Genomic DNA, 72,089 nt, shown 5'->3' with positions numbered 1-72,089 from the left:
ATAAAGGCTTGACGTCCAGAATATATAAAGATCTCACATGTCTCAACAAACAAAAAACAAATAACCCAATTAAAAAATGGGCAGAGGAACTGAACAGACAGTTCTCCAAAAAAGAAATACAGATGGCCAAAGACATATGAAAAGATGCTCCACATCGCTAATTATCAGAGAAATGCAAATTAAAACTACAATGAGGTATCACCTCACATGAGTAAGGATGGCTGCCATCCAAAAGACAAACAACAACAAATGTTGGCGAGGCTGTGGAGAAAGGGGAACCCTCCTACACTGTTGGTGGGAATGTAAATTAGTTCAACCATTGTGGAAAGCAGTATGGAGGTACATCAAAATGCTCAAAACAGACATAAAATTTGACCCAGGAATTGCACTCCTAGGAATTTACCCTAAGAATGCAGCAATCAAGTATGAGAAAGACCAATGTACCCCTATGTTTATCGCAGCACTATTTACAATAGCCAAGAATTGGAAGCAACCTAAATGTCCATCGATAGATGAATGGATAAAGAAGATGTGGTACATATACACAATGGAATACTACTCAGCCATAAGAAAAGGGCAGATCCTACCATTTGCAGCAACATGGATGGAGCTGGAGGGTATTATGCTCAGTGAAACAAGCCAAGCGGAGAAAGAGAAATACCAAATGATCTCACTCATCTGTGAAGTATAAGAACAAAGGAAAAACTGAAGGAACAAAAGAGCAGCAGAATCACAGAACTCAAGAATGCACTAACAGGTACCAAAGGGAAAGGGACTGGGGAAGATGGGTGGGTAGAGAGGGATAAGGGGGTGGGAGAAAAAGGGGTGTATGAAGATTAGCATGCATGGGGGGGTGGGAGAAATGGGAGGGCTGTACAACACAGAGAAGACAAGTAGTGATTCTGCAACATTTTGCTACGCTGATTGACAGTTACTGTAATGGGGTATATAGGGGGGACCTGGTATAGGGGTGAGCCTAGTAAACAAAGTATTCGTCACGTAAGTGTAGATTAATGTTAAAAAAAAAGCAGTTCCTGTGTGGTGACCTCCAATAAGCTCTACACAATGATACAAAGGGCATATAAAAGTGTAGGCAAAGGGCCTTTTTGTGTTTATACAGAAGATCAAAGCCTAATTGGGCTACCCCGAAAATGAACTAAGATACGATATGAAAAAAACTTTCAACATCAGCACTCTCGGGAGGACTCATGCCAGAAGATGATCATCAAAACCCCCAACAAAGATCCATGCACTGCTACAGGTGTAGATGCACTCATCCCACCAATTCCTGGACTTGCCATGGGAATGAAGAAGGAGATATCTAAACTGGCCTGTGCATACAGTAAAAGAACAGATTTGACTGGATCTATACTGTTGGAACTCAACCAAGAATTAGGAGAAGTGAAAATTGTAGCACTCCAAAATCTTACAACTACAGACTATTTACTGTTAAAAGAACATATGGGATGTGAACAGTCCCCAGGAATGGGTTGTTTTAATTTATTTGAATTCTCTCAGACTGTTCAAGTTCAGTTGGACATTATCCACCATATCATAGATAAGTTTTCACAAATGCCTAAGATGCCTAACTGGTTTTCTTGGTTTCACTGGAGATGGCTGGTAATTATAGGTATGCTTTGGTTACGTAACTGTACTCCTAGTATGTTAATGTATGTGCACAATTTACTTAGTAGTTTAAAAACTATACATGCTGAAGTTACAAGAAGATATGTCAAATAAATAATCAATCTCCCCAGGTTTTCTTCTGCCTGCTACTTCTATAGCTTTTCTTCTTCCTTTCTAATTACAACCCTTAAATAGAATTCGTGCCATATATCGAATTTACCGAGTATCATAATTCTTCCAAGGGGTAAAGACACCTCAAGACAAATACTGGGCATAGAAGCCACAGGGCATAAATAAGCAAAGAAGTAAAAAGCTAACCTTTTCAAACAATAAGTCTTCTCTCTCACTGATCAACTTTACATTTCCCTGTATGGCCCCGGAAGATGACTGGTTAGCCAGAGATGGGTAAGATTCCTCAAGGGAAGAACAACCTAAGACAGGCACAGTCGCAGGGGGCCATCAGGTGAGAAAATGGGGACAAACAGAGGTGGGGCTTAGAACCCCCTCCCCGGTTCTGAGAGAAATCTTCTGCATACGTGGATGTTTTATTGCCCTTGTCTAGCTTGGATTAACACATAGTCTACAGGCACACACCTGATGATCTACATTTGCTCTCTTACAACACTAAACTATGTTTTCTACCTTTATCTTGTATCTACCTACCACTTCAGCATTTTATTAAAAATAATAATAATAAAGAGAGAAATGTGGTATCCACATGTAAATCAAGTATAAAAATCAAATGAATATTCATATTTGAACTGACTGTGTATAGTTCATAATGCATGAGCAAAACCGAAAGCTTCTGTGATGACTTCCCCTGTAATGTTCACCATGTAACTTATTCACTATGTAAGAATTTGTACTCCATGTAAGAACTTGTTCGTTAAGCTTCAAAAGATTGGAGACTGACGAAAATTAGGCTTGGGTTGGATTAATGATTGTGTATTGAGCATTGACCCCCCCTATAGAGAATTTTATTGTTGTCAACAACCATTTGATCAATAAATATGAGAGATGCCCTCACAAAATATATATATACATATATATATATATATATACACGCACTTCCAATTGTAACATAAATAAGTAACCTGGATGTAATGTATAGCATAAGGAATATAGTCAAAATATTGTAACAACTTGGTATGGTGATAGCTGGTACCTAGAATTATCATGTATATAAATGTTGAATCACTGTGTTGTACACCTGAAACTAATGTAATACTGTGTGCCAACTACCCTTCAATAAAAAAAAAAATCATCATCATTTATCAAGTCTTTTCTTTATAGTGCCTAAATAATTTTTGATGCCTTTTCTAATTCTCCATTAGGATTCCCTAAATGCAGATCTTGTGTTGGTATTTTTATAACAGTGCTTTATAAAGAGTAAGGTTGAAAGGAGCTGAATAGGGAGAAGAAAGGATGCAGTCCTGACTGGAGCCTGGAGTCTGGCTTCAGCCTGGACGATGGAAGTTCTGGGCTGCACACTTTGCTGCACAACTAGCTCCACCTTGAGGAAAGGGAGCAGCCATTTTTTACCCCAATTCCAGTGTTTCATTGGTTCCAGTCCTGAGATAATGGTTATAAACCCCCAGGTGTGGCAGCTCCAACTTTCTCCGGTGCAGGTGGTCAGAGAAGGATGGGGCTCTGGCTCTCAGCAGCCTGACTCAGCGACTGGAGTGCAGGTGCGCTGGCCTGTGACGGAGGCCCGGGGCTGGGAGCATCAGGGTCCACCAAACACTGCCTCCTCATGGGCACCACCAGAGTCCAGGCCTCCCTCCTTTCGCACCCATAGCATTGCAGTAACCTCCTAACTGCTCTCCATCTCACAGCCTTGACCCCTTCAGCCCATTTCCACTCTTATAACCCACACAGAGTTGTCATTTAAAACTCAAAATCAAACTACACCACTCACTTGTTTAAAAGATCTTCCAATGTTTTCCCCACGATACTTAGCATTGGCCTTGACACAATTATGAGAACTTCCTTAATCTTCCCTGTTCCTATCTCTTCAGCTTCAGATCTTACTATTTACCCTTTATAAGCTTAGTGTCCAGCATGGTGCCCAGCACACAGTAGGCATTCAACAAGTAATTGCATGGATAGATGGATTAGCAACCACAGCTATGTTGAACTCATTAGGTTTCTTCCTAGCTATTACCACCTTCTGGACTGTATCACGCATTCTCTCTCCTGGAATGGTCTCAGTCCAACTGATGCCTCTTTGCTCTGCTGACTCCTTTGCATGCTTTGGGTCCCATTATTATGTCTTTTCATCTTGGAACTTTTCCTGACTCCTTATGTCTTTGTTGTCTGTCTCGCAAACCTGCTTTCATAGCATCTGGGCCTCCACTGTCTTACCACTTATAACATAATATTGGAATTTCAAGCTTCCTTTTGAATTTCTCTCAGTGGATTGTAAGTTATCTGATGGCAAGACCAGCAGTTTTCTTTATTTACCACTAAAACACCAGCCCCTATCAAGGGGCCTAATACTTTTTTGAGTTCAAAAATATTTGTTGATTAATGAATTAAGGAGGGAAGCAATGAATGGGATATAGTTATCCTGGAATTGCTTTGCTTATAGACAGAGCTATGTATTTTTAAAAGCATCTTTTCATAATGAAATGCTACCAAAATCAAACCCATTAACAGAGAAAAATAAACAGCCACATTCAAGAGGTGAAAATGCTGAAAGGACGGAGAATTATCAAGGCAAACTATTTGCTCTTTCACTGAGCATCGCAGTTTCAATTGCTTTCTCATTTCAGTAAAACAGGAGTTAAAATAAATTCTGGTTCCCAAAAGAAGTCTAGCATGAATCTTCCTTATAGTCTGAATCAAAGTAGAAGAAAAAATCTCCAGTATCATTTTTTTTGCTCTGTATTTTATTGGCTTTATTCATCTTACTTTAAACTTACATTTATTCATTCAATATTTTTCATGCACCAAACATTGTTCTTTTTGTAGACACTATCATTAGGTAGCAGTCAAGTACTTTATAGGGTATGAATATATACTTAATATATAGAAATTCCTTCTGACTTTGAAATATTCTTTTAATTTAAAATACAAAAATTAATTCATCACAATTTCTCAATGTTCATCAGCATAATGGTCATTAGCAAAACAACATGATTCTGAAGCCTACAAGGAAATTTGGGAATATGGCATAATATTCATCACATACCCATTAAAGGTTAAATGACCCATTGCTTTTATATTTCTAAAATAATCACATATCACAATATTACAGTCAACCCATTATCATCAACTATGTTACCATGTGAAAATAAGCAGTTATTAATGAAATATTATAATTTAGTTATATACAATGAACTAATATGTATTATAACTGATAACTTATATATATAGTCTGCAGCACAATCCCTAGCTGAATAAATTGTAATAACATAAATACCTTACCTTGCTCTCATCATTGCCTGGCAGGGTGTCACAGAGGCTAAGAGCGTGGTCTGAGGGAGCAGGTGGGTTCTCCTTACTAGCTCTTCACTGCACCTCTGGATACTCTCCTCAGTACAATGGGGGACAATAGAAGTGCTTGCCAGTTTGAATTGTTATAGAGATCACTGCTCAGTACCCATATATTTTATTTATTTTATTTCATTTTTTGTATTAAAATGAAAGTTCATTAATCCATATCATGTATGAATTTAGTAGAACTAATTTGGCAGAATTTTCTAACTATGGTCTTAGGTTAAGATTTTATTCCTTTGCTTGCACCCATTTCTGTTCCTTTCAATGCAAAATCAATTAATTATAGAAATTTATCTTTTTTTTATCTCATGTGCATTTCCTACAGAGATCTTCCAAAATATTCTTTTGTTTTTTGCCTCAGTTGAATCAATATGGGGACTCCAGAAACATTTATTTATCAGTTGAATAAACAATTATTTATCAGCTTTTCTACTACACAATTTTCTAATGGCATCTTTCATCTGGGCATTTCTCAAGGTATAGATTAAGGGGTTTAGCATAGGGGTTATCATAGTGTAGAATACAGAAACTGCTTTATCAATTGATAAAGTAGCTGCAGGTCTCATGTACACAAATATGCAGGGAACAAGGAATAAGACCACAGCTGTGATGTGGGAGACACAGGTGGAGAGGGCTTTTCGTCTAGCATTCAAGCTATGGTTCTGTAAAGAGCGCAGTATGACCATATAAGAGCCCATCAAGAGGAGGAAGTTTAACAGACAGATGAAGCCACTGTTGGCAGCAACGAAGAGCCCTAGAGTGTGGGTGTCAGTGCAGGCAAGATTGAGCAAAGGAATCAGGTCACACATGAAGTGATCTATGATGTTAGGGCCACAGAAGGGTAATTGGAAGATGAACAGTATCTGTATAGTTGCATGAAGAAAGGCTCCCACCCACACCACTCCCACTAGCAGGCCACACACCCGCCGATTCATGATGGTTGTATAATGCAAGGGCTTGCAGATGGCCACATAGCGGTCATAGGCCATCACAGTCAGCAGGGTGGCATCAGCACCTCCAAATAAATGTTCCCCAAAGATCTGGGTCATGCACCCATTGAATAAGATGGTTTTCTTCTCATGGAGTGAATCCACAATCAGTTTAGGGGCACTTGCAGAGGAATAGCAGGCATCAATAAAGGAGAGATAGGCCAGGAAGAAGTACATGGGGGTTTCCAGTAATGGGCTGGTGGTGATGGTGACCAAGATGAGCACATTTCCTACCATAGAAATGATGTAGATGAGAAAAAACACAACAAATATGATTCTCTGCATCTTTGGATTCTCTGTGATCCCCAGTAGAACAAATTCTGTCACATTGTTTCTATTCTCCATGTATTTCATATTATCTTAATTACATTACCTGAAAAAATTAGTTTTTATTAACACAACCTTCAATTTATTAAGCTTCTCCATCTAACACATATTAACTACCTAGATTCTATTGAATGTGAATTCTTGTGAGGGTATTTGAGAGAGTAAATAGCTCTGAATTCTTGGATATTACCTAAATTATCTCCTGGGTAATGAGGAACTTTTGCAGACACAGAAGCAGTGATCATTTGTGAACACTTAGTTGTCTGAGGAGGCTTAGAGCCTAACATGTCCTGGCAGGTAAGTAAGAAAAGGGAGGTAGAACATGGATTTAAAAGCCATGAATGCAAAGCTAAGGATTCTTCCCTGTATTCTTTGGAGATGGGGGACCATAAAGAGGAATTTGAGAATATGAATGGACAGATGAAGAGGAATTTGAGGAAAGGGAATTATTGGATATAACTCCACTAATGATCTTGGGGTGTCTTGGATGAAGTGGTTTGAGGTTCAGTAAGAGGACGGAAGCCAGAGACAGAAACCCCAGTGTCAGACTATTTATAATATATTCATATAGTATAATATAATGAAGGATAGCAGGGTATTGGTGATGGGAATTAAATGAAAGGATCCTGGAGCTAGTGTGAAGAATGTATAATGTATTCAGTCTAATTCTCATACCATTATAATAGCTCATAAACATACTTTTAGTAATTGATTGCTATGTGCAAAGTATGGTAGCAACTTTTATAGTTGGTATTATTTCAACCATTCCACAAATAAGGAAACAATCTCAGAGGCTATGTTAATAGTAACAATAATGGTAATATTAACTAAAACTTAATCAATACTTACTGGCTCCAAGTATTTTGCAGTCATTTGGTTATGGAATTCTCACTATAAAACTAAGAGATGATTACCATTTTCATTCTTATTTTACAGAGTAGGAAATAAGAGCATAGAAAAGTTAAGTGTCCTGCTCATGATAAAGCAAATAATAAAGGGCAGAGCTAAGATTAGGTCAGATTATACTTGGTAACTTCTTCTTCCTTCAGACTCTTAATCCATGCCCTCCATTGTTATAATAAACAATGTTGAACCAGTAATCTCTTTGGTGTATCCGAAACAATTTCATCAACAGATGCACACACACAGAAACACACACACTAGCGTATTGGAATCTCCAGATATTAATAAAAATGTGGTAGTGCTTTCACTGAAAGTCACTTTTGTCTTGGTCTCTCCCTCAGCCCCATTTCCTCCCTCCTGGGCCCCTGACTGCTCTGCCGAATGTTGAAAATGACAGCCACAGTGGTTGTGTATTGGTTTGAGAATCGGAAAGACCAGACTGGAATCTGCCTCTTCCACTTGCAACTTCTTTCTCCTGGAGGTACTTCTTGGCATCTTTAGTCCTTCTTTCCTCATCTATAAAGTGAGAATAAAATATCCACTAGACAGGTTGTTAATGAGGATTGATAGAGGAAAGATACATGAATATATTCTCCACGCTGCTGTGGACACACGGAGGACTCATCTATTATGATAGTGTATGCTCCAAGACAGGAAGAATTACATTTTGAGTGATGATACAGAGAAACATTTAACCATGCCAAAGGTCAGGATTCATCTCTGATTCTAGTTTTAAAGAAGTCACAAGACTCATATTACACATCCTAGGAAGTGTGCTCCACGTTCATGCATGGACTAAACAACTGATGATTTGTGTCATTTAATATTCATATTTAGGCCTTTTCTGTGGGTGAAATGTACTTAAAATTTTTTTTCAGTCTCATGATTAGTCTTGATTATTAAAGGAGATGTCTCATTTGGGCAAAGGAAAATGTTAAATATTAGTGAACTGGGTCCCCCCATTTACTTAATATCTGTGAGTCTCCAATTCTTAATCTCTCAAAATAGGTTAACATTATTTGCAACCTGTCTTTTGAAGAATTAGCATGAGGATAAATGCCCTATTACTACATTTGAAAAGTGTTGACATATAATGATTATATATATACATAAAGTAAAAATCTTTGAGGTGCATCTGCCCCAGTAAAAAACTTACCATACAGAGTTAGATGAACGTAATTATGTTTGGAGGTGTTCAGAAACAATCCGTCTTCAAACTGACCTCTTCTTGAAATAAGTAACTTTCATTATGAAAGATGTGACATACTCAGAAAGAATCTACTCAGATTATTCAACATCAAAGTTGTTAAGAAAGTGTTTTTATAAATATAAATCTTTTCTTCTAGCCTATAGCCTCAGAAATTTTAATAGAAACCTGTATTTGAATTTAGAATGGATGCATTTGAAAAGTATAGATAAATGATCTTCTATAGATGGCTCTGATCCTGTAGGCAAGAGTGAGAACGAGTGGAGGAGATACATTCAGATGGGTCATTTCCCCCATGATGCATCTTGCTCTGCAGATGTGGTCAACAAAAATCATTTCCCCTTGCACTGCATGGATATTTAAAGAGGTTTTCATAAAGGTTAAGGATCTTGTAGCTGCTACTTTCTCTCCCAGGAATTAATTATCTCTTCTGTTGGAAAGGCTTTGTCTTAGAAACATATTCTAGAGACACATGTTTGAGAAACACCCTTTTTTGAAATTTAATGGGGAATTGTATTCCCTGAACTTGGAACCTAAACGTGTGTGCCTCCCTCCTCTGTCTAAACTTGAGTTTCTAAGAAGTTGAATGTCATGTGAATAGCAAGGTGGCCCAAGTCCAGGGTGGGAACCAGTACTGCAGTTACTCTGTGGGCTCCCGTCTCGGGCAGAGCTTCTCTCCCCGCGTCACCATTAAACCCTCTGGAAGCCCCCTATTGATTGCTTGAGAGATAAAGGAGGGAGGGTGCAGCTGCCATTTGGAAGTTTTTGATGCCAAAAGCTGTTTTTCACAGTTATCAGAGGGTTGTGCAAGCAAACAGAAACTCCAAGTTATCTTTGGGACCCGTGGTATGGTGGGTATGGAATAGCAGAGAGCACTGAGATTGCAGACAGATGTCAAAACAGAAGAAGAGAGCTCCAATTTCAAACACAAGAAGTGTTCCACATTCTTGTCACTTGGAATTTAGTTATTTTTAGTTATTTTCCTTCTAGTCTTTCTACATGACATGTAGTGATAAATTATTGTGACTTTAGTTTGTTTTTCCTGATAACTAATGATGTTAAGCATTTTTTTCATGTTCTTATTGCCCAGTTGTATATCTTATTTTTTTGTAAGTTTAAAAAGTTTCTTTTCATGTTCTTTGCACAATTTAAAAATAGCAATTCCAGGTTTCTTATTACTAAGTTGTAAATATTCTTTATGTATTCTAGATATATGTCTTTTGTCACATATATGTTTTATCTGTATAACTATATTATTTTTATATATAATTTATAGTTAAAGCTATATATATTTATAAAAGTATAAAGTTATATGTAAATATAGTTTTTATATATCAATTTTTTAATAAATTTATATTTAATTTTAATTTCAATGAACAGTAATAAATAATCATTTTTAATTTTATTAAAATTTATATTTTATGTAGTGTGTTTTCTTCTAGGCTGTGGATTGTCTTCTCTTTATTAAAAGGATGGCATCTGATGAGCATTTTAAAATAGACAGTTCAATTTTTAACTTTTTCTTATGGTATATACTTATTATGTCAATCTAACAAACATTGATCTGCCCTAAAGTCTATTGTGGTCTTTTACCCAATTTTAATTGGGTTATTTGTTTTTTCTTTTCTATTAGGTTGTTTGAATTTATTATATATTTTGGAAATTAACTCCTTATCAGTTACACGATTTGCAATTATTTTTCCCATTCTGTAGGCTGCCTTTCAATTTATTAATTTTTCCCTTTGCTGTGCAGAACTCTTCAGTTTAATGTAGTCCTATGTATTGATTTTAGATTTTCTTACCTGCACTTTTGGTGTCTAACCCAGGAAATCATATACAAAACTAGAGTTAAAGATCTTTTCCCCTATGTTTTCTACTAGGAGTTTTATGGTATCACCTGCCTTATTTGTCTTTGATCCATTTCAAATTAAAATAGTGGCCCTATTTCATTGTTTTTCATGTGAATATCCAGTTTTCCCAAAGCCGCTTATTGGAGGGACTGTTTTTTCCCCATCGTGTGTTCTTGGTGCCCTTGTCAGCACTCAGTTGATGGGATATGTGTGAGTTTATGTCTGGGCTCTCTGTTCACTTCCAGTGACTACTTTTACGCCAACACCATAATGCTTTGATGATAAAGCTTGGTGATTTAGCTTGAAACCAGGTAGTGTGAGGCCTCCAGCTTTGCTCTTCTTTCTGAAGATTGCTTTGGCTATTTGGGGTATTTTTGGTTCCAAATAAATTGTAGGATAGGTTTTTCTATGTGTGTGAAAGATGCTATTCAAATTATGATAGGGATTTCTTAAATGTGTAGATGGCTTTGGGTTGTATGTACATTTTCACAATATTAATTTTTCCAGTCCATGGGCATGAAATATCTTTCTTTTTATTTGTTTCTTTTTTAATCTTTTCATCTATGTCTTGGAGTTTTCAGTGTACAAATCTTTCACCTCCTTGGTTAAATTTATTCCTTAGTGTTTCATTGTTTATGAATCAATTGAAAATAGGATTGCTTTCCTAATTTTTCCTTCAAATAACTTGTTAGAATATAGAAATGCAGCTGATTTCAGTGTGTTGATTTTATACCCTTCAATTAATGGGTTCATTTAGTTCCAACAGTTTTTTGGTCAAATTAGGATTTCCAATATTTCAGATCCCATCATCTATAAATAGATAATTTAACTTCTTCCTTTCCCATACATATGTTATTTATTTATTTATTCACTGCTCAAATGCTATGATTTGGACTTGCAGGACTGTGTTAAATAGAACTGGTGAGAGTGAGCATCTCTGTGCTGTTCTTGATCTCAGAGGAAACGCTCTTAACTTTTGAACACTGAGTGTGACATTGGTACAGGTGCTCTGCGTGGCTGTGACACTGGCATATAAGGTGCAGGTACGTGCAGACCTCCCATGGAACCAGGAACTTGGTCTCGCTGCAGTGACTGGCTGGGGGTGCGGTGGACGCAGCAGGGATGGTGGCTTTGGGAGGGCAAGGGCAGCAGTGGCTTGGGCCCAGCGGGAAGGAAGCAGTAGTAACACAGCCTGGTCATGGGGGGTCAGTGCATCAACTCTGGCCCTGGTGTGCGGTAAATGACTGAATTTCCAGAATCTTCCAACTAATCTGTTCATTTACATATCAATAGTTGTTTTGCAGAGCCTCTTGTCAATCTGGGGCAGTGGGTGGAGAGAAAACGGCCATTCTCTCCTCTCCTCCTTTCCTGGTACTTAATTGGTCTGGCATCTTCCCGTCACCAATGGAGCTCCTCGGGGAAGAGGCAGGCAGGAGGCAGACAGCACCCCGTGGCTGTGGATCGTGAGCTGCAGCCAGAGGAGACTGTCAGGGCCAAGCCTGGCCAGCGCATCGGAGCACTCTGCGAGCAATAAAAATGGTTTCTCCCAACCTGCTCTTTACCTTGACTTATTTCAGTTTCCCGTATTTCATAGGAGATTCACCCCGAGTCTTCCCCCAAAGCTGCCTCCAGCATGAGTCGGCAGGATCTGTAAACCCGGAATCTGTCTTCATGGGCACAATGTGCGGGTGGGATGCCCCTATGGATGGTAGGGAAATACCCTTGGACCCCCTTTGGGTGGTGGGGAGACAGCTGGGAACCCCCACAGTTGATGGTGGGCCTCACCCAGGGATCCCCGTAGTGGTTGGTGGGGATTCAACTGGGGACTCCCCAGGGGGTATCTGGTCAGGAGTAAAGTGCCTCATGGGCCCTCCCCAAACCTGGGGAGGGATGGGGACACCAGAGGCAGTGGAGTTGGCCCTCCACAACATAGGGGGGCTCAGGGGAACTGAGCAGTCACAGGGCTGCAGGAGTATGTGGGGGGGGGCTGTTTCTTGTGGCCTTGGAAAGGGTTACCGACCAGAGGGACTCAGCTCAGAATTGACTGGAAGAACAGGAAGACGAGTTGTGGGATGCTCTGAAAAGGGGAGGAAAGGTGTGGACAACTGAGGCTGTGCTGCTGAGAGACACGCTAGAGACACAGGAGGAGGCAGCAGAAAAATGCGAGCTGCAAAGGGGAGGAAAGAGTAGTGGCTTCACCCTGGAGATGGTAGAGAGCTGGGGCCGGGGAGGGGGCTGCTGCGAGGCCACCGCCCGAGACAGCAACCCCTCCTGTACTGAACGCCCGCCTGGTGGTAGCTAAGAAAATAATGACACAACTGTGGTTTCCTCGGGGGGAGGAGCCGCCCCCTCCCCAGCCTGTAGAGCCTCCGTGTCCCACCCCCACCCCCACCCCCAGGCGAGCTCGTGGATTCCAGCACCTGGTTTTGACAGAAGCACTCAGAGCCTCTGCACACATGGCTTTTGTGCCTTTGAGATTTAGGAGTAGAGGACTTTGTTCTGTATGGGTAAGAAATGGGGAAACTGGCTTCCCTGATGACCCTCTGTTTTGGCAGAGGATACAAAATGCCCATCAGTCCCTAGGGAATCATGTGCTTTTTGATTGGCTGACTGCAACCCTTAGGGCAGTCTGGCCTAATCAGGGTGATTTACCCAACTTCCCCGTTAGCTAGAAAACATATGCAGAGCTCCAGTGGGTTCTATGGGGACTGGACATGAGAAACATCATCTATAATATGGACCCCCAGGGCCCCGATGAGGAGTTGTTCACCATGGGAATGAAATATCTGGTGCTCCATGCAGCTCCCCCACCCCTCTTTGGGTCCCTGGTGACTATTCTTGCCTCCAACATACGGCAACCCATAAGTGAGGTGACTCATATTACAGCAGATCTGCATGAGGTTGAAATAATAAGAGCACAGATGGAAATACAGTCTGTGACTGAAAGAAGAGTTTCAAAGGGCCCCGTGAAGGTCTCCAGGACGCAGATATGGGTTGATTTGATAATAGTGGGTTCAGTGAAAGACTAACTTGATGGATAGCCCAATAGAATCTTGCTAGAGCTGTGGAAGCAATTAAAGCCAGAGCAGCGGTTCCAGCTGCTGAGTCCAGGACACGGAAGCCAGAGGCAAGGCCCTGTGTCCAGCCTGCGTGTCTTCAGGACTTCCTGGGGTAGAATACTAAGACCCCAGCTGGGCCTCCACCCTGACAGGAAGGCAATTGGACATAGTGATTTAACTGAGGGGGCAGACAAGGCCCCCCACCTTGGCGGATGTGGTGGGGACCAGAGGCCACATGTAGAATTAGCAATTCACTGGTCCCCAGTGAATGTACCACCTGGCACTGGCGGTCACAGGAGCTGCATGTTCTCTGATTTATGGCAACCCCAGGTGGTTTCCTGTGACCCCTGCTGTGATAGATGTATATGAGGGTAAGGCAATTAGACAGGGAAAGCACAAATCCCTTTGGGAATAAGGCATTTACCCCCATTGGAGTTACATCAGCGTTTGGTTCCATGTGGGGCAAAAGACAATGTGGGCTTTGGGAATAAGGCATTTACCCCCATTGGAGTTACATCAGCGTTTGGTTCCATGTGGGGCAAAAGACAATGTGGGCTGTAGCCCATTAGTGGGGCTGGCCATTGATCTTTGAAGAAGTCAGCGGAGCCCAGTAGGAGTCCTTGTGTGCCCTAAGAGGGACTTACACCAAGTCCTGCAACAACATGGGACAAAAGTAAAGGGGCGGATACCTCTTGTCAAGTGGCAGATAGACTATATTGGGCCTCTGTGCATATCAAAAGGATATTGGTATGCCATGACTTGTGTGGACACAGCTACTGGACTCTTGGTTGGTTTTCCTGCATATCATGCAGATCACAAACCACCAAGATGGGCCTAGTGCGTCTTGTTGCAGTCTATGGCCAGCCACAGGTGATTGAGAGCTATCAAGTCTCCCACTTTACTGGGCATGTGTTACAAGAATGGGTGCAGCAGTTAGGAATAAAGTGGAAGTTTCATGTGCCATATAGCCCTACTAGCGCAAGCATGATAGAGAGGTACAATGAATGGTTTGTTGAAATCTGGCCTGAAGTCAAACACCAACTGCCCATGTAGCCGGTCAGTTCACTAACCAACAGTGCTATGGCATTTGAATGAGAAGCCCTGAAAAGGAGCCTTGAGCCCTGTGGACATGCTAACACACATTACTGCCTCTCCTATACAACTGTATGTGCAAACCAAAGAGGAGTTATTGAAGCCAAGATGTGGCATCAGAGCAACTGCGCTGGAGCTGGAGACTCTGTCAAGTGGACTTGGCCCTGGACATTTCAACACATGGACCAGCAACGGCTGGTCCTTGGTGAAAAGGCCTGGAAGCTGGCCTCCTGTTTGTTTCTGTAGTAACAGCAGAGTGGACCCCAAAGATTACAGGAGTGTACCCAAAACATCCAGGAAGTAAGAGCATCTTACAGAGAAGTTTTAGTTTAACTTTATGGCCAGTGCATGTACCTCCCGTAGCCCTATATATTGACCCATCTGTAACTTCCAAAAGGAGGGGGGTGAAAGTCATGTACTAGGCTGGGATGAGATCCCATTCCTGCCACTGTCCTATGACAGGACCTCTCTCTTGTGTGCATCCTACCTGATGGGCAAGATTTGCCTATGCTGGTGTCATTAAAACATGTATGTTATCGCCCTTAAGGTTATTTTCTTCTACAGTCCCTGTGACCTGGATCTGTCCCCCAGCTGCCACTGCTGCATGATGATTGCTCTGAACCCTTGGCTACTGACAGCCTGTGGAATGGGTGAGCTATGGACAAAATCTGCATAGGACTTTGAACCTAGCTGAATCCTCTGGCTTGAGGATTACCATGATTTTATTGCTGTTGTTATTGTATGTATTAGTCTGGTTACAATGATCCAGTTTTCTCACACTGGGGCCATTGCCGAAGATGGGGAGTGTGTAGACTGTGAGGTGAGATTTCTGGAGAGGTGTGTGGGTAAAATTGCAACATTTCTGGAATCTCTTGCCTGGTATTAGTGCATCTCCATATCAATACGTGTTTACAAGGGGTGGAGAGAAATAGTCCATCTACATACCAATAGGTGATTACAAGGGGGTGTGATGGCATATATGGATGGGAGAGATTGGGTGAGGCCACTTTTTCTGCAATTGGGCCATGAAAGACACGGGCAATTAAAAGTGGATGACTGCTTGCAAGCAATAAATGGCTTTCTCCCACTTTATTTCTCCCTTTTATTTCAGTTTCAAAAGTATTTTGCCCTGGGATTTCTCCCTCCAGAGTTATATTTTCTAAAGAGTGTTTGGACAGTTTTTTCAAGTATTGATACGTACTAAGTATATTTCCGTGTGTGTGTGTGTGTGTGTGTGTGTGTGTGTGTGTGTGTGTGTGATGATTTTGTCTGTGTGTATGGTATGGTGGACCTTGGAAGTTGAATTTGGATCTGAGGAAATACTTAGCCCATTAAAAGAATGTTATGAAACAAAACCTTCCAAATGCTTGTATTATCATGTGTTTTCTCAAGTATCCAAAAGACTTTTTTGGTAAAGCATATAAATATACAGTTAGCCCACCAAAAATATATTGAACTTAGATTAGTCACTTACTTATTAGCTATTCTTTAAAGGATTCATATTCCAGCCTTTAGCATAATGCCTACTATCCTCAAAAATACTTGTCAAGTAAATGCATAGAACTTGATAAAATGTTTGGTGCACCATGTAAATTGAAACAGAATATTTAGTAAATATTGGTGGTTTAAATATATAATTTAAGAAATTCTCTCCATTTATATAAGAATTTAATTTATAAATCCATCATTGCTAAATGTTGAGGGAATCCCTTAACTAGGTGATGAGCACTAATATTACAAAATCACACTGTAAGTAGAAAGAATTGTGTCCATGGAGTTAAATCATGAGTCAACATTATTAAAATGTGTATTCTCTCTAACATAAACTCTAGATTCAAATTATCCCAAACAAAATATGAACAGGCATGTATTTGGAAGTTTCCAAAGTGATATAAAACATGTGTGATGGAAAGCACCTCACTTAGTTCCCACAACTTTAAGAAAGAACAAAGTTGGAGAACTTACATTATTTGATGTTATGATTTCACAGTATGTTATAAAGCTGCTGTGATCACATGTTGTGTGTTTTTTTTAATATAGATAAGCAGATCAATGGACCAGACTAGAGAGTTCCAGAAACAGACCTGCATGTGTTGGTCAACTAATTCTTAACAAAGGTCTGTAGGCAACTCCATGGAGAAAAAGTTTTTGCAACAAATACCAGTGATGCACATTCGTATGTCCCACCACTACCACCACCACCAGCACCATCTTCATCTATATATCAAACCTTGTACAAATTCTATCAAATGTGTCTGAGAACTATATGTGAAATGTAAAGATATAAACGTTAAGAATAAAACATAGGAGATGATCTCTGTGACTCTGGATTAGAAAAAATATTTTCAAATATAGTACCAACAGTGTAGTCATTAAAATAATAATAAAATGCAGTTCATCAAAATTAAAAGTTTTGCAGCAGAGCACGTAATATGACCAGAGAATGTCAATGGAACACCAGCATCTGTCTCTAAGGAGTGCCCTAGTGCATGTTTGTGCAGGGAAGAGAGTATAGATATGACCAGCTATCATCTTCTGTGGGCTGATACCAGCTACCTGAGAAAAATTTGGTCAACACTGGCATAATGCAGAGGTGGACAATCAACAAAACACTGGATTTTTGACATCCTTTATGCTGAAGTGCAAGGATCCTTCATTACTCAGGGCTACTCAACTGTCAAAGCCTGGAAGCAGCCAATAAACTTACAATACCCATTTTCTTGTTTTTGTTGCTTACTGGTTATTTGAGCTTGTAATTTAACCTCTAGACAGTTCTGTGATCTTATCTGTGTAACAGAGGTAATAATATTTCTGTCAAAATAAGCATTATTATGAGTTGTAAACAATGAACTTAAGCTACCCAATAACAATGGTATTATTTTGCTAAATCGTTTGATCTGAATCAGATTAGATAGTATAAAACTGGAGTTCCTGACAGCTGGAATGCATGAGAAAGCTTCAAAGGCGTGGATTTGTATGCGGAAGAGACAGAGATTAAGTGAACTTCAATGTGTACAGATGAGGCTGAGCCTAAGAAAATGTGATGGGAGAAAGCACCAAATAAACAAAATGGAAGCTTTACTAAACTTTGAGTGCCCTTTCCTCTGAGTTTATCATGTCTTTTTAACTTAATGATGTATCCCTTTCTTCCCTGCCAAGCTCATGGGGAGAGAGTGTTTATTCCTTTATCTTTCCTTTCCTGTGTATCTCATTCCTCACCATCTCTGCCAGCCTTGTTACTCCCTAACCAGTGACCTCATACCAGTTATGATATCGCAGGTCATTGATTTTATTGACCTGCTGTACACCTATGGTCCTGATAATGGTCCATACTTGAACTGTAAATGCCCACTTTTGGTTCTCTATGTCCTGTTTCATCTCAGATCTTCCAGAAAGCTAACCCTCTATTATTGCAGGCTGTATTAGTTTCCCTCCGAGGCTTCAGAAAGAGTGAAGAGCACAAAGCAATCAGTGTTTCCTGGTCTGCTCTGACTACAGCCTTTTTGGGCCTCCCAGGAGATAGTGCCTGACCCAAGTTAATGCAAAGGTGGAAAGTAAACACCTCGGGGAACTGGGACATTATCATGAACAGTGGCCTGGCAGCATTTGGCCAGGGTTAATTTAGAAATGCCATTGGGAATATAATATTTACAGCTCTCAAAAACCTATTAATTTTCTTGTTGTCACTTAAAAGTTTGTACTGTACTTCAAAACCAAATTTTCTTCAGGGCTACACTTAAAATAGATGATCCCAAGGACCCAAATATTTGTGTTAGCTTTATAGAAAGGTATTTAAAATACCTTTTGTTTATCTTTTAATTTGAACTATTAAATTAAATGGCATTCAACATTTCTAGCCTGATTTCCTGAGGGATAAAGATGCACTTCTCAAGAAATAGCATGGCTGATAGTTTTAGTGAATATTTGTAGTCCATATTTGTAGTCCACTTCTCTTGCAAACCAAAAGAAGGTATAAGACATATTAAGATTTCCAAAATATGTTCAGAGTTTATCTGGTTGTGTTTGAATTACTGCTTTATAATTCTCCATTTTATTGCAGTTTCTGATACTGGAAATGATTTGGCAGCGTGAGTCTCTATAGTGGAATTCTTGCTGATGTAGTGTAAAACTAACCTGCCCGCCTTTCAGGGCTGATGGTAGAGATTTACCCATGTCACTTTTGCTTGAGAAGGATCCCACCAACCATGTGCTTGGCTAATTATATGCTACTTATATTTATTCTACATAATAACATTCTAAGGGCTGTAACTGTTCTTACACCATCTGATAATTTGGTTACTATAAAAAGTTTAGCATGCTTCATTGTAATTATCCACTACTGATAAGTAGAATTCTGGCTAATAACAAGAGTTAAAGCAATTTCAAGTTTCATCAGAATCAACTAAGATAAGTTTATAGCATGCAAGATTCTGATATGCTAAAAGAAAATTAGAATATGCAATGGAAACTTTAATTTAAATATATAGGTTTCCGTACTTATGCTGACAATATAACCTAAAGGTCATACAGAATTTCTATTCAATACTAAGAAACAAATGAAGTAAATTTTTACTGTAGTTTTGTAGTGGAAAAAATTCAGGCTAATAACTGTTAAGAAATGCCCAAAGTTAATCATTCTATCATCCAGCCAACTTAAGTATTTTCACTAACATATTTTTGAAAATGAAGCATACCTGATTACACTTGTCGAAATCATGTTGTGAAATAATTTTTTTCTTTTTTTTTCTATCGACTTGGTTGTATAGGTTGGCATGACAATTTCTTTAGTTGCTAAACTACTCAACATGAAAGAGTGCAAAAGGGAAATAACTCTGTGATAAGAACCACATATGTAACTGGGGTATTTCATGTTACCTCAGGTATTACTGGTCAGGAAGGTTCTGAATTATGTAGTGATATCTTAACTGAATGGATGAAAAAATGAGTTTTAAAGAGATTAAGCAATTAGCTCAAGAATCACGCTGCTCTGTTTCTTTAACATTCCTGAACATTTCTACCTCATTCTCTGCTTTGCCTGTTCTAACCGTTTGCTCACTAGTTGCCTGAGAGTCTTTGTTCAACTGTGACCTGCATTTTTACAGAAGTTTTCCTTAATATTTCCAGAATCAAAATGCTGTTTTTAATGGCAACGATTCTCTTCTCCTGACTTTTCCCTTTTCTGTCTGCTAACAGCATTGATCCTATCGCGTGTGTCCTCGGAGTACAGTGTGGGTGTTAAGTGACTGTAGATTAAACACCAATGATGGGCCAGAAAACAGGCCAGAATCTTCATTAAGGAATGACATTTTAGTAAGAGTGGAGGAAAATTCTTTCAAAATGATTTAGAATCAGAGCATTCTAGAATACATGTTTATATTCAATACTCCATATCTCTTAACACACCTAAATACTCAGAAAGTCAGGCTGGGTATCTGGTAACCCATCCTCTTGCATATTCTTTTCTACTCAAATGAGGATTTAAAACAGTCTTTTCATTGCTGTCCTTCAAGACACCCTTCACCATGCCTCTCAGCTCTCACACATGAAATGTAGCCCTGAACTGAGGGAGAATCCCATTTTCTGATACTTATTTCCATCCGATGCAGTCCTCTTTCTCACCAACCAATGTACCATTTCCTCAGCCACTTGTCCTCCATGGACATCTGCTACCCCTCACGTGTGACACCCGAACTGATCAGTGACCTGCTAGTGAGAAGGAAATGCATTTCTTGTGGTGACTGCACGTTACAGGTCTTTTCCTTGCATTTCGTTGGGAGCAGCAAGGTCTTCATGTCACTGTCATGGCCTTTGACCACTGCGTGGACGACTGCCACCCTCTCCACTGCATGCTCATCATGAGCAGGACAAGGTGCAATCCCCTAGTCACGGCTGCCTGGGCTGGTGGGGCTTCCATTCCTTTCCTCAGCTTTCTAAGATAATTGAGCTGCCCTTCTGTGGTCCGAATGAAATCAATCACTGTTTTTGTGATGTTTTTCCTTTGCTGAAAGTTGCCTGTACTGACACCTAAATCACCGGTGTTCTCGTGGTTGTCAATTCAGGAACAGCCACCATAGTGACATTTGTAGTTTAATTTGTTTTTTATGTTGTTATATTATTCACTTTAAGAAATCACTCAGCTGAGGGAAGACACAAAGCCCTTGCTATGTGCCAGTCTCATATCACTGTGATAGTTTTATTTTTTGCACCTTCGATCTTTGCCCATCTTAGACCTTCAACCATTTTCCCCGAGGAGAAAGCATTTGCCCTGTTTTACACCATCATTGCTCCTGTGTTTAATCCTTTAACCTATACTCTGAGAAATTCAGAGATGAAAAATGCCATGAGAAAGTTTGGTGTCAGTCGTTGTTTTCAAAGGAAGCACAGAGTTAATCCAAAGAAGTTTACTACTAAGCAACTTTACAAAAGAAAAAGGCTAAATATATGTGGAAAAGCCAAAAACTATTTTATAGGTTTATATTCCATCACTATTTAATAGAATGAGTCATAGAATTAGGGTTTAGAAGTTTAAAGTAATAACTAAACAATACTAATTTTGCTTACCAAAATTAATTGGAAACTTTGCTAATTTTGTGGAGTAATCAGATAGGAGACAGCAAAAAAATGAGTGAATGCCACATTTTAAGGAGAAGGGAGGACTGAATAGGGGGGACACAGAGGATTTTTATGATAGTGAATCTTTTCTGTGTTCTACAATTGGGGATAACATGTCATCACGCATGTCAAAACCTATAGGAAGCAGAACACCTAGAGTGAACCTTCGCATGAAGTACGAATTTTGGGTGATAATACGTGTTAATGTAGGTTCATGTATTTTAGTAAATGTGCCACCAGAGGGATAGGTTGTCCCTTTGTGGGGGACAGAACTATATGGAAACTGTGTTTTCTGCTTAATTTTGCTGTGAACCTAAAACTGCTCTAAAAATAGTTTATTAATTAAAAAATACATTGTGGTATAATAAAGCCAATTATCTTGTAACTGGAAAGGAGAAAAGACTCTAATAAAGTATGTCTAGAAAACTAGAACACAATTTCATTAAAGATATTGCATGCATGCTTGATATGACTTTTTTAAAAAGATCTCAAGAAAAAGGAGAGAGAACAAAATAAGAAAGAAGGGACTGGATAACAGGATTTTATTAAAAGGAAGATAATTAAAATATTGAAGAAGTTTTAGAATATGTAATTGAAATGAAAGAGACACACTCATGGTGGAGACCCTGTACAAAGAGATATCAAAAACAGAAAAAAAATGAGGGACATAAAATTGAGAAAATCTATTAAAGCAGAGGAGTTGAAAAATTATTTTCTCAATAGTTACTTATAAAGAAATAAAAATATTGCCACATTTACATTTATCTTTGCAAGACAATCACAAAATGTCAGGTTAGTTTAAGGTTGAAAGAGAATGCTGAAAATAACTGATTTTATTAGCAGATAATTTGTTTCATTGTTTATGAAAAGGAAAAATAAATCCCCCCTATTTAAATGGGCTCATAGCGTAAATAACATATGTGGTTTCTTGAAAAAAAATAAAATGTTTTCTAAAAATTCCACATAACATCACCTTTTTTTATCTGTATATAATCTTCACACATCTCATCTTAGAACTTCCTTTATGTCACTCAGTTATGCCTTAATTAAAAAACAATTGATATAGAAAGACCAAAATTGAACATATATCTTCATGCGCCTATGAGGGAAGGAATAAAATCCAGCAGAGTCTCAACCCCTATAAGGTTTTTTATTTAAAAAGAGTTTTTTAAGAGCAGTTCTAGATTTACAGCAAAATTTAGGGACAGGAGCAGAGAGTTCCCATACCCTCCTGACTGCACACATGTCCGTCCCCTCCCCGAAGAGTGGCACATTCATTAGGATGGACTTTGACACACTGTTATCACCCAAAGTGAGTAGTTTATTTACAGTACTGTTCCCTCCTGGCGTTGTATATTCTATGAACTTGCACAAATGAATAATGACATGAATCAACCATTATGGTATCATTTCACTACCCTAAAAATCCTTTCTCTATACTTATTCTGTTCAGCCCTCCTCCCCATATAACATCTTTTTTCTTATTTATTTTCTTCATTAAGGAGAGTAGGGGCTTGAGGAGCACTCACAGTAGAACCCTTTCCTACCACAGAGAATGCTGCAAATCAAAACTATGAAGTCTGTTATCATTTGGCATTTTTCCCCAAGTGCCACAAAATTTTATTAGCAGGAAATAGGACTGTGGTATAAATTAAGTCCATCCCTAAAATCTATTAAGATTAATCAGGTACTTTCTAATCATTTTATTTTTATTTTGTTTCTATTGATATATTTTATGTATCTATTTTCTAGCCTGTGGTATAATACCCAAAAACTACAAAATTATCTGTCAAATAAATGTACAATGAACTTCATCAGCTGTTTTGCTCAATGTATGAGTGTATGCATAGAATATTTAAGAAATATTGATGATTTTATATGTGTAAATTAAGAAACTTTGCCTGTTACCATATGATTTTATTAGAAATTTAAAAGCCCACTGTTACTAATTTTTATTAAATGAGTACCATAAGCTGCTAATAAACACTCCTATTACACAGCCACAATGTTTCAGTACCATGAATATCAGAAGTCATCAGGCTTGAAGAAGTTCAGAATCTCGGGTGGCGTCCAAAGGGAAGACTGGCTGCTAAAGCCGCTGTCACCAGCAGCCGCGACACAGCTCCGTGTGGCTCCCTGCTTGGTCGCACTCTCCCTGCTCCTCACCCTGTTGCCATTTCTAGGCACCTACTGAGAGGGCTGACTTAGACACTTGCAGGATATTCCAGTGTTCTCTTCAACATCTGAGAGAAGCCTATGAATATGGCTCCATATTCCAAATATCCCAGGTTTTCAAGCATTCCTAACTTCAAATTGTTAATCCTTTCCTCTGTACATAAATCATCAACTTTCCCAGAACATTCTGATTTTTCTAAATAAATGTTAGACTAGCTTCTTCATCTGAAAGTGCACAGAGTAGTTTATTTTACTTCATATTCTGATATTTTATTATAAAATGAACTATGATCTGAATTGGGTTCACTTCAAGGAATATTGGCAGCTGTTTACATAAACCCTCTTTTCTCAAGGCCCTGGGACCATACTACAGGGAGAAGCCAGGTTTTCCTTAGGCCTTAGGCTTCCACATTTCAGTCCAGCTGGTGTCTTAGAGCCACAGTGATGACAGTTCATTCTCACAGGCACTGAGTGTTCAGGTGGTCCTGAGGGGATGAAATATGCCAAGTGTGTTGTGGTGGCCAAGAGTTTAAGCTCCGGGGTCAGAAAACCCACTGTGATATTTCAGCTGTGTGACCTTGATTAATCCACAGAAAGTGCCCAGCTCAATTCTTGGCATGAAGAAAGTATTGTGTGTTTGGCTGTGTTGTTCCTCTTGGACTAGAGGTGCATTTATCATCCCAGCAAAATTAAATTGTGGTTGCTGGTAAGAATTGGACCAGGCTCCTCATCCTTGACATTCAAGTTTTTAACCATTGTGTTGCATTTTCTCTCCAGACCAGCAAAGGCATTTCTACTCCTAAATGTAACTTAGAAGAAAAAGTGCAGGTGTTTGGTCCCCTCAGCTCCCAGGCCACCTTTTGATGAGGAGAATGAAATCGGGATTTTCACTCTGGATGCCACTGGTGCAAGGCTGGAGATTCCTTCCCAGGAGCAAGGTCATTTTTAGTAGCATCAAATATATGATATAATTGGGAATATATCTCACAAAATAAGTGTATGAAGTATGAATGAAAACTATAGAACTTTGTTGAATGAAATCAAAGAAGACCTTTTTCAAGGACAGCAATTCCATATTCTTTGATCACATGACTAGACTTCATCAAGATTCTGTTCTGCTCCCCCATAATTAATTTAAAAGAAATCCTCTGAAAAAATAATAAAAGCCATTCTTTTTCCAAGTTTAAAGGATTATTCTAACTTTTATATTAAACATGAAAGGATATAGATTGGCCCACACAACTTTATGAAAGAACAAACTTGAAGAGCTTACATTGCCTGAATTAAAGGTATAGTATAATGCTACACAATCAACATATTGTGACATTCTCATAAAGGTAGACAAGCAGATTAGTGGAACAGCCTAGAGAATCTATACTCGTACCTTTATGATCAGCTAATTCTCAACAAAGGTCTGGAGGCAACTCAATGAAGAAAAGATAGTCTTTCCAACAAACAAACATCTATTTGTGCATCTTTTTGCAGAAAATGTAAACATCCACTTATAAATCTTTTGTAAAATTTAGTTCAAAATGGATCCAAATCCGAATATAAATTAGAAATTATAAAATCATTACAAGGAAACAAATAAGTAAATCTTCATGATTTTGGACTAGGTGAAGGGTTCTCAGGTAGGATGCCAAAACTGTGAACCTAAAAAAGAAAAAAGTGGCAAATTGCACTTGATAAAAATTAAAACTTTTGTTGTAAGAATAAAATTGTTGAAAGGATGAAAAATCAATTTTCACACTAGAGGAAAATATTTAAAGGTATATAGTTACTAAACAACTACTATCCAGAACATATAGAAGTATTTCAAAACTCAGAAGAAAATGAACAACCAATAAAAAAAGGGTAAAATTTTTTAACACATGTCTCATCAAAGAATATATGCACATTGCAAATAGTAACACTAAGGGATACTAAACATTATTTATTGTTAGGTAAATATAAAAATCCACCATGATACTGCTACATGCCCACTCAAGTGGCTAAAATAGAGTGAACGTTTGAGTGTTTGAAAGGATGTGGAGCAATCAGGACCCACAAACCCCAGAACTAGGGATGAAAATGGTATAATTACACAGGAAAACAATTTGAAAATTTCCTTGAAGTATTAAATATACACTTCTTGTCTGATCAGACATTCTACTCCACACTTTTTCAAGAGAAAGAAATCACTTTTCCATAAAAAAAGATTTGTCCATGAATTACTGTAGCAGATAATTAGTGATAGCCAAGATCTGGACACAGTCAAAATGTCTAAAATTGTGGAAATAGGTAAGCAAATTGTGGAATTTTCATACAATAGGATGCCCTCTGACGTAAACAGGAATGTGCTATTAATATTCACAAAGACATGACTGAATCTCAGAATACATAAACTGGGTGAAATAATCCAGATCTTGCCTACGAAAAGCAGCTCACACTATATGCTTCCGTTCCTATAAAATCCTAGAAATTGCAAATGAATCTACTGTTCCAGAAAAAGATCTGTGTTTTCTTAGGCAAGAAAGAGAAGTGGGAAGATAGATGGAGGGGCACAAGGAACCTTTGGGGATTGGTATGTTCATTATATCAATTTCTCTGGTGGTCTTATAGGTATATATGTAGGTCAGGCCCTTTGAATATTAATTATGTATTTTGCATTCCAATTACATTTTTATATAGATTTCAAAAATATATTTCCTTGGAATTGATCCTGTTACTTCTTCTCTGGCCATCCTGGAACTTCTAGATTAAGAAGGAAATCCAATGACTATTTGCAAGTTATTTGTTCAAGAATACACCTTGTAGATACTGTGCAAATTTGCTGCCTTCCATTATTTGGAAAATTGAAAAAAATGTAATTTCATAAATAAGTTCATATAACTCATAAAACAAACTCTAATAAGGGAATTAGGAAAGGATGAATAGACCAAAATTAACTCTCACCAAAGTAAGGTAAGATGTCCTGAGACAAATTCAGGAATTGGGATTGTAAATAAGGCTCTTGCATGTATCTCTAAGGAGTATCCCGATATGTGTGTGCCCAGTGTGTGGGGGGGATAGGTGGAGATATGACCAGCTATCTCTTTCTGTGTAATGACACAAGCTAGCTTAAGTAAAGCATGCAGGTATTATGTTGAAAATGCGCAATCAGTAAAACACTGGGTTGTGATGGTCTTGTTGAAATGCTAGAATTTCTCATTTCTTCAAGGTTTCTTAACTTTCAAAACCTGTTCGTCTAGGTACTAAACATGTAAAAACCCATTCCGTTCACTCACAGAAGGCACAGAGTCGTTTTTCTGCAATTTAGTAACTCTTTGAGCTGGTCTTCTAACCTCTAGAGGTTTGTGTTCTTATTGGCACCATAGAGCTAATATTGCTGATGTCAAAATACACACTATTGTGAAATGGAATTATAAGGAACCTAAACAACAAAATAATCTGTCAGTAAATTGAAATTATTATTATTATATTGTACAAGATAACATCCTATAAAAGTTAATATCTGGAAGTTTTACAGGTCTGAAGAAAGTTACTAATATATGGATTTGCACATGATAGAGGGGAATTGGTGAGCTGAACTTCCATGTGTACATTGGGGCTGAGCCTATATAACCTGCAGATATGAACACACACAAGCAGAATAAAAATTATTTGAGTGCAGATTTCCCATGACATTTTTATTATATTGTATTGCCTTGATAGCATATAAGACACATGAAATTTCCAAGAAAAGCCATGAAATATGAACAATTCAAATATCTTTTGGCAACTTCTATCTTCCTTTATTGTTTACTATCACAAACTTAGATTAATTTTAAACAATAATTTTGTCTAGTACCTTAAATGTAAATAGGAGAAATGAATCAATTTGTTGATTTTTCACAACTTCAATCAGTTAACATTTTCTCTTTACCTGAATAGTGTTCAAGCATTCTTTCCTTTAATGTGCCTGAAACTATATTAGTTTCAAATGTCTGATCAATAGTGTTTGTTCACATGGTAAGGAAGATTATTTTTCAAGTCAATTAAACAATACAAGCTGATGTATTTTCAATAAATTTTCATTCTTGAGGATACACTCCCAAATGAAACAGAGTATTTGTTCTGATCAACCTGGAAGGAGAATGCATCTGACCCAATGGATAAACACATGCATTTAAAAAAATCTCAATCATAATATAAGCTGGTCACAGGGATGGAAGTGCAGCATGGAGAATATAAACAAGTGTTCTAGACCATCTTCCTATCTTGACAAATAGTAACTGCACCAGTTGGGGTGAGGATTTAATAATGTGGGGGACTTTGAACCACTGTGTTTAGACTTAAAACCAAAATAATATCATGTTATCAACTATTCTTCAATATAAAAAAGTGCAAAATAATTGTTTTTTAAGAAACATGAATAAAACTTACCTCAAAAACATAATTAACAATAAAATATTTTTTCTAGATCAAACTAATATTTTAATATTCTATAATCACTATGATAATGTTGAAAAGTATTGTTTTCCCCTTTATAGAATTATTTACAATAGATTTCAAGAATAAAAAAAATAAAAAGAAGCATAAATCTATCAGGAATAAATAATATTTAATTAGTTGTGTCAATTCAACTTTTGGTAAATTTCACATTGTTGTTATATTTTTTATACAGATTAATGTTTTATTTATTTTCAGATATTTAATCCATCTGGTTATAATATATGGCAATTTGAAATATACGGAGAGAGAGAGGAATATTTCGGAATTCATTCTTTTGGGGCTTTCTTATCACCAGAACATACAAATACTTTGCTTTGTGCTCTTCTTATTCTGTTATGCTGCCCTGTTGGCAGGAAACCTTTTGATCCTTTTCTCCATTCAATGCAGCCCTCTTTTCAACCCAGTGATGTACTATTTTCTCAGCCACTTATCCTGCATGGACATCTGCTATACCTCTAGCTTTATACCCAAATTAATTGCTGACCTTCCATGGAAAGAAAAACCATCTCCTATGGTAACTGCATGTTGCAGGTCCTTACCATGCACGTCTTTGGAGGCACTGAGATCTTCATCCTTATTGCCATTGCCTTCGATCGCTACGTTGCCATCTGCAAACCTCTCCACTGCATGACCATCATGAGCAGGACAGGCGCAACCTGCTAATCGTAGCTGCTGGGGCTGCGGGGGCTGTCCATGCCTTTCCTCGGTTGTCCAGGACAACCCGATTGCCATTTTGCGGCCAAACGAGATTGGTCACTATTTCTGTGGCATCTTCCCTTTGCTGAGAGTTGCCAGTGCTGACACCGACATCACTGCTGCCCTCGTGGTTGCCTTCTCAGGTATAGTCTCCTTAATCACCTTTGTTATCTTATGCGTTTCTCATAACATTTTATTATTTACTTTACGAAATCACTAAGCTGGGGAGATGCAAACCCCTCTCTGCCTATGGGCTTCATGTCGCTGTGACGTGTCATTGCTTGCACCTGTAAGCTTTGCCTGTCTTAGGCCTCCTGCTCCTTACCCTTTGGACAAGACATTTGTTCTGTTTTACACCATCATTGCTTCTCTGTTCAACCCCTTCATCTGTACTCTGAGGAATTCAGAGATGCCGAACGCCATGAGGAAAGTTTGGTGTCAAACATCATTTTCAAAGGAAGCACACAGTTAATTGAGAAAGCTTACAACAAATCAACTTTATAAGAGAAAAGGGCTAGACATGAATGAAAAAGCCAGGAACTATCTCATAGAATTTATGTTACACCAACTATTGTAAGTGGAATGAATGAGATAAATAAGAATTGGAAATTTAAAGTGATAGCTAAACAAATATGAATTCTCACATCCCGAAATTAATTGGAACTTAATTTTGTGGAGTATTAAAATTCCTGTAGAAAAAAACCATCTGGGCCAAAGCAAAGAAGGCATTGTTATATTGATCCATGAATTATAAAGAAGAAATATTTTTTAATGATAATCCTATTAAGAACTCTGGGCTTATACACCAGGCCACATAGTGACACACATTCTGTAGTAGTGGAGAAATTGAAAGCTAGAATTAAAATAATATCTTTAAATTAATGATAGAATATTAATTTATACATCCTCTAGCAACATTCAGAAATCAGTTGTGAAACAAAAATTCAGTATAGTAGAATCTGTTTTAAACTGGTTCCTGGAGGTCAAATATCCTTACTTCACATTAAGAAGAAAATCTACTTAAAACAGAGCAAGAATCAATAATTCAGGTTGCTGGAAACATTATTGTTTCACTGATTGACCAAAATATAAAACATTTTCCATAAAGCATAAAGAACTGAATAATAACATATAAGTGCTGACAAACCCTACCTGCCTAAAATTGATAAGTAAATGTCTAGTCATTGAATGCAGAACAAAACAACTTTCCTACTACAAGAAGAAGAAAATAAACTAACAAGAGACAATTAAGGCTCAGTGTAAAGACAAAGCAGAAAGCAAGTACATTTTGGCTGAACATGGATGTTTATAGCTGCTTTATTCATAATAGCCAACCTTGAAAGCAAACAAGATGCCTCCCATAGATGAGTAAATGCAGATGCCCTTGCATAGGTGGTCCATGTGGACAATGGAACATTATCGGGCGCTAAGAAGAGTGGGCTATTAAGTCACAAAGCCATGTGCAGGAAACTTAAATGCATATTACTAAGCAAAAGAAGCCAATCTGAAATGACTCCATACTATATTATTTAAACTATATGATATTCTAGGAAAGCCAAACAATGGAGACATCAGAAATGTCAGGTGTTTGCCCAGGGTTTGGGGGAGGAGGGCTTGATAGGAGGGGCAAAGAGGACTTAAGGGCAGGGAAACCCTCCTGCTGCTGCAGTTGTGGCTATTTGTCATTATTACATGTCAAAACCCGTAGGTCATACAACAAATACCAAGAGTGAACCCTAATGTAAACTGTGAATTTTGGGTGATGATGTGTCCATGTAAGTTCCTCTGATTGTAACAAATGTACCACTCTGTTGTGGAAGGTTGGTGTGTCTGGGAGCAGGAGGCATATGGAAACTCTCTGTACTTTCCATTCAATTTTGCTGTGAACATAAAACTGCTTTAAAATATTAAGCTTATTATTTAAAAATACACATTGTGGCACAATAGATATATCAAACTATCTTGTAACTGGAATGACAAGACAGCTGAAAAAAGATTTTCTAGAGAAATCAGAAGAAAGTTTTATGAAAGGCCTTTTTTGCATGTTCAGTAGGATTTAAATAAAGATGCCTGAAGAAACACAGCAAGTATCATTAGAAGATACCAGCTAATAGGATTTTTTTTAAAGGAAGATAGTTAAAATACTGGCAACATTTTAGGATATGTAAATACAATGCAAAAATTATAATCATTCTGGAGGCACTGGAAAGAGAAGTATAAGAGCAGGAAAAATGACAGGGGAGGTAAAATTAAGCAGAACTGTTAGAGGAATTGGACAAATTACTGTCTCAATAGTTCTTAATAATGAAAAAATATTTCTTGGGTTAAATTTTTTTGCAGATGTTCTATGATGTTTAATTACTTATCTGGAGCAAATAAAACTGTCACTAAAAGTGAAATAGAAGTTCAGATAACTAAATAATAGATTCATTTTAAAGGACTCTTAAAAGGTGATTATTGTTTTCATTATCATTTTTTATAAATATTGAAATTTCTTACCTAGTATTATTGGTGATCAGAATTTGTATTTGAAAACAATATTGACCTAGTACTAATGATGTTTTCTTATACAGATCTAAGCACAAGTTCCATTTTAATGAGACTTTAGCATTCTATAATACCAACAGCATTCACAGAAATGATTTCTTATAGTAGCTGTCATGTCTGAATGGGGGAGATGTAAAAACACTAATGAAATTGAGACTAAGGAAGACAACTGACAGGCAAAGAGAAAAAGGTTGAAAAAAGTTTAACTGGATTATGGGAATTAGACTGATCTTAAAGAAATCTCCCAGAACCCTTTGGTAATTTGTACTTAGAGGCAAGTGAACTTTCAGCTTATGTTAATTTCAGTACCTTGGGTTATGACCCTTAGTTATTTTTATACCTTTATTATTTTAGCCTTTTAGCTGTTAAAGAGACACCCAAAGAAACATTAACATACAGAATGACGAATAATTATAAAGTAAACTCCCATTAATGCCCACTCAGGGCAGAAAATAGCATCTCTATCCTTTCACAAATACATTCTTTTCTCCCTGTAAATGTAACCTCTATCTGATAAAAATTACTGCTTTGCACTGTAACTTTACATGACCCAGTTTCTTCATCTGTGAAATAGGATTGATACTACCATCTTCTGCATAGTGTTGTTGTAAAGGTAAATAAGGTAATCCCTCACTCATTTAATGTTTGACATGGAGTAAATATTTCCTAGGTATTTGCTATTATTAATGGAGCTTGCAGAGTAAAAGAAGAAAGAACTAGTCCTGAATAAAGATGCAAAGAAGAAGGTTATTGAAAAATGACATAAGACTAGAGCAACATTACAGAATATTCAATGTCCTGTGGACAAATTATTTTAATGAGTGCTTTGTAAATCTAAAAAGACACGAAAGTTCTGTCTGTAATTTTCCAGAGTATTTACCTTAAATGGGAACACATTAAATAACACACACATTCTTTCTCCCCAGAGAACATAGTAAAAACACTCCACGGCAATGGTTGGAGATCATTTCCCAACAAAAGGACCAGAACTATAGCTTTTTCCCCAGATTATGGCAAAGGGAAAAGGAAAACTCAAATTGCACAAACAGGAGATCTCAGTCATCAAGAACTTTTTAATGAATGGATTCTAACAACATGCTGCAGTTATCTTTTTTTCAGGCTATTTATAATCCAGCAGTAGAGTTGTTCTGCTAATTTGGATCTAAAAGGACACTGACTGGTGAATTGATTACTTGGGCACGTAAAATAATTAACTTGAACTAAAGAAGCAACACCTTGGGAGGAAACAAATGTACCTTTAGGATTTAAGTTTTACATAGCATTTGAGCCTTAAAACCCTCAAGAATAATGTGGTGGTTCAAACACGGAGTCTATATAAACTTTGATTTGACTAGCTTTGGGAAACAAAATAATATTCTTCCTGCTTTATAGCTTTTTCCTGTGGAGTGAATTCCCATTATTTATTTGGTTTGATGGTGTGACAGGTGACAGTAGTTACTAAAATGGCATGAATTTCATAATTTTTTATGTATAAAATGGAAGAAATTAGAAACTAAAACTCATAAGTAGCAGTCACTGTACTGAGAAAAATTTCAAATCAGCAACTTGAAAGGAAATCATTAAATGGTAACAGAATGACTGCAATTCAATGAAGAGAGGACAGAAAAGATTATAAAGGAAAAATAGATTCAAAATAAGTGCAGAGGAACATATGTAAGTCAATCATTTCTTTCTCTTTTATTACTTACTATTATCCTGCATAGATATGTGATATTTGCATAAAACTGTATTTAACTACTAGTTCAAGAAAACATACTTTTATTGATCTTAATATAATTTTAAGATAGACTTTACTGCAAGTTCTATAGTCTGACATTTTTTGGATTAAGAGAGCACTAAATTCAAGGAGGACCTGGTTGTCCACTGAGATGGGATGACATATTCTAGAAAAATAGGATCAAAGTCTTATAATAATATTGCCTTATTTTATTGGCTGACTGCACATTAAAAGTAAGGGATACACAACTCTAGGGAGAAAGTCAGTAACACACTGACCAAGAACAAAGTAATTTGAATTCTAATTCTGAGACTTTGACCTAACTTGTAGCTCTGTTTACACATTTTCCATTTAAATTTGAGTGGCTAAAATGGGACAACGATCAATTGACTGGTAGATTCAGAATGTATTTGCAAACTTCAGGGTTGGGACAGCCATGGTTAATGTTAAATTTATCTTATTACTTTGGTTTTTGCCTTTTGAAAGGAAGTACAGTGTAATGGCTATGAATGCAAGCACTGGAGTCAAAAAACTCAGGTTATAAACCCTAGTTTGCTATATACTAATTGTGTTTGTATGTACAAGTTCCTTAACCCTGTAAACTTAAAGTAATTTCAAATTATTTTTCTTTGTGTACATTATTTTTAATACAGTAATACTATCATGCATGCATCATTTTATTATTTTTGAAGATTTAAAAGATTTTTCTCATTCATGGTCAAAGTTCAGTCTCAGAAGCAGTTTGAATAATATAGAGCTGAATATATTTTCCTAGGTTATAAATGCAGAAAAAACCTTTGAAAAGAAATTAACTGACTCACAAAGATCATACCTAAAGTTAATGACTGAATTAAGACATGTAAACAGGTATTGCCCAAAATCTATATATCATATTTATACTCATAATTTTTTCAAGATATTAAAATATGGGGCAGTTAATCATAGCAGTCCTATGTTTGTGCGGAAGCTGAATCAAGGAGGATTGTCAGATAGGAATTAAGCATTGCTGTAGCCTTCTGAATCAAGACAAGTAAAGAGTCAAGTAATATTTTTTGCAAAATCCTAATAAATGCAGACAGATTGATGAAATGACTTTGCCTGAGAACATTCACAGCCTTCCTTTACTCAGAGACTTAAAATTATTTAAAAGCCTTGAGGTGGGGGGATGAGGAACATATTTCAGGTATGCTTAATGAGCTTAATGAATAATCCAAACCAGTAGTGTAGTTAGCATTATTTTTTATTCAAATTAAAATAAAATCTTTCTTACTTGTTGGTTAATATTACTATAGTCTGATTTGGGGGGGTATCATCAGAAGCTATTTCTCCATAATTTGTCCTGAAATGAATTCAAGTTCCCAAAGTTCCACTATGGAAATGAATATCGTTGTTTTAAAATTCCATCTCTATCACAGTTTGATGATTCATTGTGTGAATACAAGGTTAACTTAATCAGTAATAGGGAAAGTTAAAGAGGAAATTTAAATAGGAATTGTTTCATACCTGAAAAGCCAGGTATGAGGTTAGGGCTGAAAACACATACTTTGTGAGCAGACATCACGAAGACACTTGGTAAAGATTGATGTTAAAGTTTTAATTTAAAACTATAAAAGTATTTGATGTAGCACATTTAGTCAATCAGTGTCATCTTTTCAGCAGCATGCAAGCCTCTATTGTGGATTCATCTAAGGCGTTCATGTTGACTGTGGCAGACACTGTGATGAAAATTTGCTGGAAGATTTAATGGAAATCAGCTAATATATGACATAATGTTTTATTAGAGAGTCATTTTGTTTGAATATCTGATATGTATTCTTTGGGACAGTGAATGAGACCTATTTAAACCTAGTTAGTTCCATGAGTATAAGATGATCATCACTCTTCTCAAAAAACATTTCAAAATATGGGCTCAGGAATTATATCATTTCAGGTGACTGTTATATTCTAACTTTCCTGCACCATGGAAAAAGGCAATAATGTCACTGTGTTCATTCTCTTGGGACTTTCTAAAAACAAGAACATTGAGATCCTCTGCTTTACTTTATTTTTATTTTGCTACATTGCTATTTGCATAGGAAACTTGCTCGTAATAATTTCTATCAAAAGCAGTCAGCTAATTGAGCAACCCATGTATTTCTTCCTTAATTACCTCTCAATCTCTGACCTTTGTTACACATCAACAGTGACACCCAAACTAATAATTGACTTATTAGCAGAAAGGAAGACCATTTCCTATAGCAACTGCATGACACAGCTCTTTGCTACCCATTTCTTTGGAGGCATTGAGATCTTGATCCTCACAGGGATGGCCTATGACCGCTACGTGGCCATCTGCAAACCCCTGCACTACACGGTCATCATGAGCAGGCAGAGGTGTAACACAGTCATCCTGGCCTGTTGTACTGGAGGATTCATACACTCTTCCAGTCAGTTTCTGCTCACCATCTTCTTACCCTTCTGTGGCCCCAATGAAATTGATCACTATTTCTGTGATGTGTATCCTTTGCTGAAACTAGCTTGCTCTAATACACACATCATAGGCTTCTTAGTCATTGCTAATTCAGGCTTAATTGCTTTGCTGACCTTTGTTGTCTTGATGTTGTCTTATTTTTTTATACTGTACAACGTCAAGGTGCATTCTGCAGAGAGCTGCAGCAAAGCTCTTTCCACTTGCGGTTCTCATGTAACAGTCGTAGTCCTGTTTTTCGCACCTGCGTTATTCATTTATATTAGACCTGGCACAACTTTCCCAGAAGATAAAGTGCTCGCTCTTTTTTACACCATCATTGCCCCCATGTTTAACCCTCTGATCTACACGCTGAGAAACACGGAGATGAAGAACGCCATGAGGAAGGTGTGGTGCCGGCACACACTCTTGGAATGAAAGTGACTTTCGGGAGCCTGTCTGCGTTTCAAGCCATAGTTCCACGAGACCATGACTGTGAATAAGATCCATTGTCATCATCTCCTGGCCTTTCTTCTTGGACCAATAAGTGGGCAAGCAGGAAGCACATCCTCTCTGTGGTTTTATGCTGCTACACTGATGCCTCGCCAACACATTGGGTATAATTCTTCTTCACGCTCTCCTCCAGCTGACATCCTCAGTAAGAATTGTGCTCGTGTGACATGAATGAACCAGATGACAGCTGAAAAAAGGGATTATATCACCTACGTGTCATTGTACTGAAAAAATAATACAAAGAGGTAAACTTCTAGTTTCAAATTTTCAGTTTGTTAAAGGAGAAAAATCCTCTATTATCTCAATAGATTATTCATTACAACTTAATTGGAAACCTAATCCAAAAATATTACCTGTAAAAATTTTATAGTAAATGCTATTTTGAAAGATGAAATACTAAAAGTCATTCCTTTGGAATCTATGACAATAAGTGAAGCTTATTATTACCAGTTCAAATTAATAGCTTTTAATACTTTACTGAAGGCACTTGCCAGTATAATGAAACAAACAAACAACAAAAAGATAGTTGCAAGTATTGAATCAAAAATTTCTTCTATAAGACTAGTGACTCTACGGCATCTTACTACACTGATGGACTGTGAGTGCAAGGGAATGTTGGGGAAGACTTGATAACATGGATGAATGTTACTGGTATCATCAATACTGTACAAAAAATCAGGATCTGTATGAAAAAACAGACCTTCGTAAGCAGGCGGACAACAGTATAATATCAAGGGAATTATTTGAAAAACATGAAAAATATTTGAAAAAATGCAATACCCCTTTCCATGTATATAATTCAGCAATAACATAAAATGGAGGGGAAGGAAAGGGAGAGAAAATAATATGGGGGCAAGTTGTAGGAGATTTAAGTTAGGGAGGAAATGTACAAATCATGATTCAGACAAGTTAATAAAGAGTGTTGTACTGGATTCTACCACTTCTCTAAAACCAAGTAAAACAGCAATGTAGCAATGTCTACAAGTTTCAAGAGCAAAAAGTTGAGAATAGGGGAGGGCTGTACAACACAGAGAAGACAAGTAGTGATTCTACAACATTTAGCTATGCTGATGGACAGTGACTGTAAAGGGGTTTATAGCGGGGACCTGGTATAGGGGAGAGCCTAGTAAACACAATATTCTTCATGTAAGTGTAGATTTAAGATAACAAAAAAAAAAAAAAGAAAGAAAGAAAAGGGGGATTACTCCATGTTAGGTTAAAACTAACTGTAAATCAACAATTAATGCATGCTTTAAATATTCTTAATTTTGATCACTTAAAGGGTGTCAGATGATCGGCTATGGAGGTACACTTTTCTGATAATATTCCTTTCTCTTAAAAAAAAATCAGTTCCTGTGTGGTGACCTCCAATGAGTTCTACACATTGGTATAAAGGGCATATCAAAGCGTGGGCAAAGGGTCTATTTGTGTTTATACAGAGGATCAAAGCCTAATTTGGCTACCCAGAAAATGAACTAAGATACGATATGAAGAAGAACTTCCAACATCAGCACTCTCTGGAAGACTCATACCAGAAGATGATCATCAAAAAACCTCAACAAAGATCCAGGCGATGCTGCAGTTGTAGCTGCATTCATCCCACCAGTTCCTGGACTTGCCATTGGAATGAAGAAGGAGATATCTAAGCTGGCCTGTGCATACAGTAAAACAACAAATTTGACTGGATCTACACTGTTGGAACTCAACCAAGAATTAGGAGAAGTGCAAGTTGTAGCGCTCCAAAATCTTACAGCTACAGACTATCTACTGTTAAAAGAACATATGGGATGTGAACAGTTCCCAGGAATGGGCTGTTTTAATTTGTCTGATTTCTCTCAGACTGTTCAAGTACAGTTGGACAATATCCATCATATCATAGACAAATTTTCACAAATGCCTAGGGTGCCTAACTGGTTTTCGTGGTTTCACTGGAGATGGCTGGTGATTATAGATCTGCTTTGGTTATGTAACTGTATTCCTATTATGTTAATGTGTGTGCGCAATTTAATTAGTGGTTTAAAACCTATACATGCTGAGGTTACTCTACAAGAAGATATGTCAAAGAAATAATCAATCTTCCCATGTTTTCTTCTGCCTGCTACTTCTATAGCTTTTCTTCTTCCTTCCTAATTGCAACCTTTAAATAGAATTCGTGCCTCATATCGAATTTACTGAGTATCATAATTCTTCCAAGTGGTAAAGATACCTCAAGACAAATGCTGGGCATAGAAGCCACAGGGCATAAACATGCAAAGAAGTAAAAAGCTAACCTTTTCAAACAATAAGGCTTCTCTCTCACTTACCAACTTTACATTTCCCTGTATGGCCCCGGAAGATGACTGGTTAGCCAGAGACGGGTAAGATTCCTCAAGGGAGGAACAACCTAAGACAGGCACAGTCGCAGGGGGGCCATCAGGTGAGAAATTGGGGATCAACAGAGGTGAGGCTTAGAACCTCACCCCCCTTGTTTTGAGAGAAATCTTCTACATCAGTGGATGTTTTATTGCCCTTGTCTAACTTGGATTAACACATAGTCTACAGGCACACACCTGATCATCTACATTTGCTCTTTACAACATTAAACTAAGTTTTCTACCTTTATCTTACATCTACCTACCACTTCATCATTTTATTAAAAATAATAATAGTAATAATAATAATAATAATAAAGGGAGAAATGTGGGATCCACATATCAATCAATTGTAAAAATCAAACGAATATTCATATTTGACCGGATTGTTTATTGTTCATAATGCATGATCAAAACCGAAAGTTTCTGTGATGACTGCCCTTGTACTGTTCACCATGTAAGAATTTACTCACTATGTAAGAATTTGTTCACCAAGTAAGAACTTGTTCATTATGCTTCAGAAGATTGGAGACTGACGAGAATTAAGCTTGGGGTGGATTAATGATTGTGCATTGAGCATTGACTCCTCTATACAGAATTTTATTTTTGTTAACAACCATTTGATCAATAAATATGAGAGATGCCCTCTCAAAAACAAACAAAAAAAAATTGAGAATAATAAACATTATTCTTCGTCCTATTGTCTTTCATTTGTTTTATATATACTATCATTTTGTGATATATATACTACCCATATGTTCTTGATCAAACGATTTGCTTTCCTGATAAATTTCATAACACTGTAAGTGATGAATCAATATAAAAAACATAAGGGGAAGTCAGGATATTTTGTCTTCATCCTCAAAGGCCACACCTAACAACTTGAGGAAAAGAAAGAGCATCAACCCAGGAGTCTTAGAGTCTGCCTTGCGTGACAACCTACCAGTTTTTAATGACCTGACTCTGGCCAACTCAGTAAACATCTCTGCATCTTATATGTTTCATTTACACTATGAAACTGAGAAGTAAAGTTATGAATGCCACTTAAATGTGAAATGATAAATGGAGATTGCATGTGAAAACTGATCAGTGGTTAAAATGCATAGAATGAATATTATTTAAGACATTAAACATTTACAATAGAAATAACACTATTCCCATACATTTTGCTGGATGGTGCTGTGCTGATGATGTTTCTTTCTTCACCATCTTCTAAGAAAGGAATCCACTGAGAAGAAGACACTGTATTTAGAGAAACATAATCCCTAATCATTTCTCCCCAACTCCTAAAACTGAAGTTTAGCCGTGTAAGACAGGCAGCTGAGCAGGAGCATGTTTAATCAGCCTTCAGAGTGTCCCAGATTCTGCCTAAACTCTACCTATCCAAAATATATTTTGTGAGTAAATTCAACTAGGCTTTTCTTTTTCAAATTATTGTTTGGAAATTTTCTAAATCTATACAAAATTATACTAAGATCTATTCACTTATAATTTTTCAGTAACCATACCTAATACTTGGAAATAAACTAAAACTCATTCTAATTCTCTCTCAGAATACAACAAAAACACTTTTTGAGGAGAGATAAAGAATGTTAGCTTCCATTAGAGCCAGGACTGTCCTTTTCTACTCAGTTTATAGATATTATGGACAGGATAAGGCCTCAAAGCTAAAGCCCCACAAATTTGTTTTGTATCACATAACTCTTTGAGTAAAGTACAGGGGAATTATGGGGGCCCTGGAGGAATGTCTAATGACGGAGATTTTTAAAACACACACAAAGTTAATTGGAAGTTACATACTATTTATAAATTATTCTGGATTCTATCCTAGCTATAATGGGTCTGATAACTTAGCTCTAAGGGAAATCCACCCAGCGAGCTTATGCTCTGGGAAGGTAAGTCCAAACAACTTACAAGGAATAGTCAATGCTCTAGAATAAAAGAAACCAGTGTTAGAGGGTATACTCTATTGAGTATTAGTTGATCATGTGTGCACATGTCTAGAAATAATTTTAGTGGTGAAAAAATAGATAGTGATTTAATTCATTTGGATATTAAAATTATTCGACAAGTCTTCAAACTGTTACTCAGAGCCTGAGACCTCTCATTGTTTATGTGAACTTTGGTTGAGTGACAAGTGTCAGTTGTCTCTAAAATAATCCAAGGGTTTTTTTCTATAAATGGTTAATGAACTAAGCTGAGTGAAATGTGAATTCAAAAAGCTGAAGTGAAATACTTGGAACAATAAGTGAATGATGAAAAGTTCAATGAAGGAAGAGACAAAACTCTGAAAGGAAGGAATAGGAATGGATGCACAGCATCTGAAGTGGAAGAATGTGTGGTGAATTATTTCTCCTCCCTTTGCATTATCCTGCCTGAATGTATATTATCTGTTGAATATATTTTTGCCTCCATTGTTTAGATAACAGACTGACTGCCAGTTAAAGTTAAATGCAGGCATGTGTTCTGAATTTTATAGACTAACGTTCTGACTTGAGGGAAGTGATCAATTCAAGGAGTTGCCCATTGAGGGTGTGATATGACAACCTCAAGGAACAGACAGATGGAGAAGGGAACTCCATGCTTAGCTGGATAGCAAATTTCAAATAGGAAGAAAACAGGTTTATAACTTTTGCTTGAAAATTAATGAAGTATTGATGAAGAACAAACGTGATTCACAGGTTACCAAGAAAATGAGAAAACCCAAATCCAGATGAGCCCCCTGCAGGAAACACTCCTACAGTCACTGTACCTGCACTGCTCCACAAAACAAAAAATCGGTCCAATAATTAACAAAAACCCTAAGCAGGTCACTAAAAATTGAATGGAAGTATCTCAGAATGTGATTCTTTGTTTACCTTATCTCTAGTCACTCTATTGCCTGCACTTCTTGCTAGAAAAAATTGTGGTGGTAATGAATACAATTATTGAATAAGTTATATATTATCTTAAAGAATTTATTTCTTTGAATTATTCAGCAAACTTCTACTAATTATTGGTTAAATAAATGGTAGCCTGTTTTTGACAAGAGATAAAGATAAAATAATTGGAAATACTGATGAAACCCCTACCACATACTGGATGACTCAGACCCTTTAGTTAGATGTACTCATTATCAGTGAACTCAAGAAATGCAATTTGATGATCTGAGAAAAACACAGTACATGCCCAAAGTTGCACAGATCAGGGAGTAGTGGCCAGGATTCAAAATGAAATTTGTGCAGGCAGTTCTTACTATTTCAAGGCAGAATTTCAGATTGCTTTTCTCTCCTTGAGGAACTTAAGATTGTGCAAATTAAGAATGTATAGAGTTTACTTTGCACAGATTAAAAATGGAAATATTAAGAGCAGTTGAGACCCTCTTTTAAGTATAAATAGTCCTAAATATTTTCTGAGTGTACACCATGTATCAGGAACTGTGGTAAGTGTGTAAGTGTATTGCCTAAGTGTATTGCAAGGTGAGATAAATTTTATTTTAGATCTTGACTTTACTAGTTGTTAGGTTTGTGATCTTCGGTTATTTAATTTATCTATGACTCAATTTCCCCTTTTGCAAAATGAGTTTTATTAGTTTTACTTCTCAGAGTTATTATTAGTGTAACTGCACAGGTAGCCCCCTCTTGATGAAGCCCTTCAGACTTCTCATTAATAAAGAGAAACCCAAGTTCCTCAATTATGACCCAGAGTGTGGGAATTAAACTGAATAATTAGAAATTAAAGGAAATGGGAGTTTGCAAACCAAGGTAGAGCAAACTAAACAGACAGAGGACTCTCAATTCCCCCTCAAGGCCAGAGACAAACTCTTGATTCACATATCCTTAAGATATTTTGCAAGAATTTAGATCCCCACCAGATTGGGCCACCTCCTGACAAACAGGCATGGAGACCCCAGATTGGGTGGAGCCAAAAGACTGATACATGATAAGGTTCCTGAAACAATCCCATCTTACTACTGACCAATCAGAAAAATGGGCACAAGTTGATCACATGCTCTGCAACCCTTCCCCATAATTTTGCCTTTAAAACCATTGCTTGTAGCCAATGGAGAGCTTGGGACTTACCTGGTCTTGCATGGCACCCTGCAATAACACCCTCTTTCTTTCACTACATCCCCGTATAAGTGCTTGGATTTCTTATGCACCAGGAGAGTGGATCCAGGTTTGTTTGGTTCAGTAACATGAGGATTAAAGAGGTTTATGCCTATACAGCATTCAGAAGAATGTTAAGTATGTGGGAATGCTCAAATTGTAAACTGAGAATTATTAGATTTACTGATAGTTCTTATAGTTGAATAATGGTATTCTAACAATTTTTTAGTTTCTTCAGAAGAATAATTATATATATGAACCAAAATTTTCTTTTGTAGTTTTAGGGGAGGGGGAAAATAATTTATTTAGGTGGCTGCTTATTTCTATGCACATTATTAAAAGAATGGTTTTATTTATGTCCATTCAAATGAATAAGTAATTATTTTAAAAACTGACCAGATCAGTATTTTAAATGTTATTTTTTAAATTGTCTTTAATTATTTATAGATGAGGAAAATTTTAAATGGCATAAGTGCAGACAAGTAATCTTACTTTACCATGGCTTCTCTCTAAGCTAATTCTAAATCATAAAGCTGTACCATAGAAATAAATTGTTTTAAAGTTTCATTGTGAAGGAATTTTGTATTTGGAAGGCAACCTAGTTAACTTAATCTGTGAAAAAGAGTGATGACAGAATTTAAAGACTTATGAGAAATTGTAGCTACAAGACTAGGGCAGAAGATAAGATCACAAATTTTAAAGAAAGATATTAAATATTGACGAGGCATTTGGGAGTCAAAATTCATGGAAAAGACAATTGGATTGTGTGGTTACCGATTTTTGCTATTTTTTCATTAGCCTGATAGTCAAAGTTAGCAGAAGCTATGTTCTACCCCAACTTAATTGCCTGTGTTTTCACATATCTTATTCTGTTGGTTTAATAAAATTGCTGAATGACAAAGATATTAAAACCACCCTTATTCATTCTATGTATTTTCTATATTTTTAAATTAAAATCCCTTTCATTATAACTAGGACACTTAGCTGGTAAATCTTGAGGTTACTTTCCCACTCAAAATAATTTTATGATATTAAATTTCATTTTCTGTATGGGAGTCATAAATACTAGACGTTATTATTGACAACTTTATTTAATTTCCCTTGTTCTTTTTTTATTAGCATATAGTTGATATACAATATTACATTGGTTTCAGACATACAACATAGTGACTCGATAACTTTATACATTACTAAATGCTCACTGCAGTAAATGCAGTTACTCCCTGTCACCATACCAATATATTACAGTATTATTGGTTATATTTTTATTGACAACTGTGGATTATTGATTTGGTAACTCTAACCTAAGATAATAAACTCAGAAAATAATATTTCTATGACTAATAGAGCAGTGGCCATTTATTGATTTGAGTTTCTCAACCATTTTGTGACCAAGTTCAGTCAGATATCCTTATTTTACAAATGAGATAATTTAAATTCAAAGAAATAAAGTGATTCATACCCAAATGCACACACTGGTGTAATAGAATTGGAGCCTGGGACACAAATGTTTTTCTTCACATAAAACTTTTCCCATTAAGCCAATAAAAATTTTTTCTCTGAATTATGCAGTGTCAAGATTCTTTAGGAGTTTGGGCAAAAAGAATACATTGTACAAATATAGAACAGAAATTCATACTCGAATTCAAGCTATTGTGAAGAAATTGACTTACAAAATATGATATATGGAGTCAAGAGCAATATCATAAAAGTAAAAGTGCCTTCTGCTCCTCATTTTTTTGTTTTTATGATTCCATTATTCTGTGGTTAATTTATATATATGATTCTTACTGATGTGCCTATAAAAATAAACATACTCCTATAAAATGTCAGTGTTTTACTGCCACAAATCACTAAGGAAAAGATAAGCAATCAGAATATTATTCAAACCAATTGTATTGGCCTTTTGCAGAGATTCTTTTTTATCTTCTATTTTGTAAGTATATATATATATATATATATCATTATATAAATTTTTAATTGTATTTCCCACACCATTCTAAAACTATTTTGAGGTAGTTTATATTCTACAGGTGACCAGGTTAAGTTCACATATGCTTCTATATAATTAAACAAAAACTTTAATGACTTATACTTGCATCTTTAACATATTTGAGTTTGGAAGTATCCAGAGAAATATCCTTTCCAAGGACTTAGTTGTATATTCCTTTAGAATTTGAAACTATTTGGCAACTAATGATAATTTTTAAACATTTTTTAAATGTTGATTGAATACATCATTTTTATTAATGTCAATTTTTATTAATGTCAAGATTGAACATAACATCCTGAAAGACTAATTTATGGAAACCATTATGAGACTAATCAGAAAAAAAGTATTAAATATCAGACTTTAATTTTCTAGGATCATACCCCATAAACACAGCTTTGTAATATGAAGTGTTGTCACCAATATTCTCTATTGACATTTCTGACTTTGACTTATGCATTATGTCTTTTCAGGGGATGATCATGAATTTTCACTGCACTGGACTGTGGAAAATAGGAATAATGTCACTGTGTTTATTCTCTTGGGACTATCTCAAAACAAGAACATTGAAATCCTCTGCTTTACTTTATTTTTATTTTGCTACATTGCTATTTGGATAGGAAACTTGCTCATAATGATTTCTATCGCATGCAGTCAGCTAATTGAGCAACCCATGTATTTCTTCCTTAATTATCTCTCAATCTCTGACCTTTGCTATACATCAACAGTGACACCCAAACTAATGATTGATCTACTGGCAGAAAGGAAGACCATTTCTTATAATCACTGCATGACACAGCTTTTCATTCTTCACTTCCTTGGAGGCATTGAGATCTTCATCCTCACAGGGATGGCCTATGACCGCTACGTGGCCATCTGCAAGCCCCTGCACTACACGGTCATCATGAGCAGGCAGAGGTGCAATGCAATCATCCTGGCCTGTTGTACTGGAGGATTCATACACTCTTCCAGTCAGTTTCTGCTCACCATCTTTTTGCCCTTCTGTGGCCCCAATGAGATAGACCACTATTTCTGTGATGTGTATCCTTTACTGAAACTAGCTTGCACTGATACATACAGAATTGGTCTCTTGGTAATTGTTAATTCAGGTCTGATTGCTTTGGTGACTTTTGTGGTTCTGATGGTGTCTTACTTTCTGATACTGCACACCACCAGCTCCCACCCTGCGGGGAGCCGCACCAAAGCTCTTTCCACATGCAGCTCCCACGTCACGGTTGTGGTTCTCTTCTTTGTGCCAGTTCTCTTCACTTACATCAGACCAGCCACCACTTTTCCAGAAGATAAAGTGTTTGCTCTTTTCTACACCATCATTGCTCCCATGCTCAACCCTCTGATCTACACACTCAGGAACACGGAGATGAAGAAAACCATGAAGAAAATGTATCATCAGTTGTTTTTGGAAGGGAAGTAACTTATATAGAAAGCATTTCAGAATTTCACTTTAGGGTTCAACCCTGAGCCCCGGAGTCACTATGAAATGGTATATGAAGAGTCTACAGTGGTGTAAAGGGCAGATTCAGGTTGAAGCTCAGAATCTTTAGCATTTTCTCAGAATTGTCCTGGTTAGGCAATTTTAACTTATTTTCTCACATTCATTCTTCCTCTATCCTCCTCACATACCTCTCTCAAGTCCTCCTGATTTTAACATTTTATTTTGAATGTGTAATGAAGTCTTTTCTCTCCTCTTGACTTCCAGTGTCATGTGAGTGTGCTTCTATTGACAGAAGCCAAGAGGAAGGCACCTGGTAGAGAAGAAAAATAGGAAGATTTTACTCTTAACATCTGAGAAAAGAGCATATAAAGGATTTTTGAGCCGAGGTTAATAGGTAAATGAATGGAATATTAACCCCTCTAGTTATTCTGCATTCATAAACAGTCTTGCATATTATACTTGAAACTTCTTATAAAAGGAGGTTATCTGTGCTTACACTGAGCAAAATGCTTCTACAAAGGGAGTCTCACTTTTTCTGTCACAAAAGGGAAACAATATCTTATACATTCTGGGCAAAGTTAATTGCAATGTTAGTTTCTCTTCTAGCTCAGGTTACAATCCTTCCTGAATAATCTGTAACACTAAGAATAGACTGCAATATTAACTGTTCAAAATATAAAATAAGAAAGAAGGAAAAAATAGTGTGTGCATATATATACGTGTGTGTGTGTGTGTGTAAAATATAAGAAAAATATGCATTGATATAATGGTCCTTCAGATTTTAGCTAATATGTTTACCATGTTTCTTGCACTACTTCCTCTCTGATCTCAGGCTAAACCTGCATTTGGTTGGAGTTAATTATCTACTGTGAAGCAAATCTTCATCCCAGAATTCATGAATCCTTAATGGCCCTGACATTTTTTTGTTGCTCAATTTTTTATTGACTTTTACTTTTACTTATGGAAATTTTAAAAGATACTGTGGGTTCCAGGTATTGGTCATCCATGGCCCATTGGGTCACATCAGCCAAATTTTCTCTGGTCATCAATACCAATCATTCTGGCCCTCTTCTTGTCTTTTGGCTTAGTAGAGGCATGAAGATCCCAAAATGTCTAGGTGACAACGCCAGTGTTCCATTCAAAAAAACAATTTCATCATTGTTCTCCATGTTGAAAGCACACCCACTGTAAATAAGTCTTATAAACTGGCTAAGCTGAAAAATACTGGGACAGGAAGCAAAAATTCTATGGATGAATTTTGGTATAATAATAAAAGGAGGTACATGCATATATATCCTTTGATTTCTGTAACTGTTTATATCATGGCTATATATAGCATAATATATTGGTCCATACATCTGTAAAGATAGAACTCTATCTTTGCAGGGTGTTTTTTCTGAATTGGCACTTTGAATGTTCAATAAGCCATTCTTCCATTGTATCTAATCAGTTACTTGAGAGAAATGGGGTATGAATTAGTTTGCTAGGGCTACCGTAACAAAATGCTATGCGCTGGGTGGCTTTGTAACTGGGCCTGAAGGAGATAAAAGCTGGTCTCTAGCCCCTTGAAGGCCACCAGGAGCAAGATAAGGATAACCAGATGGACAGGGCACCACTGTCTAGTTTGTACCTGGAGTTCAGAGATGGAAATAGTCCAAAGAAAAACCAATGAGAGGAGCTAAAAGTTACCATAAGATGCTTAATCAAAACCCCCTTGTATATTTACAAAAATAACTGCAGCTCTGCACATAGGCTTGTTAATAATTTTACTTAACAGCTTGAGAAATAAGAGAATAATTGTCAAGAGTGCGCTGGAAGGTAGTGAACAGATCTGTACTGATGGGAGAGGACGGAGAGTTCCATGCCCCTTCTCAGACCCTCATCATGTCCAGATTCCACAGTTACCTGTCACCTCCTGCACCCCTGTACTCACTCCTCTTTTCCCTTGCATAAAAGGGTTTGAAATCATCCCTTAGGACAATAATCCTCCCACCTTCCAACCTGCCGTCTTGTTGAACAGAGTTCTTTCTCTATTCAACACTCTGTCCCTCGTTGTATTAGCTGAATTGGGAGGCAGAAGATCCGAACATTCACAATTACAGTTTAAACAACAGAAATTTATTTTCTGTCAGTTCTGGGGTCTGGAGGTCCAAGATCAAAATGCCGGCAGTTCCAGTCTCTCCAAAGGGCTTATGGGGGTATCTTTCTCACTGTATCCTCAAATGGTCTTTTCTCTGTGTGTACACATTCCTGGTGCCTTTTCGGTGAGTCCAAATTTTCTCTTCTTATAAAGACACCAATCAGATTGGATTAGGGCCCACCCTAACAGTCTCATTGCAACGTCATTGCCTCTCTAAAGGCCTTACCACTAAACACAGTCACATTCTGCACTACTTGGAGCTGGAGATTCAGCATGTGAATTTTCACCATTCAGTCCAAACCAGGGTACATGGTAGGATCAGTGAATTCCTTTTGTGTATGTCCACTACCATGCTTCCTTTACTGTGAATAAACTACTTGATCAGAATCAAAGCCATGTGACATAAGCTGATTGTGCATGAGACATTCCATAAGTTATGGGTTGTGCTGATGGTACAAGCATTATGGGCAGGAAAGGCAAATCTATATCCAGAATAAGTGTCTGTTTCTGGGAGGACAAGTTCTGTTCCCTCCGTGATGAGAGGTTTTCGGTGTAATCAACTTGTGACCACAGTACTGAGCACTGCCTCTGAAGAATGGTACCTGTTGAGCACTCAGTGTTGATGTGACTAGAGTAACTTCCAAAGATGGCCATAATAACACTTCCCATCCCACTTGCTCTTCTTACAGTGTGACACTGACACTACTCCTGTAAACTACAGGAGTCTTTGGTTCCTCCCCTTAAACTTAGTGGACGTTTGTGACTGCATCAAATAATATAATAGCAGCAGGAGCGAGTTTATATGACTTCCAAGGCCAGGTATTAAAAACACACACTTTTACCTTGTTCTCTTGGGATCTTTGTTCTTGGAACCCAGATTCCATATTGAAAAAGAAGCCCAAACTATTCCACACAGAGAGGCCATGTGTAGAGGCCAGATTTTATGGCCTGCAGCTCAATGGGGGTCAAGCCCACAACCAGCATCAGCTGCAAGACATATATTTCAAGATGGTCCCAGATGATTTCGGCTGTGAGCTAGTGAGCATCGCCAGCCTCTGAGTTTTCTGAGAACTCGGACATTACAGAGCATAGACAAGCCATCCTCATTGTGTCCAAATTCCTGATCCACAGAGTCCATGTGCATAGTAAATTGGTTGTTTTATACCACCAGGTTTGGGGTTGTTTGTTACATGGCATAATAACTGCAAATATTTGGTCCTCAGTAGTAGCAGAAGCAGATGAACCTCCATGAGGGCAATTCCATATTGTTCAGCTCTTGCAATAGCCTGCATCACTACCACTATGGCCACTTTAAGCCTAGACCAATGAGTAAGAACCCAGGCAGCTGGGAAAAGAGGATGACTGAGCTACACAAACCATAATCCTGTCTACCACCACTGAGGATTTCCTGTGCTCTGGCCAATTGCTCTTTTGGGAAATGTTTCCTCCCATAGAAAAAGTGAGAGGAAGGTTTGGGGTTATACTCTCCCAGGTAATCTTCAAATGCCACTTGGAAATTAAACAGAAAACTTATCTGTACATTTCCACCCTTGAAACCACAGTGGATATAAATTTTTGGTTAGAAAATAAACAACTGCCTTTTCAACATAAATGCCAGTGATGATTTTACCTCCTTTTGCTTTCAAAAGCCAGGAAGGAATGCTTCTCTCTACAAGGAAAACAGGACGAAAAAGTCATAGAACCAGGACTGATCTGGGCTGACTGCACAGTGAAATTCATTAATCTTCAGCAGTAACATTAAGCATTTATTCTGACTGAGTTTAAAACACTGCACGTCACATTTTCTTCCAAGGTAAAGGAATTTATCTAGTGAAATAATCACCTGGTAAGTAAAAATCCAACCACCCTATAGTAAATAATTTCAAACAGAAGAAAATGTTTTCACATACGTATATAGCATTAATTTTTTTGTAAGTATGTTGATTTTATATGTGCATTTCCCTCTTCAGGTTTTACAAACATTTTATGTAGTAACTTTTCATTACTTAAGTACATTTCAGTGAAGGATCAGTGTTATATCTCATATGTGAGATATTGTGAAAAATATTTCTTGGGATGAACTATTTATGAAATTGTCATTTTTTCTAAAGGAAATCATTTAATTACCTTTAAAAATAACAAGAGAAAACGGTGAAATCATAATTTATCAATTCATGCAATCTTTCATTTATTTTAAAAAAAAGATTGAAGTGCAATGTGTGTCAAGCAAGCACCATTCACACTTGCACACGCTGTTTCAGCTCAGCCTCCTAGGCACTCACTGGTTCTCTATTTCATATATTTAATTTTTTCCCCTCTATCTATTAAGTCAAAAGAAATATCACAGCCACTGAGGCTTCTCCTGGTACCATATTTCTTTATTGCTCCATATAATGTTGGTAAAGATATAATGCTTTCAGCTCAGGATCAGGACTAGGGTGAGGCAAATGAGGTACTTGCCTTGGGGACAAACTCAATAATTAAGATAATAAGTTTTTACAGCAATATTTTAAAATGCAAATTTCACAATAAAAATATCAAATAAGGACAGGATTCTGACTTGCAATTGCACAACGCACTGTGTTTACTTCACTTCAAGCCTGGCTGCTTCAGCCTCTCAAGCAGGCAAGCTAGTCCAAGGAAAGAAATGCATCCTTCCCCGAAGCTCAACTTGCACATCATACATAAGATGACTGTGCATCTTTGTTTATGACTTGAGCAAGTGTAACTATTACTCCCATTTCCTTTCACTCTAGAAAATAAGCTGATCTGAATAATCACATGGAAAGCCTATTACAAAGTTTAGGATTAATTACTTTAACATATACTAAAAGAAGCTGATTGAATAAATGAATTTGTTTCCACAACACTCACTCTGTATCACACCATGCGTAGTCACTATTTCTCATATTGACTTGTCATTTTTTCCAGACAAATCTTTTGAGTCTTAACTGCATTAGACCATGGAAAACTACAACAACGTCACTGAATTTGCTCTGTTGGGACTGTCCCAAAACAAGAAAATTAAAAACTTGTGCTTTCTACTATTTTTATTTTGTTACATAGCTATTTGGGTGGGAAACTTGCTCATAATGATCTCTATCACATGCAGTCAGCTAATTGATCAACCCATGTATTTCCTCCTTAATTACCTCGCCTTCTCAGATTTGTGTTATACCTCTACAGTGACACCCAAGCTACTCACAGACCTGTGGGCAAAAAGTAACAAGATTTCTTATAGTAGCTGCATGGCTCAGCTCTTTGCCTTGCACTTCTTTGGGGGGATCGAGGTCTTTATTCTTACAGTGATGGCCTATGACCGCAATGTGGCCATCTGCAAGCCCCTGTACTACACCATCCTCATGAACAGGCAGAGGTGTTATGCGATGGTCCTTGCTTGCTGTGCTGGGGCATTTCTGCATTCCTTTGTCCAGTGTATCCTCACCGTCAACTTACCTTTCTGTGGCCCCAATGAGATAGATCACTATTTCTGTGATGTGTATCCTTTGCTGAAACTGGCCTGCACGGACACCGTCAAGGTTGGGATCTTAGTGGTTGCCAATTCGGGCTCCATGGGCTTAGTCATCTTTGTGGTTCTGATGGTGTCTTACTTTCTGATACTGTACACCATCAGGTCCCACCCTGCAGGGAGCCGCACCAAAGCTCTTTCCACATGCAGCTCCCACGTCACGGTTGTGGTTCTCTTCTTTGTGCCTGTTCTCTTCACTTACATCAGACCAGCCACCACTTTTCCAGAAGACAAAGTGTTTGCTCTTTTCTACACCATCATTGCTCCCATGCTCAACCCTCTGATCTACACACTCAGGAACATGGAGATGAAAAATGCCTTGAGGAAAGTGTGGTGCCAAGAAGCACTTTGGATCAGGAGGCAAATCATCTGAAAGGCACTTTCCCCCTCGTTGCATACACTATTCAAGTGATATTTGCTGTATCTTAATTAAGCCATGAACTTTGCTCCAATAAAAATAAGCATAGACACTGCTGTCAATTGATTAATACTATAATTTAATTGGAAGGTTTTTCTTCTTTCTTTATTGACTTGTATTTCTTTTTCTTTTTTTTTTAACATCTTTCCCAGGTAACTTGACTCATCATTTCCTTGTTCAAAGTCCTGCCGCCCTTGCTTTGATATTTTTTGCCTTTGGATTTTATCCATTAGTTGTCAGCTGGAGGTCACCTTTCTAATCTCTCTGTATTTTGGTTGCATGAATGAATCTCCAAATGCACAGCAGCTGCACTCATACTGATCGTCCCAAACTTAAAGAGCCCAGATGACACTGAATCCTCCCTGTGTTCTCACCAGAAAGGAGTATCAGAAATGTAGAATTATATTTTCTATTCAGCTGATGATTTTCCATATTCATTGCAACAGTTTAAAAGTAAACATTATGTACACAGGATTTAAACAGTAAAAATATTATCTATATCAGAAATAATGGTTGTACAAAAATTGAAAGTTTTTCTAAAATTATTTTAATTAGATCATTTTTTTAACATCAAAAATGTTTAATAATTACAGAGATATTCACTATAAAAATCCCCTTTATATAGTAATGAAAGCATGGTATTGGTAATAAACAGGGTAGGTATATAATTTGTTATTTAAACTGATCCCCATTTGAGTGTAGAAGAGTGGATCTACTAATAATTATGCTGAGACAATAGATATAAAAGTGGGATTGTGTCAGGAGATGAGGTGGGCTGACTACTTTTGAATGTCTGAGAAGTATGGACACCCTAGTGAAAAGGCTGGAGGCATTGACATTGTGGAATCTCCAACTAATATTACTTGGAACCAATCGACTTGTAAAAACAAATATAAATACTGGTACTAAAACTACCTGAAGTAGAGATTGCTTAAATATATATTTTTTCGATTGCAATCAAAATTAAAACTACAAAATTCCAGTTACTATAGAACTTCTATATATATGGATATTTATAATCTATAGAATTGAATGCTTTCATATAATTACTCATTTTTCTTAATTATTTAATAAAATAGGACTCATTGGACATTATGAAAATAATGTGATGGAATGAAGTAAAGCATTACGTTGCACAGGTTAGGGAGGAAGTAACATAGACTGAATGTATAAATGAATACATACATAGAAAGGCAAAACAATGCCATAGCGCAGTGTATGATGAAAAATTTAGAGAAGCGCAAATGGAGAAATATGATTTAGAGACTTGTCCTTAAAAGGGACATGTTTGTATAGGCATTAATAATTCAAGAGAGTTGTTGTTAGAGCAGTTGATCCAGAAATGGAACTGAATCTTTGCTGAAATGATTATGCAGTCTACATCATGACAAATGCCCATTACATTAGTTCATTAAAGGTAACTCTAACACTCTAGTGTTGAAATAGTGATCTAACTATCATTTTATTTTACAGATGAGTAAACTGAAACTGAGAGGATTAAAATTATTCTAAGCATGAAACTGCAACCTAGACAGGCATTTAAATGTTCAGGTAAAGAAAAAAATCACATATAAGTTGATGGCAACTGTCAGTTTTATTTCAAGTTTGACTGCAAGGGAGAAATCATAAAAGTGAGATTAGAGATTTCACTTTTGAAAGTGACATGTTTAGAAGAAAAAAGTAGAAGATAGAGTTCAATGAGATTTTTAGAGTAGACACAGTGGAGGAATGCATGGTTAAAGTTTTTAAGTAAAACACAGTTTGATGAGTGAATCCAACGTCCCCTGAAGATGTTCTTATCACATTAAATTCCATTAGAAAATTGCTCAAATGCTTTCCTCCCCAAGAGGGTCTCTGAAGTGTGTCAAAATGTCTTTCCCCAATTATGAGGAGCTTTTTTCCTTCTTAGGATTCTTCTTTGAGGAAATCTTTAAAGATGTTTCACCAGGAAAATTATTTTCTCATATTGTGATTTTTTGCTACATCATTATTTGAATATGTTACTTAAACTTTTTACATTTGGAATTGGATTTTTAAATTGCACTTGGGCTTGATATATATTTCAAATACAATATTTGGCAATAATACCACTATTCCATTCATCCTCTCTTTCTCTCTGTGTCTCCGTCCTTCTCTGTCTTTCTCTGTATATATATACACACATATATATATATATATATGTGTGTATATATATTCATATATATATGTATTATTCACACACTGAATATATATATTCATATCCTGTATGTATATATTCACATATATATATTATTCATATACTGACTATATTTATTCACACACACACTCATATAAGCATATATATATGAATTCTTTATACAAGAGACATATATACATTCCAAAGTGGTTGGGGGATCTCACCAATGGAACGTGGGCATAGCTGTGGGACACTGGCTGTCAGTCACATGGACTGGTATGCTATAGTTGGACACAAAGTTAATGCTATTACACCGTGTCAGGGCAAGAGAGAAAACACCATTACATGTGATTGTAATTCCTTCACAGAAAAATCCTGAGATTCTCCAGGAAGCTTAAAAGAAAAAGCATCACTATAAAACAAGTAAAAAAAAAACAAGTTGAGGAAGAAGGGGTTTCCTACACCCAGAAATGGAATAGACGATTGGTTGGCAAGGGAATAAACTGGTTTTGAAAATGAAAAATAAGAAGAGAAAAAAGTTAAAGGAAGATAAAACTTTTGTGATAATGAAAGAAGCTACTCATCAAAGCCAGTAGCAAATATAGAAGAAAGATTTCTAAGAGTAACTCCATCTTTCTTAGCGACCAATTCTTAAAAATGTACAGAGTGCAGCTTTATATTTATATTGGAAAATATGCAAAAAGTATAACTATTCAAAAAGTAATTTCATTGGCAAAAAATGATAAATTTGGAATTTATGGATGAAAGTGATGATCATCAATGTTGATAATAATTGAAATATATGTAATTATAATCACCCCTTTTGTAAAAAAATTATTATTTCTCAGTAACTAAGTCTTCTCAATTTACTCTCCATGAGAAAGTAACTCAGAGACCCCATCACTAAGTCTGCTCTGTATTTCCTGTGATATATTATTTTAGGATTATGTTTAAGTTGAATTTAAATAGTAAATGAACAATATTTTACTTTAAAAATAATCATTTATTTTGAGGTATTTACATGTTTCTCCTTTTTGTATCAAAGCCAGTTGTGGTTTATTTCTTGATAGTATATATTCAATGGCAAACTAGTTAAAATAGCATGAGTTCATCCTCCATGACTTATTAAACAGGATGGTTGAGTAATCTCTGAGGCACATTGAACTTGTTAAGAATTAATATATATATATATATATATATATATATATATATATATATATATATATATCATGGAGAAAATAAAGGGAAAACAAATAGTATGGGGCCTGTCTTCCCCTGCATCCCCTCCAACGCTGGAGTGTGACTAAGATGCAAGGCATTATGCTGCTCCCCCCTTTGTGGTTAAGACTCCTCATACAGTGTATGTATCTTAGAGGGGTGGATGATTGAATTCCATCTTTACTATGTGCTAGGTGGGTCATGTTGGATAATTGTAACCACACTCAATGCTCATCTCATATACTGACTTAAGAACCCAATGCATATAAGATGTGACTTTAAGATCTTTTATTAATGTCAAGAATGACTAAATATATGAAAGATATGTACACATATGTAAAGATAATTATCTTAAAAGTATTGGCTTTTCTGTATGCTAATCACTAATAGTGAGGAAACAGTAAAAATATTGTATTCCTCTAGCAACAAAAGAGATGAAATACCTAGAGAAAAAAACAAGAAATATGACACATTTATTTGGATAAATGACAAGATTTTACAATAAGCTATTAAAGAAGAAGACTTCAATAGACTCTAGCATGCTCTTGGAGGGGAGAACTGAATATTATAAATATGTCGTTCCCCACCAAATTAATTTATTAGTTATAAATCCAATCAAAACCCCAAGAGAGAAATCCTGAGACTTAAAAAAATGAATCACTGGCTCATAACTTGGAATAATTGACTTCATTTCTTTCTAGTATCAACTATTCAATAGTTTAAGCTACATTTGTTTCATAGAAAATCATGTAGAGGTTTATGCAATGGAAAAATTATAAAGTGGGCTGAGATAAGAGGTTTTCAAACAAATATCTAAAAGTACAAAGGCATACACACTGTCAGTGTCTTTAGCCACCTTACAGCTTTTTTTCAGCACCACCAAAAGAAACAATGGGAAAAAAGAATTCCAGTATGACATCTTAATTTGGAATATGTGTGAGTGTGAGTGACTATCTTTATACAATGGCTTTTTTTCTTGTAAAACTAGACTTTATGAATAAGAAATATTACATATTCAAACTCTGTTGGGAAATTGGAAGAGGAATATATGCAAAAACCTAAGAGAATTAACCCAGTACTATATACTATATTGCCTGATTCCTGGATGTCTTGCCTGGCTGCTTAGATCCAGGGTGGAACCCTTTCTCATCCGTAGTCATGGCTGTATGAAGCCCAAATATATTGAAGTAGAGAAATAATTGAAGAGTACATACCAGTCAAATGGTGATGCTCAATGTTCAAGTGCTCCTTCAACCATGAAGGTGATTAAGGGAAGAGAAGCAGAGCTATGTGACAAAATATTCATATAGTCATTCAATAAATATTTATTGAGCTCCTAATAATGTGCTGTATACTTTGTCTATCAGCAGGAAATTCACAATGAAACAAGTATGACATAATGCCAACTTTCATGGAGTAAAACTTAATGAAGGGTGAAAACAAGGGAAGCACATCAGGACAGGAACATGAAGGAGGAAAACCGCTGAGGACAAGCGGTGGTTGAAGGCTTGGCTTTTACACATTCTGCCTGGTTTCCCATTGTTAGGAGGGAATCGAAGAGGGCAGGCGTGATGAGAAGACAGCCATTCACATCACAAGATGAACAGCCGTCTGGTCACTGGCTTCCTTTCCCAAAAGTTTTTACGGCACCAGGTTCTCTTTACAGCCTGTTTCATCTCCGTGTTTCTAAATGTGTAAATAAGAGGGTTGAGCATGGGGACGATAACTGTGTAGAAGAGTGTCAACACTTTGTCTTCCGGTAAAGTTGTGGCAGGTCTAACGTAAACAAAGATGACAGGTACAAAAAACAGGATTACAACTGTGATGTGGGAACTGCAAGTGGGAAGAGCCTTGTGGCAGCTTTCTACAGAATATGCTCTCATGTTACATAATATCACAAAGTAGGAGGCCATCAAAACCACGAGGATCACCAGTCCCATCAGGCCGGAATTGGCAATGACTAAGAAACCGATTTTGTGTGTATCAGTGCAGGCTAGTTTCAACAAAGGATATACGTCACAGAAATAGTGATCTATTCATTGGGGCCACAGAAAGGTAAAAATATAGTAAGAAGAAACAGGCCAAGGGAATGCAGAAATCCCCCTGCACATGAGGACATTAGAATTGAGTTACACCTTTGCCTATTCATGATGATGGCATAGTGGAGTGGCTTGCAGATGGCCACATAGCGGTCATAGGCCATTCCTGTGAGGATGAAGACCTCAATCACCCCAAAGAAGTGCGTGGTAAAAAGCTGTATCATGCAGTTTTTATAGGAAATGACCTTCCTGTCTGTCAGTAAGTCGGTCATTAATTTGGGTGTCACAGTGAAGGTGTAGAAGAGGTCTGAAAGGGCAAGGTAATTAAGGAAGAAGTACATGGGCTGGTTAATTAGCTGACTGCACATGATAGAGACCATGATAGTCAAATTCCCCAACCAAATAGTCAAGTAACAGAGTAAGAAAAATAAAAAGCTTAGGATTCGAACTTTCTTATTCTTAGAAAGTCCCAACAGAATAAATTCAGTAACATTATTCCTATTTTCCATGGTCTGATTCTGAAGGAAGTTATCTGAAATGACAAAAGTAATGTAACAAATCATTGATGAGAAAACAGAAATCTCATATTTAATTAAAATGGCACGAATGCAATTTTTGAGGGCTAAGCCATTTTAAGATCCATTGAAGTCATTCATTTCACAAAATGCTTTGAGTATCCAGTGGCAATACTTTCCTAAGAAATGAGGACACAGTGATGAAGTCCCAGCTTTTGTGTAATTTAAATTCTTTTATGAAGAAGCAGGAAATTATACTTGTCAAAAATATAAATAATAAATAAATAAATGTGTAAATTCAAATAGTGGTAAGTAGGGTGAAACATAATGTGCCACCTCAAGATGTGAACTGGAGGTAACCACAGAACTTACCTGACCAGATGATTTCCAATCAGATCACAAAAACAGTGGTTTATACAGAGTTCGGCATATAGTCAATGTTAAATAAATATTAAGTAAAGAAGAAAACTGAGAAATAAACAATATGCTATAATCCTGAAGGAATAATATAATATTAGAGATAACCAACCAGCCATTAGGTAATTCATGATAGAACTGAAGTACAAATATTTTTCTGAATTGATTTGTAATCCTTTTGGATTTAAAAGCGGAAATAACTAGAATTTACTCCATGAAACGTCTATATTTCTTAAGTTATTTGTAGCTTCTATTGGTTAATGTGTCTACAGCACTGCTTTTCTTATTTCTCACAGGATTACAGTAAAAACAAACTTAGTTTAAAAACTTAATTATTGGTTCAGTAATTTTTTAAATAAATTGACACATGTTTACACATCATTAATGTCTTCTGCTTTTTATATTAAATTGGAGGTATTCTACTATAAGCAAAATTAAACTTAATGCTAATTAAGAGATATATAGGCTTTTTTATTTTTTTAGCTTTAGAATTATCATTTATTTAAGAGTTAGTGTAGCTTCTTTATAAGAAATATATATCTGAAGTTCAAAAATTTTTGTTTATATTCAGCTATATTACATCCAAGTTACATACTTAAATTAATTTAAGATTTAAGCATATTAACAATGGTCATTTCATGATGGTTAGACTATGGAGATTTTCATTTTCCAATTTATATTCTTCATTTTCTAAAAATTTTGCCATGTACAAATTTATTTTCAAGAAAAGCAAATACTTTGTAAAGAAAAGTATATTTTACATTACTAATAATTATGATTTATATTTATTTGAAAATGTCTTTATAAATATGACTGCCCATCTATCCTTTAAATGTAGTTTAAAATATATCAGAATTATACCCACTACAACCTGGAATCCTACTCTCATTTTTATAGGAAACTAAGACCAGGAATTCACACTAATAATCATTCACCCCTAAGTGAAAATTTATTGAGAAACAAAAGTACACTGATCTTTATCAGGTTTCTTTTCCTTGAATCATTGATAAGACCTGCAAATTTTGTTAAAATTTGCTAAGTAAATAGGAATATTTCAATTCTTGGTGTCAGTAATGTCAAAGGTCTTGCAATGTCAGATGAATGAGTAAAGACAGAAGATTTCAAAACATTACACAATTTTGAATATTGTTGTCATAAGACTGTGACTCTGGGTTTGGAGAGAAGAAACGATATGAAGACCAACATAAAAATTTCTCCATTTGTTTTCTACTCATCTACTTTTTCAAAATAGGTAAGTTTTCAGAAAAGTTATTTGAATTACATTTTAGCAGGCAATCAATTGTGTTTGCCTAGGTTGGAAATACACAGAAAATAGGCTTCCCCAATTTCACAAGGCAGTAAAAATGATGCTTTGCCACTTTGATCAATCATTTTCTCCCTTACTTTCTTAGAAATATGCCCACACAATTGGCATGATTCCTTCTCTGTAAAACTGAGATAATCACAATACCTCCCAATGGGGTGATATTTTTAATAAAAAGTTAATAAATATGAATTACTTCAGACAGTGCCTGGAAAGCATTACACATCTAGTAATTGTTAGCCAGCTTCTACAATTACTAAAAGATGAATGGTCTAGAGAAAATGTAAAGATACCAGGTCGGGAGTTATATCTTGTATTATCCATCTCTTCACAATATTGGAAATATCTGAAACTTTGGACATAGACCCTAGTTCAAACATAGATACTTAAATGCAAGATTCTTCCCCCTCCTTAAACATTTTTTCTCTACTTACATAAAATGAACACTGTGGCCTAATCTACAGGATTACGGTGAAATTCAAATAAACTTACACATATGAAACTCAATGCTTAAAAATATACTAGCTCCCCTGTGTCTTTGGAATCCCTCCAGTGTTTATAAACTTTGGAGGTACCAAAGATATTCAAGTAGTAGTAGATCCTAGGAATTAAGAAGACAAGTTCTGGAGCTACACAAAATGAGATAGAATCAGCTCCATAATTAACTCTAGAGCATAAATCTAGGGCAAAATAAGTACACAATTTCTTCATTTATAAAATGAGTAATAATATAATTAACTCTGAGTTCTGTTGTTAAGTATTTAATGGTTCATTTATGTAGAAGTTTAAGACAGAACCTGGTATATTAAGATTAAAAATTTAATAAATATATTTTATCATTGATATTATACATTGATGTCCTATCAGTGGGCATAAATATAAATTAAAATGGCATGTCATTTTATTGCTCCTATTATAAATTTTAAAGAGATTATTAAAAATACATAATATTTCAATATGGATAAATAAAGGCAGGTAAATAAAACATAGCATAGTTTCCCTGCCATGAACAATCTATTCTATCTTACCTACAAACTGGGGTTTCTCACTTCCAGGAAATGTTCTCTCATTAAACAAAATCTTTCCCTCCTTGGCAGGGTTAAACTGACCTTCTCCCCACAAACCTGCAGGTAAACTCCTTGCTCATTCCAGTCATTTAATGCTTTTGTTTTCTTTCCTTCGGACCTTTGGATGAACCCTACCTAAATTAGATGGAAATTAGATGGATGTTCATATCCCCCTTTCATTTAAGAAAAACAAACCATTTATTAAACTAAGAAAAAAGAAACATACTCCATAGATACTACATACTCTAGTAGGCCAATTAAAAATTTTGCCTTACATGCTTGCTTCTTAATCATTTTGAAATTGTACTGGTTTTTGCTTTTGAATCATTTTTATATCCAGTTCCTTAATTGAAATTCTATCCCTTGACGTGCTGGCCCAGGACATCCTTCTTCCTTTTCAACTTTTCTTCATCATAGAATATGAGAGGTTAATGACATGATCAAATTTGTGAAATTTTAAAATAAAGCAAAACAAATAAATCTAGCAATATTTTGATAGATATGGCACTGATAACTCGAGTAGCTGTTGCACAATCTAAAGTCCATCCTAGCTAGTGGTTTATTACAGATGGAAGGCAAGACAAAGCTTTCCTGAAATACTAAAAATATCATTTTTAAAGATTCTGGATTTTTTTCCCATTCAAAGTTTTATTAGGGAGATTGGATAATTATTATAATTAGAATGATTCAAATATCCTTTTTAAGAAAAATGGCTAGTACAATTATGAACTGGATTTAACTTACCAGCTGCTTAACTCACCAGATTTTTTTGCAAGCTGAGGCTTCACACCTAAGATGAAGTCAAAATTTTTTAAAATCACATTACTTTGCAATAATAAATCTCAAATTGCACAAAGTCTCATGAGAGAACTCATACGGTATCCATCAATAAAAATCCATTTGATAAATTGAACCAAGCTTGGTAAATTTTGCAAATTTGACTTTTTTAGCAAATTAATTTTCTATTCTTAAAAGGAAAAAGGAATTGTCTCTCTGACATTTACCTTTCTCTGTAGAAAAACATTATATATATGTAGTTTAAATATGCCAGCATTTAAAATGAATGCTGAGAAACATGTTATATAGAATAGCTCTCAATGTCTCTGAGGGTTTAGAAATTTCCCATCAGTATACTTTGTCAAAGATATAAACCATAGCTTAAATTTCTCCTTAATAGTTATGCCAAATCCAATAATTATATTTCCCTACTGCATCAGGATCCAAAGCATTGAGATTAGACTGGGGACATGAGGACTACAGGGAAATGTTGTACCTAACGTTCCTATGTCAGGACTCTGCAGAAGCAGGCGGCTGAGGGAAGCGAGGATAAGCTGAACTGGGAAACATCAGAGAACCCTACAGAGAGATTTACAAGCACAGAATGTGAGCCAAGAATTTAATATTTAAATTTTCCCAGAAAAACAAGCATATTAGGGTATTGGAATTTCTAACTGATGCCTAGAAAATACTCCTTGTTAACACACTTGTTCTTCCAGGAAGCTCGTCTGTTCCCAGAGGTTTCCGGGCCAGGTGTGCAGGTAGCTTAGAAATTTATCTCTGATTCCAAACTCCTTTCTAAAAATATATTATTTTTTCTGATATATATATTATGGAAAATAGAGAAAACTATAACAATAAATAAAATAGTCTCATCAATTCATTCATTTCAAAAATATTTATTGTCAACTACATCTAAAAACTGTGAATTGGATAAAAGTAGTATAGCGAATACACATAGTGGTGGACAACACAGTCTCAGCCCTCAAAGAGGAAAGAGACTAAAGGAGGAGAAAATAATAAACATGAGAACAAACAAATGTAAAATCACAAATAGTATATTCAAAAGAAAATTTCAGAAATTCAAAAGAAATTCCAGGGGTGTAAATCTTTTTCATTTTAACTTATGGAAGCTTGAATAAGTAGCTTTGACTTTTTTTATGTTATACAGATATTGTTACTTGGTGGTCTCTTGAATATGTTTAAGTAATTCTATAAGATAATTGTATTTGTTCATCTTTTTTTTTTTGTAGATAATTATTTTTTATTGAAGGGTAGTTGACACACAGTATTACATTACATTAGTTTCAGGTGTACAACATAGTGATTCAACATTTATATACATGACAATTCTGGGTACCAGCTATCATCATACCAAGCTGTTACAATATCTTGACTATATTCCTTATGCTATACTTTACATCCCGGTTACTTATTTATTTTACCATTGGAAGTCTGTCCTTTTTTTTTTTTGTGAGGGCATCTCTCATATTTATACCACACAGGAACTGCCCTTTTTTGTTTTGTTTTGTTTTGTTTTTTGTTTTGTTTTTGGTATCACTAATCTACAATTACCTGATGAATATTATGTTTACTAGGCTCTCCCCTATACCAGGTCCCCCCTATAAACCCCTTTACAGTCACTGTCCATCAGCATAGCAAAATGTTGTAGAATCCCTACTTGCCTTCTCTGTGTTGTACAGCCCTCCCTTTTCTCCTACCCCCCCATGCATGCTAATCTTAATACCCCCCTACTTCTCCCCCACCCTTATCCCTCCCTACCCACCCATCCTCCCCAGTCCCTTTCCCTTTGGTACCTGTTAGTCCATTCTTGAGTTCTGTGATTCTGCTGCTGTTTTGTTCCTTCACTTTTTCCTTTGTTCTTATATTCCACAGATAAGTGAAATCATTTGGTATTTCTCTTTCTCCACTTGGCTTGTTTCACTGAGCATAATACCCTCCAGCTCCATCCATGTTGCTGCAAATGGTTGGATTTGCCCTTTTCTTATGGCTGAGTAGTATTCCATTGTGTATATGTACCACATCTTCTTTATCCATTCATCTATCGATGGACATTTAGGTTGCTTCCAATTCTTGGCTATTGTAAATAGTGCTGCGATAAACATAGGGGTGCACTGATCTTTCTCATACTTGATTGCTGCATTCTTAGGGTAACTTCCTAGGAGTGCAATTCCTGGGTCAAATGGTAAGTCTGTTTTGAGCATTTTAATGTACCTCCATACTGCTTTCCACAGTGGTTGAACTAACTTACATTTCCACCAGCAGTGTAGGAGGGTTCCCCTTTCTCCACAGCCTCGACAACATTTGTTGTTGTTTGTCTTTTGGATGGCAGCCATCCTTAATGGTGAGAGGTGATACCTCATTGTAGTTTTAATTTGCATTTCTCTGATAATTAGCGATGTGGAGCATCTTTTCATGTGGCTGTTGGCCATCTGTATTTCTTTTTTGGAGAACGGTCTGTTCAGTTCCTCTGCCAATTTTTTAATTGGGTTAATTGTTTTCTGTTTGTTGAAGCATGTAAGCTCTTTATATATTCTGGACGTCAAGCCTTTATCGGATCTGTCATTTTCAAATATATTCTCCCATACTGTAGGGTTCCTTTCTGTTCTATTGATGGTGTCTTTTGCTGTACAGAAGCTTTTCAACTTAATATAGTCCCACTTGTTCATTTTTGCTGTTGTTTTCCTTGCCCGGGGAGATATGTTTAAGAAGAGGTCACTCATGTTTATGTCTAAGAGGTTTTTGCCTATGTTTTCTTCCAAGAGTTTAATGGTTTCATGACTTACATTCAGGTCTTTGATCCATTTTGAGTTTATTTTTGTATATGGGGTTAAACAATGGTCCAGTTTCATTCTCCTACATGTAGCTGTCCAGTTTTGCCAGCACCACCTGTTGAAGAGACTGTCATTTCGCCATTGTATGTCCATGGCTCCTTTATCAAATATTAATTGACCATATATGTCTGGGTTAATGTCTGGATTGTCTAGCCTGTTCCACTGGTCTGTGGCTCTGTTCTTGTGCCAGTACCAAATTGTCTTGATTACTATGGCTTTATAATAGAGCTTGAAGTTGGGGAGTGAGATCCCCCCTACATTATCTTCTTCCTCAGGATTGCTTTGGCTATTCGGGGTCTTTGGTGTTTCCATATGAATTTTTGAATTATTTGTTCCAGTTCATTGAAGAATGTTGCTGGTAGTTTCATAGGGATTGCATCAAATCTGTATATTGCTTTGGGCAGGATGGCCATTTTGACGATATTAATTCTTCCTAGCCACGAGCATGGGATGAGTTTCCATCTGTTAGTGTCCCCTTTAATTTCTCTTAAGAGTGACTTGTAGTTTTCAGAGTATAAGTCTTTCACTTCTTTGGTTAGGTTTATTCCTAGGTATTTCATTATTTTTGATGCAATTGTGAATGTAATTGTTTTCCTGATTTCCCTTTCTGTTGGTTCATTGTTAGTGTATAGGAAAGCCACAGATTTCTGTTCGTTGATTTTGTATCCTGCAACTTTGCTGTATTCCAATATCAGTTCTAGTAGTTTTATGGTGGAGTCTTTAGGGTTTTTTATGTACAGTATCATGTCATCTGCAAATAGTGACAGTTTAACTTCTTCTTTACCAATCTGGATTGCTTGTATTTCTTTGTTTTGTCTGATTGCCGTGGCTAGGTCCTCCAGCACTATGTTAAATAACAGTGGAGAGAGTGGGCATCCCTGTCTAGTTCCTGATCTCAGAGGAAATGCTTTCAGCTTCTCGCTGTTCAATATAATGTTGGCTGTGGGTTTATCATAGATGGCCTTTATTATGTTGAGGTACTTGCCCTCTATTCCCATTTTGCTGAGAGTTTTTAACATGAATGGATGTTGAACTTTGTCAAATGCTTTTTCAGCATCTATGGAGATGATCATGTGGTTTTTGTCTTTCTTTTTGTTGATGTGGTGGATGATGTTGATGGACTTTCGAATGTTGTACCATCCTTGCATCCCTGGGATGAATCCCACTTGGTCATGGTGTATGATTCTTTTGATGTATTTTTGAATTCGGTTTGCTAATATTTTGTTGAGTATTTTTGCATCTACGTTCATCAGGGATATTGGTCTGTAGTTTTCTTTTTTGGTGGGGTCTTTGCCTGGTTTTGGTATTAGGGTGATGTTAGCTTCATACAATGAGTTTGGGAGTATCCCCTCCTCCTCTATTTTTTGGAAAACTCTAAGGAGAATGGGTATTATGTCTTCCCTGTATGTCTGATAAAATTCCGAGGTAAATCCATCTGGCCCGGGAGTTTTGTTCTTTGGTAGTTTTTTGATTACTGCTTCAATTTCGTTGCTGGTAATTGGTCTGTTTAGATTTTCTGTTTCTTCCTGGGTCAATCTTGGGAGGTTATATTTTTCTAGGAAGTGGTCCATTTCTCCTAGGTTTCCCAGCTTGTTAGCATATAGGTTTTCATAGTAGTCTCCAATAATTCTTTGCATTTCTGTGGGGTCCATCGTGATTTTTCCTTTCTCGTTTCTGATACTGTTGATTTGTGTTGACTCTCTTTTCTTCTTAACAAGTCTGGCTAGAGGCTTATCTATTTTGTTTATTTTCTCAAAGAACCAGCTCTTGGTTTCATTGATTTTTGCTATTGTTTTATTCTTCTCAATTTTATTTATTTCTTCTCTGATCTTTATTATGTCCCTCCTTCTGCTGACCTTTGGCCTCATCTGTTCTTCTTTTTCCAATTTCGATAATTGTGACATTAGACCATTCATTTGGGATTGCTCTTACTTTTTTAAATATGCTTGGATTGCTATATACTTTCCTCTTAAGACTGCTTTTGCTGCGTCCCACAGAAGTTGGGGCTTAGTGTTGTTGTTGTCATTTGTTTCCATATATTGCTGGATCTCCATTTTGATTTGGTAATTGATCCATTGATTATTTAGGAGCATGTTGTTAAGCCTCCATGTGTTTGTGAGCCTCTTTGCTTTCTTTGTACAGTTTATTTCTAGTTTTATGCCTTTGTGGTCTGAAAAGTTGGTTGGTAGGATTTCAATCTTTTGGAATTTTCTGAGGCTCTTTTTGTGGCCTAGTATGTGGTCTATTCTGGAGAATGTTCCATGTGCACTTGAGAAGAATGTATATCCCGCTGCTTTTGGATGTAGAGTTCTATAGATGTCTATTAGGTCCATCTGCTCTACTGTGTTGTTCAGTGCTTCCGTGTCCTTACTTATTTTCTGCCCAGTGGATCTATCCTTTGGGGTGAGTGGTGTGTTGAAGTCTCCTAGAATGAATGCATTGCAGTCTATATCCCCCTTTAGTTCTGTTAGTATTTGTTTCACATATGCTGGTGCTCCTGTGTTGGGTGCATATATATTTAGAATGGTTATATCCTCTTGCTGGACTGAGCCCTTTATCATTATGTAGTGTCCTTCTTTATCTCTTGTTACTTTCTTTGTTTTGAAGTCTATTTTGTCTCATATTAGTACTGCAACCCCTGCTTTCTTCTCACTGTTATTTGCTTGTAATATGTTTTTCCATCCCTTGACTTTTAGTCTGTACATGTCTTTGGGTTTGAGGTGAGTTTCTTGTAAGCAGCATATAGATGGGTCTTGCTTTTTTATCCATTCTGTTACTCTGTGTCTTTTGATTGGTGCATTCAACCCATTAACATTTAGGGTGACTATTGAAAGATATGTACTTATTGCCATTGCAGGCTTTAAATTCGTGGTTACCAAAGGTTCAAGGTTAGCCTCTTTAGTATCTTACTGCCTAACTTAGCTCACTTATTGAGCTGTTATATACACTATCTGGAGATTCTTTTCTTCTCTCCCTTCTTGTTCCTCCTCCTCGATTCTTCATATGTTGGGTGTTTTGTGCTGTGCTCTTTCTAGGAGTGCTCCCATCTAGAGCAGTCCCTGTAAGATGTTCTGTAGAGGTGGTTTGTGGAAAGCAAATTCCCTCAGCTTTTGTTTGTCTGGGAATTGTTTAATCCCACCGTCATATTTGAATGATAGTCGTGCTGGATACAGTATCCTTGGTTCAAGGCCCTTCTGTTTCATTGTATTAAATATATCATGCCATTCTCTTCTGGCCTGTATGGTTTCTGTTGAGAAATCTGACGTTAGCCTGATGGGTTTCCCTTTATAGGTGACCTTTTTCTCTCTAGCTGCCTTTAACACTCTTTCCTTGTCCTTGATCTTTGCCATTTTAATTATTATGTGTCTTGGTGTTGCCCTTCTTGGATCCTTTCTGTTGGGGGTTCTGTGTATTTCCGTGGTCTGTTCGATTACTTCCTCCCCCAGTGTGGGGAAGTTTTCAGCAATTATTTCTTCTAAGATACTTTCCATCTCTTTTCCTCTCTCTTCTTCTTCTGGGACCCCTATAATACGGATATTGTTCCTTTTGGATTGGTCACACAGTTCTCTTAATATTGTTTCATTCCTGGAGATCCTTTTGTCTCTCTCTATGTCAGCTTCTATGCGTTCCTGTTCTCTGATTTCAATTCCATCAATGGCCTCTTGCATTCTATCCATTCTGCTTATAAACCTTTCCAGAGTTTGTTTCATTTCTGCGATCTCCTTTCTGGCATCTGTGATCTCCTTCCGGACTTCATCCCATTTCTCTTGCGTATTTCTCTGCATCTCTGTCAGCATGTTTATGATTCTTATTTTGAATTCTTTTTCAGGAAGACTGGTTAGGTCTATCTTCTTCTCTGGTGTTGTCTCTGTGATCTTTGTCTGCCTGTAGCTTTGCCTTTTCATGGTGATAGGAATAGTCTGCAGAACTGGGACGAGTGACGGCTGGAAGGACTTCCCTTCTTTTTGGTTTGTGGCCCTCCTCTCCTGGGAGAACAGCGACCTCTAGTGGCTTGTGCTGCGCAGTTGCGCGCAGACAGGGTTTCTGCTTCCTGCCCGCTGCTATGGAGTTAATCTCCGCTCTTGCTGTGGGCTTGGCCTGGCTCACGCAGCTGCTCCATGATGGTGGAGTCGCGTTGGAGCAGGAGCGGCTGGGAGGCTATTTATCTCCCTAAGGGGCCTCCCTGCTCCCTGCAGCCCAGGGGTTAGGGTGCCCAGAGATCCCGGATTCCCTACCTCTGGATTAAGTGACCCGCTCTGCCCCTTAAGACTTCCAAAAAGCACCCACCAAAACAAAACAACGACCACCAAAAAAAAAAGAAAAAAAATTTTTTTCAATTTAAAAAAAAGAAAAAAATATTAATTAATAAAAAAAAAAAAAAAAAGGTGGTCGTTCATTTTTCTTTATTCTGCAGTGCCAGCCTCAGGCCTCTGCTCACCGGTCTTTCTGCCCTGTTTCCCTAGTACTGGGGTCCCTATCCCTTTAAGACTTCCAAAAAGCGCTCGCCAAAACAAAACAGCAAAAAAGCAAAAAAAAATGGCCGTGCGCTTTTCTTATGCCCTCTGTCACCCAGCCTCCAGTGCCTGCTCACTGTTCTTGCTGCCCTGTTTTCCTAGTATCGAGCGCCCTGCACTCTGGCCCGGATGGCTGGGGCTGGGTGTTCGGCAGCCCTGGGCTCCGTCTCCCTCCCGCTCTGCCTGCTCTTCTCCCGCCGGGAGCTGGGGGGAGGGACGCTCGGCTCCCGCGGGTCCGGGGCTTGTATCTTAACCCCTTCGCGAGGCGCTGGGTTCTCTCAGGTGCGGATGTGGTCTGGATATTGTCCTGTGTCCTCTGGTCTTTATTTTAGGAAGTGTTGTCTTTGTTATATTTTCATAGATATATGTGGTTTTGGGAGGAGATTTCCGCTGCTCTACTCACGCTGCCATCTTCTGCCCCTCCTCTCCAGTGTTTTTGAGTGTGCCTCTAGGTTTGACTTCTTCCATGCTTTGTTGCAAATGACAATGCCAACTTACCCTCTTGCAGCTCCTGAAGCCCAAAGTCAGTTTCACTGGGCCAAAACCTGGTTTTTCTCAGGACTGTTCTTTCTCTGGAGGCTCTGAAAGGTATGGTGTTTCCTGTTGTTCCAACCTTCAGAGCAGTATCTTTTGGCTCATGATCTCTTCTTCTCTTTTCAAATACACGGGTGTAGCATCTTCTCTCTCGTCTCTGCTTCCCTTTGCTTCACATGACTTTTTCTCTATGGCAAATCTTCAACTTCACTTTTGTCAGGCAGGGCACTTGTGATTGCATTTAGGGCCCACCAGATAATCTACCCCCATCTAAATATGGCTAATTTAATCATGTCTACAAAGTCACTTTTTGCCATACGAGTTAATTTTAACAGATTCCAGAGATTAGGTTGTAGATATAATTTGGAGAGACTGTTACTCGGCCTATCATAGTAAGTATTCTTCCATCCAGTCTCCAAAAAGCCTAATTTTTTTAAGAAGGGAAGCAGAGAAAATGGTCTCTTGTGCTCTATATGGGGGAAATCCTTATTTTTCCATTCTTTGTCTACAGAGTGAACCCATCACTCATGTAGTTATATCTTTTCCATCTGGTTTTCATCACATTGCTCTGCTGGGGCTGCTGGCCATGGAGGACCAACCAGTTTTGGAGCTAGGAAGTCCAAGATCAATTTTTCAACTGAGTCCGTATCTAATGAGGACTCTGCTTCCTGGTTCAGGATGGCCATCTTCTTGCTGTGTCCTCACATGGTGGAAGGACAGCCATAACTTTTTAAAAATCAAGCAATAGCTACAGTAGTTTGGTAAAGCATGCCCTGAACATGTTAGAGGCAAATATTTGCTCATAGTGAAATGAGAAAGATGTTAAAATTCTATGAGACAACTTTATCCATCTGTGAAATGGGTTAGATTGTGATCCTATAAAATATTTTAAAAAAGGCAAAATATCTAGAAATAATAAGAAAATTGGTAAGGCAGCTAGATCTAACATATGTATACATAATAAAAGTAGATTTAATCTAGCAACAAAAATTAGAAAAGGAGATAAAAAGTTCTGGTATGATCATAAGAAAGCAGTAAGTTACTTACAAATAAATTTTAATAAAAGAAACTCAGGCCAATAGGGAGAAAACTGTATGACCTTAATTAAAGCCATTAAGTAAACACTGACAGAATCATATACCAAAGTTTTAGATGAGCAGATATCATAAAAATAACAATTTCCTGAATTAACATGTAAATTCAATTTAATTTTTAATTAAAATTCTAAGATATTTTCCTGTTTTCACTTTTAATAAAATAATCCTAATGTTGATGCAGAAGAATAAGTTCTCAAGGGAATATAAAAACATGCATGTATTAATTGGAATTGCCCTCAATCATATTTAGTAGAAAATATTTAGTAACTTAAGCAAATAATTTTTTAATATAATAATAAGTCCATAAAAACAAAGTTTATGAGAACATAGGTAAGATTTAAAACTATTATTAAATTGATTGAGTGATACAGTTGCTGATACAGTTGTAGATCCACGATCCATCTAGATCCTTGCTCTACCATGTTTTTCATGAAGCATTTTCCCTTAAGGTTACAAAACAGCTGCTATATTCATACTTTCATGTCCATGCTTCAGGAGAGAAGAAAGAAGAGGAAAAAGAAAGAAAAAACTTAACAGGAAGCAAAACTTTCCCAGAATTACACAGTGAATTCCCTGTTCAGTTTCATTGGTGACAGCTGTTATAGGTGCTAACCTAGAAATTGCCATTACAAACAATCTAAGGGTTCTGAGAATAATGAAAAGGAAAGAGATATTTAGATAGACTTCTGCTAACATCTGAACTCATATGCAAAATAAGAATCCTGAAGGGGTTCTTTGCTTTCTCAGGTATTAGCTTAATAAGGAACTGATTTTGGAATGGGCAATCAATTTTTTGGAAAAGATTCTGAAACCTAGAAATATTTTTGTATACATATAAAGAATGTAATACTACCTGAATATATATAGAGAGAATGTATTATATATAAATAATACGTATTTGTAATATATAAATGTTGTATATTTATTTATATAATGCATACATAGTACTATCAATATGCCCTGCCCCCCTCTTTAGGTTATATTCTGTTATTAGAGATTTTTCTCAATACATTTATTCAGCATTTACTCATTCAACAAATACTTATTGATTATTTATTATAGCCAGCCATTATTCTAAATGGTGAAAAAACACAGATATCCCTGCCTTTATTGAGCTTATATTTTAATTGAGACAGTCACTAAATAAGGTAAATACATCAGATGTGTAATAGGTTATAGATACTATAAGTCTAAGGATAAAATAAAGCAATAAAAAGGGATAAAAAGAATTGGGTGTGAATGGAATACGTGTGGAAACTGTATCTAGGTTGACCAGGAAAAAATGCACTGAGAATTAAATGAAAGAAGTAACAGTTTATTTTGTGTGGGGGAATGGAGATTTCTGACCATGACTCCCCCCTGGCCTTAATAGCACCCATTGTGTGAGAGCCTGTTTGCACATCAGTGAGTTGTTTACAGGGGACAGAGCAGCTGGTCAGTCACTGGGAGTACCAGCTGAGGGGAGGGGAGCAGAGGAACCATCCATTCTCTCCTCCCCTCAGCTCCTGGCTTATGATTGGTCAGGTGCCCATTAGCCACCAGAGACCTGCCCGTGGAGTCCCTCCTGGTGCGGGGGCAGGGGAAGTGGAGGGCCCTGGGGGTGCCATGGGGGCCTTGGAGCCTGAGCACAAGGGCACAGCACCTGGAGAATGAGAAGGGAGTCCTGCTGGGAGAACGAGGAGAGGACAGAGGCTCGTGGAGGGGAGCCTGGGTGGACAAGAGAACTGAGACCTACTACAGTGAGAACAAGACCCCTTTTAAGCCCCAACTCATTGCCTTTGCCTTTGTGTGGTTTCATCAGACTCATAAGGAACTTGCCCTGGGCAGGGAAACGCCTCCTCCCAGAGCAACATT

General features: G+C 36.9%; 4 protein-coding genes and 3 pseudogenes across 6 annotated transcripts; 5 read left to right on the top strand and 2 right to left on the bottom strand.

Moving 5' to 3' along the window:
- Nucleotides 1–3,753: 3,753 nt before the first annotated feature.
- On the bottom strand, nucleotides 3,754–15,491 carry LOC118919700 (olfactory receptor 4C46-like). Of its 3 annotated transcripts, none has more exons than XM_036899874.2 (2): nucleotides 5,561–6,470; nucleotides 3,754–3,779 (listed from the first exon to the last, which is right to left on the bottom strand). In XM_036899874.2, the coding sequence occupies exons 1-2, from the start codon at nucleotides 6,468–6,470 to the stop codon at nucleotides 3,754–3,756; spliced, it is 936 nt and encodes a 311-aa protein (XP_036755769.2). The 3 variants fall into 3 exon arrangements, with proteins under 3 accessions (XP_036755769.2, XP_057346386.1, XP_057346385.1); XM_057490403.1 differs by lacking the exon at nucleotides 3,754–3,779 and adding an exon at nucleotides 15,468–15,491 and having other exon boundaries at nucleotides 5,541–6,455; XM_057490402.1 differs by lacking the exon at nucleotides 3,754–3,779 and adding an exon at nucleotides 14,365–14,371 and having other exon boundaries at nucleotides 5,541–6,475.
- A 2,330-nt stretch (nucleotides 15,492–17,821) lies between these two features.
- Nucleotides 17,822–21,047, top strand: LOC118919679 (olfactory receptor 4P4-like; annotated as a pseudogene).
- Nucleotides 21,048–23,171: 2,124 nt separating this feature from the next.
- Nucleotides 23,172–28,982, top strand: LOC130680479 (olfactory receptor 4P4-like; annotated as a pseudogene).
- Nucleotides 28,983–34,755: 5,773 nt separating this feature from the next.
- Nucleotides 34,756–35,679, top strand: LOC118919676 (olfactory receptor 4P4-like). The gene has a single exon (XM_036899815.2). The coding sequence runs from the start codon at nucleotides 34,756–34,758 to the stop codon at nucleotides 35,677–35,679; it is 924 nt and encodes a 307-aa protein (XP_036755710.2).
- A 51-nt stretch (nucleotides 35,680–35,730) lies between these two features.
- Nucleotides 35,731–45,615, top strand: LOC118919672 (olfactory receptor 4P4-like). The gene is made up of 2 exons (XM_036899804.2): nucleotides 35,731–35,899; nucleotides 44,657–45,615. The coding sequence occupies exons 1-2, from the start codon at nucleotides 35,731–35,733 to the stop codon at nucleotides 45,613–45,615; spliced, it is 1,128 nt and encodes a 375-aa protein (XP_036755699.2).
- Nucleotides 45,616–50,739: 5,124 nt separating this feature from the next.
- On the top strand, nucleotides 50,740–51,678 carry LOC118915947 (olfactory receptor 4P4-like). The gene has a single exon (XM_036892354.2). It carries the CDS (start codon nucleotides 50,740–50,742, stop codon nucleotides 51,676–51,678), a length of 939 nt encoding a protein of 312 aa, XP_036748249.2.
- Nucleotides 51,679–56,688: 5,010 nt separating this feature from the next.
- On the bottom strand, nucleotides 56,689–57,644 carry LOC118919665 (olfactory receptor 4P4-like; annotated as a pseudogene).
- Between the last annotated feature and the right edge of the window lie 14,445 nt (nucleotides 57,645–72,089).

The sequence above is a fragment of the Manis pentadactyla genome, chromosome 13 (assembly GCF_030020395.1).
Source record: "Manis pentadactyla isolate mManPen7 chromosome 13, mManPen7.hap1, whole genome shotgun sequence".
Lineage (NCBI taxonomy): Eukaryota > Metazoa > Chordata > Mammalia > Pholidota > Manidae > Manis > Manis pentadactyla.
Note: the sequence above shows the minus strand (reverse complement) of the source record. Positions and strands in the feature narration are given on the sequence as shown.

Excerpts from the sequence above, each read along its gene's own strand:
- LOC118919676 (XM_036899815.2), top strand. The coding sequence starts at position 34,756 with ATGGAAAAAGGCAATAATGTCACTGTGTTCATTCTCTTGGGACTTTCT.
- LOC118915947 (XM_036892354.2), top strand. The coding sequence starts at position 50,740 with ATGGAAAACTACAACAACGTCACTGAATTTGCTCTGTTGGGACTGTCC.
- LOC118919672 (XM_036899804.2), top strand. The coding sequence starts at position 35,731 with ATGACTGTGAATAAGATCCATTGTCATCATCTCCTGGCCTTTCTTCTT. Across the intron at positions 35,900-44,656 it reads TCCTCCAGCTGACATCCTCA|GGGATGATCATGAATTTTCA; the intron begins GTAAGAATTGTG and ends ATGTCTTTTCAG.